Here is a 72089-nt window from a genome sequence, read left to right on the forward strand (position 1 = left end):
AATCAAAATGTTTTGAATATTAAAACAAGCTTTTGTAAATTTCCTTTGTCTCAGATGATGTGCTTACTGAATCTTGACTTCTCCAACTATGTTCACATTAATAATGCTATTACTAGATGACAGTCTTTCCTCATACATGGAGTCCAGCTGAATAAAGAGGAATTAAGAGAAAATTTCTGCCAACTTCAACAATGATAAACAGTACATCAAAGTAAGACATTTACTTCACAGAAATAAAGGCAAGAAAGTGATAGCGAAAGTAAGTATGGGCAAACTGAAGCCCAAATTTCTAAATTTCTAAATGTATAAGGAACATTCTATAAATTACTATCAGGTGTTTTATACCCTTCTGTACCTAGTTTTTAGGATTTTCTTGGTGCAGGAAAAATAGTCAACCAGAATGTCTTCATGTTGATATTGCCATTTTCCCAAATAAACACAGAATTTTATTACCATAACTGAAATAAGGACAACAAATCCAAAAGATAAAATTTCACACTTGAGCAGTCTGAGATTTTCACATGCTAACCTCAAGCAATATATCCAATGTATTTTTTTTTTAACAAGTAACAGTCAGTTTTTAGTATGTGAAGATTTTAGAATTGTTAGAGGCAGATCTCATGAGCAGAAGATTCAAAACTTGAGTCACAAAAGTAGCAAATTTCTGGGAAAGATAAAAACTTGGTATTTAGATCTGCCTCTATAATCTAACAAAGCAGCTTCTTAAGAAAAAGCTCTATCAATCAATATTTACTCTGAAATATGTTATTTCTGTTAAACAGCCATGACACTACTTGTCCTCTATATTGAAGCCAAGAATTCAGTCTCAATAGCTGTAACAGCTATTAAGCAGGTATTCTTTATTTGATGCATTGGACACATAGGGATCATTCCTCCTAATATGCGTACCACTGTAGTGGGTTTTATGATATTTATACATGATTCACTTACATATGCATGTAATTTCCAAGAACTAATTACAATATTCATTACTTTTCCAATAAATTATTATAATATGTTGTCGCCTACTTCCGCATGCGCACTACAGTCTCTAGGTGGTCTTCTAGGGCCTCCGGTGGTCGTTTACTTCATGATTCTCATCTTCATCACAGTGCCCTTTCTGAGAACTTGGTTCTGTCTTCCCCTTTCCCTTACAGCTGAGAACACAAAACCAGTTGCATCTGGTAGTTCTTCAGGCTTCAGCATCCTTCTTCCATTATCTTGTTTTTTCTAGATAGGAGTGTACCTAAATCATATAAGCAGACAGGCTCAAGGCTCAAGCCTGTTAGTCATAGATAAGGGGTACCTTACTGCTTTGTTAGGCAGATTCCTAAGTGGAACTACGAAAAAAATATTATTACATTAAGCAGTCCTGTAAACAGAGCTTGCTCCTACTGACAATTTGTAATTTTTCACATCTTCCTTCTTCAATATGTTGCATACATCAGTTTCTCAGTTTTCAAGAAAAACTTAAATCATACCTTAAAAACCAAAAAACAAATATCAGACCTACAAATAACATTTAAGAGGTTTGCCCCTGACTTTTAAGTGACAGAAGTTTACCTTTCTGTCAAGTTCATGAATATTGCGGTTTGGTATAATTCAAGTTCTAATTCCTGATGATATCAACGTAAACTATAATTTGATTCCACTAGTTTAATTTCTTTAGACACACATGTAAATTAAATATTATGCATATTATCATGCCGCCTTTCAGTTTTGTTTTCTAAACTTAATGTAATATAAAGTATTCTTAATTAGTAGCAGCCATGGAGAAACATAACAAAAAGAAAAAACAAACTCAGAATTGGGTAAGATACAGAGATCTATTACCACACAGCTTAGGTTTTTTCCTTTTTCCAAAGGGTGTCTAATATAACTCTACGTAACACCAACTTATAAGGTTGTATCTTGAACAAAGACCAGAAAAAGCGGTTCAGATGCATACCTCAAAATTTCCAAAAATTGAGAGGTAAACCTAAGTGAGGTGAAGATCTATTGAGATACCATCTATAGGCTCAGACAATTCATTACAATTTGGCCAGCTTTAAATCTATGCTTTTACAAGGTGGCTTAATAAAAGCCAACAGTAAATGACAGACTCACCTTGAGTGTCATTCAGTTCTGTGGTCACCTGGCATTCATGCCAGATGCACCTGTACATGGAAGGAAGGTGCAATGTTTAAGCTCTGACAGTGTTGTATGGTGTTCCCTCCCTCTCTCACAATACTCTGCAATGACTGACGGATGTGTTTCTACAGACAGCTGCTCAGACAGGTCTGCACTTACAAGGGATGATGCCAAGCACTTTTCTTTTGTATTTCTGAGGGTCTTTATGCTGAGAGGTGACTCTTGACATTTTGGCATATTGATGTGAAAAGCATGGATGTATTTTCCTGCAGTTCTGCATAAGACATATGGGAACCGGAACACACCTGTCACAAGTTGCCAACCGTAATATGCACCTTGTAAGAAAACATAACCTCTGGGAATATCCAAATGATATTAATATAGTATGGCTAAACAGACAGAGGCCATAGTCAGTCCTGGCATATAAGGGCACAACTACCATCGACTCTGGATGGTGTAACATTTCCTTATAGCATCGCTGTACATGGTCCCAAATGACTATCAGTTTAAAAAAACTTCATGTTTGAGTTAATCACAGGCATAACAGTAAAGACATATAGATATATATAACCTTCATTTCTTTCGGGGTTATTATGAATGCACTTGAAGTAGAGTGAAGCAGAAATCACCTTTAAGCCATTGAATGGCTTTTTCCTGAATATCTTCACTCATATCATATACGCTATTTCAGTGCCTGAATGATGGGTTCAATCACCCACAACAGTTCTTACCACACTGTAATTTCATAAAAGTAAATAAAAATAAAAATGTCATATATAGACAAACATCTGAAAATAGTAAATTTTCTGCAAAAATAGTTGGTTACAAAATTATTCTTCAGCCACAAGTTGAATAATGGATACCAACCGCTGAAAATACTAGAAAATATACAAATTTCTGAAGTTTTAATGGATATTATTTTTAATATGAGTAGGGATGACAATGAAAAAAACTCCACATAAAACTAGAGAAATATTTCCAGAAATACAACCATCTGTGAAATTTAAATAATTGGTCTTCCAGAAATCATCATGAAACAGTAGTGTATCAATCAGTACTTCCTCGTGTTTTCCCACAGGTATGCTGTTACACTTGCACTTAGTCAACTTACAAGCATCTGCAAGACACAGAGAGCTCAACTAAATGACTTTTCTAACATACCTGATAAAAGACACTTAAGTTTCATTCAGACCATCATTATGATCATAGTAAAGGCTTGCCTTCAATGTCCTAACAATGTTGAAAAAACTTACTTTTTAGTCATTCTAATAGCTATGATTCTGACCTAACAGCAAATCAAACACAAAGAAAGGCTAGAAACATAAGTAATCCCTCATCTACACTAACAGCCTCAAAATCACCAAATCTAAAACCTGTATAAATTCTTTGACAATCTAAATTATCAATATGCTAATGGAAGATAATCTGCAGCTGCATGACTCTCACACCTACCCCTGCAGCCCTCCTCTGTTCTCACTCCTCCAGTCAAATCCTAACACATTCCTAACAGCCAACTCACATAACTTCTTGCACAGGAAATAATTTGCTATAGTTTCTTTCCATTCATTTTGTTTATCACTCACCCTGAAACAGCAGTCAGGCAGTGTGTTTCATTTAATTCCTGTACCAACTTGCAGTAAAAAACAAGTTCATACCCTCCTTGCAAACCCCAGTCTCACTATATTTAACATAATTACAAATATGTGATATCAGACCTGATCTTGCATTCCAAAAAGTGCTTCAATGAACCAAAATTCCCACTATACTGAGCAGAAGCAGCAACATGTCTCATAACACCCAAAGTCTATCATATCCAATCAGTACAGTCAAGTGATATACAACTTAATTTGTGACTGAAGAAGCACAGTTACTGAGTGGTGTGCATCTTGCAACGCTGCATGCTGCAATCATTTTTATATCAAACCTGTGTAATCACTAGACAGCCCTGGGGAATGCTATTGACTAAAGAAACAACTGATAACTTAATATTCAGAGAGGTCACACTGGATACCCTAGGACCAAGCTGGCATTTCTGTTATCACTAGAATCTCTGTCACTGAAGTTCCTGTTCCTGAGAATGGAGATCAAATAATTTTTAAAAAAATCATTGTATATTTATAACATTATACAGTTGTGGGTTAACAGCCAGATCATGCTGCAAAGCAAGTTAATTCTGTGATCTTCCCATGATAGTTGACTTGAGATCACTTAAAGCAACATGGTATAAAAGAAATCATATTAAGTAGCTTATATTTTAAACTCCTGTGTTTGATCTTAAGATACTTAACACTACAAATTATAGAACAGAATATGCACTCCTGAAAATTTATATCAAATTCACAATAGGTGAAATTTCATTACAGAAAAAAAAAGAGCAACCAACAGGTTTAGACTTCCTTGGGATATTTTGATACAGACATAAATATAGAAAAGAATGGCACTGGTTTTGTTTAGTTTTAAAAGGTTGGCTTTCTGTAGGTTTCAAGTCATATTCAATTTTTTTTACAAAGAAAACTAACAGATAATTCATCATCCTCCTCTGTTTTTGTCTTTTTGTTGTTGGTGGTGGTGTCATGATCTATGGTACTGCCTAGCTGATTATACTTCACCATCTGGTTAACCTTATCAGCAAGACACTAGAAAACAAATCCTGTGCAGTACAATTTTATCTATACTTCAGTTATTCTGATCACAAGCAGTTACACAAAACTAAGAAAAATTGTTATGGAGACTTGAAATGTGCTGCATAAACCACTTGTGACTGAATTCAACTAAGGGCTCCTGCACTTTCCACAGGAAAAAATTATCCCCTAAAACTCCTCGTGATCATGATTTTTGTGAGTGAGGATATGCTACGTTAGATACTTGACAAATAGATAATACTGGTTGGTATCAAGGTATTGGGAGAGCAGAAATCAGAGCACCCAGAAGCAGGTTAAGGTTTTTCATAAGCAAAAAAACCCCAAATATTCCAATCTTAGTAACTTCTTTGGGATCCAGGAAAAACAAGCAGCAATGAAATTTTGCATTTGAATCATAAGGCCAAAATAGATATGATTATCCTATACAACAAGCTACATTGAAAATCTCACACAGTGGTTACCCATATACATATGAGAGAGAAAAACTCTCTGTCAAGAGTGATCCAAAAAACTTGCTCAGCTCTTCTCTTGCAACTTTCTCTGGCAGAAATACCGCTATCTTACTGTCTATTGTAAAGCTGCTTCTAGCTCTTGTAATCAGAAAGAATTGAAGAAAATAAGAAGAGAAAGCATAAAGAGGTAAGTTGTGAATACCTCACAAGAGTCATTCAATATTCATTAGGTAATATTTCAAGTAGATTGTCCATACTTTTTGATGCAGTGGTTTTTAAAAACAGAATTAAAACCAATCACAGTTTTAGTCCTATTTAGTCCCATTTACCATACAAGATCATAAACAACAAAGACATTTGCTCTGTAGGTGAATGCAAACTGTTCTACATGTCATTTCAATGGTTATGCAGAGCTGCTCTGGGTTTCTGCCATGGCAAATAAAGGTGGATAAACACCGTTAAAGTGATAGACAAGACAAATGAGTAAACCATAAGGAGGTAGGGAGAAATTACCACAGGAAGGCGGTATAGAGTCAACAAAAACTGCCTTATACTCCATGCCAGGCCCTAGTACAGAGCATGCTTATGTGTGTGGAAACCTTGGATCTCCGTGCTGCAGAAAATACATGGCATACCGCATCCCACTGGGTAAAGAAAGGCTGCTATGAATTACAGCAGTCCCCAGAAATTCTCTAATTTATGCCAGAAGCTGTCATAATTCCTCTCTTGACAGAGCCTTACATATTTCACCTCTTAGGAGAGTTGCATCAAATAATCTGCCCTGCTGGATCATGTACATTATAGGAATACACATCTTTTACAGCAGGACTTCAATATAGTGGGCAGCCCACACTGCTATTTTTGGAAGGAACAAAGCCAGTATCTTCTGATAAACACCTCATTTGAAAAGAAGTGAAACATTTTTGTTTACAAAGCAAAACAGTCAAATGCCTCTGTATTTATTATTACCCAGGTGAAAGGCCAGCAACACAACACAGGCTTACCCTTAACATACAGATTTCAGAGAACAGCTATAACCCTGTTACAGTTTAAACTTCACCAATCTCAAAAATTACCTCAGAGGACCACCACATCCTGCTAACACTGAACTTGGTGTTCTGCATTCCAAAGAAACTCCATCACTCTTAACCACCCTTACAATATCTCTCTTCCTCATACCTACAGAGTGCCAAGAGCTTTGAAATGCATTACTATGCAAATATCTTGGGTGCCTTTACTACACATTTATATTGCAGAGTAATCAATAAATTATTATTTCAATATTTATTGGAATCTCAGAATAAGAAAGAAGACAGATTACACAAATCCATCTTAGTTGATTAATGGGTACTCCAGCAAAAGGCATACGCTGATGGAGTGGGTCAGTATGCAGACTATATTACTGAATATTTCAGCTCGGTTGTAAATATAGTATCTGTTTCTCTTAGGGACTGTCACACTGAGTGCAGTATAAAAGGCAATAAATTTCAACAGATTAATTAACTCTTTGGTTACTGGGGCTGTGTGTCACCTATCCTGGCACCTAATAAAAAATCCTTTAATGCCAAGACATAAAGAAGGGCCTCTTTGGAAATGAGTTATTAACAGCATTTCGTGAATAGATGGAGAAATTGTAGCCCAGCCATTTAAGTGTCATAAAGTGCAGCAAAGGCTGCTGGAGGCCTCTGAGGGACGCCAGGCAATACCATAACAATCAAATCTGAGATGGAAGAGGGATTGAGCTGTCCACTCAGAATTTTTATATTGTCAAAGAGCAGCGAGGAAATAATGTGATCAAGAAGTGAATTAACCTTGTGTGTGAAAGAAAGGGGATGATCTGATGGAAAAGGCAGTAAAGTAAAAATCACTCCATAATGCCTACATTGCAGGCTGGTCATGAGGGGCCCCTAATGTCTGCAGGCTGTCAGGGAACAGATCCAGCCCTCTAAGTACCATAAACCCATTACCTGCATTAGTCTGTAATTGGAATACATTTATTCATACTTTTAAAGTTCTTACGGTTTTGGTGCTGGCTAAACACACAGCATTAATTTCTATAAATGTTCTGTTTTCATCTTTGTGATAGAACATGGAGAGTCTTCTGGGACAATTAATACTCAAAAAGGGATGGAAGACTTATATACCATGTTACATTTATACATATCTCTATATCACACCACACAGTGCAATCTGGTTTCCTTGGTGTCAATTCCCTATGAAGCTATGATGGCATTTCTAATAAATAACAAGCTGCAGAAATTTGCACTGTTGGAATTGACACAACCATATGGGAAGACTATACCAAGGAGGAAATAATCCATACCAAGTCTAACAAGGTTGCTTTGACCTGCGTGTTTTTAGTAACATGCTAGTCAAGCTAGAGGCAGTGAAAGGCATACAGCATACTTCTGTCACATAGGAGTATTTTTTTTTTTTCCTCTTTACACAAGACAAAAATTTCCCTTGGATCACTCTTTATGGCAGTGATGGGCACAGTCTGGGAGTAGATGATGTCTGCCAGGCAGAAGCCTCTTACATATACATCACTCACAGTCAGACGTGACATCAGTGAGGCCTAATATAAAAAAAAAAAAATAAAATCATGCATGAACACAGTCCTGGTTTCACCTGGAATAAAGTTAATTTTCTTCCTCATAGCTAGTCCAGTGCTGTGTTTTGGATTTGGGATTAGAATAATGTTGATAACACACTGATCTTTTAGTTGTTGTTAAGCAGTGTTTATACTAAGTGTTTATACTTTTGAGCGTCTGACAGTGCCCTGCCAGCAGAGGCTGGGATTGCAGAAGAAGCAGGGAGGAGACACCACAAAGACAGCTGACCCAAATGAGCCAAAGGGGTATTCCATACCATACGACATCATGCCCAGTATATAAACTGTAGGCAGTTGGCCAGGGAGTGCCACAGCTTGAGGATTAACTGGGCATCAGTCTGTGGGTGACAAGCAACTGTATTGTGCATCACTGTTTTGTAGACTCTATTATTATTATCCCTTCCTTTTCTGTTTTGTTAAACTATTTTAATCTCAACCCACAAGTTCTACTTTTTTCTTTTTACTCTCTTTCCCCATCCCACTGAGGGAGGGGAGTAAGCAAGCAGATGTGTGGTGCTTAATTTCCATCTGGGGTTAAACCATGACAGACACACACACTATTGGGCTTGCATGGCCAGGTTTTGGTAGCGGGGCTCCTACAGTGGTGGCTTCTGTGAGAAGTTGCTAGAAGCTTCCCCCATGTCCCACAGAACCAACACCAGCCGGCTCCAACACGGACCCACCGCTGGCCAAGGCCGAGCCCATCAGCGACGGTGGGAGCACCTCTGGGGTAACATATTCAAGAAGGGGAAAAAGTTGCTGTGCAACAGCAACTGCAGTTGGAGAGAAGAGTGAGAATATGTGAGAGCAACAACTCTGCAGTCCCCAAGGTCAATGAAGAAGGAGGGGGAGGAGGCAGAGACTCCCCTGCAGCCCCTGGTGAAGACCATGGAGAGGCAGGCTGTGCCCCTGAAGCCCGGGGAGGTCCATGGTGGAGCAGATCCCTACCTGCAGCCCGGGGAGGACCCCACGCCAGAGCAGGTAGATGTGCCCAAAGGAGCTGTGACCCCGTGGGAAGCCCAGGCTGGAGCGGGCTCCTGGCAGGACCTGCAGCCCCATGGAGAGGAGCCCATTCTGGAGCAAGTTTGCTGTCAGGACTTGTGACCCCATGGGGGAACCACACTGGAACAGTTCATGAAGAACTGCAGCCCGTGGGAAGGACTCGTGTTGGAGAAGTTTGTGGAGGACTGTCTCCCATGGGAGGGACCTCATGCTGGAGCAGGGGAAGAGCGTGAGGAGTCCTCCTCTGAGGAGGAAGGAACATCAGAAACGTTTAATGAACTGGATGCAACCCCCATGCTCCATCCCCCTGTGCCACTATGGGGAAAGAGTAGAGAAAATCAGGAGTAAAGTTAAGCCTAGGAAGAAGGGAGTGGTGGGGAAAAGGTATTTCAAAATTTGGTTTTGTTTCTCATTATCCTACTCTGAATTGATTCCTAATAAATTAATTTCCCCCAGTTGAGTCTGGTTTGTCCATGACAGTAACTGGTGAGTGATCTCTCCCTGTCTTTATCTTGACCCACAAGCCTATCATTATATTTTCTCTCCCATGTCCACCAGCTGAGGAAGGGGAGTGATTGAGCAGCTTTGGTGCATACCTAGTGTCCAGCCAGGGCCAACCCACCACATACAGATAAATTACAGGCAGAATAAGCTCATACTTGATGTTTTGTATGTTTAAAAGTATTTTCTATTATTAAGACTGCCTTCCTCATTAAAAATCTGTTCACTATTACCTTAAAGCAGAACATCCAGAGAATTCCTTATTCATGGAGTGGTCCATTCATCAAATCCATGTCTCTCCAATTTAGAGACAATGATGTCACATAGGACAGTGTAAAATCCTTATCCTAACTATTAGAAATAACTAAAATTATAAAACCAATTTGCAAGTTTAACAAAGATTTTAAAATGTACTATGGCTGTCCAAGAATTCTTACTTTAGTGAGGAAAATTTAGTTATCATCTGTTCCATCATACTTCAGTCCATCTGACAATCAAAATCAGGTTGAGAAATGCAAGCATGTAATGTCTCCTTGTTACTGCCAACAGCATTTGCCAAATAGAGTATATTTCCTAGCCAGCCACTACCCTGGGAGGAAGGGCACAGGACTTCTGGTTTAAGTCATCCCTCTCAATAGTCGTGCTCAGTTACCATCCTGGGGATACTACTTGCTCTTGGCTTACAAATTTCACCCCCAGTCCAGCCTCTAGCACTTCTGACTCTCAGAATCTGAACACAGTTTTAGTTTAACCAAGAAGGTTTATTAAGAACTGCTGTTGTATCTTATTTACAGAGGGACTAGAGTAAGTAATATTGCAGCTCTTGCAGTCCACCCTTTCCTCTAACAAACTGACACTAAGGAAAAAAAAAAAAAGCAACTGACACTTCTGTAAATACCACTTCTTAGACAAGCTTTTCTGAAACTGTGTTTATATTTATAGAGGAGATTTACTAACAGTAGAAAGGGATATAAAATTAAACAATTTCATAAACAGAAAGTATTTACTACTCATGGTGAATGTATTCTCTTCCTCAAATTCTATTCAGAAGTTCAAAAATAGCAGGAATTGAATGAGTTTGGAAAGCTTCAGACATGCTTATATAACAAAGAGATTACATTATGAATATAACTGTTGTGTTACCCTTCTCTGCTCCTTCAAAATTGTCCACACTCTCTTATACGTTCATGACAAGCACACAGCAAAATACCTTGTGTCTGTCTGTATTATATTAACTTTTAGTGACCACCAGAAAATATATAAAAGCTGCCTCTAGGAGCATCTCTCCAGGGCATGGAAAAATGCATCTCTAATCTTTCTGTCCCTTTTGTTCAACCTGTAAAATATCCAAAGCATCTAAGTGAACAAACAATACTGAAGAATACATTCAAAGCTGAAATTAGATTAACCAATTCCTGACTCCGAAGAACAACAAATATTGTATCCAAATCTATTACCCAAGAAAACATGGAATCAAACAGTACAGCACTGAGCAAATTTAAGAAGCACTTTCACCTAACAAAAAAAAAAAAAGTATTCGAAACAAAACAGCTGAATGAAAAAGTCCTTCTCCAGATCAGCAGAGCAGCAGTGAGTGCCAAGCAGGACTCAAGTACAGCAAAATTAAATCTAGTAGAAGTCTGGGCACAGACTGCCAAGCACTGTGTGCAGCAGGGATACAGAAACCATTTGTCCTCCTCCCAGACTTCCAGTTCAGTATCAGGTGAAAACACCTCATCATTTTTAGTAACCTCACACTGATAATTCAATTGCTTGAAATGAAAAATAGTTTTGCCAAAGAATATTAAATTCAGGCAATATTTGCTGAGCCTAATGGCATTTGAGCACATGGCCACAAAAACAGCAAGACCAAAGATCAATTTTTCAGACTCTATTTCAGTTTGGTGGGAAACAGACACTTTGCTCCTCAAAAAACATTACAAAAATTGACACCTATATGAAAAGCTTGTTTAGTAGTTCAGTTGCATTTTTGTTCCTTAAAACTTATAACCCAATCTGCAAGCTTCATTTTCCATTTATGTAACAGGCACTTCAATCCACAAACTACTAGGAAGAAAATTTACTTAACTGTTCACATTCGTGATCAGAGAAACCTTCCTAATCCTGATTAACTCTTCATTTTCATCCAACTAAATCAGGTTGCATTAAACTTTTTCTGTAAGTATCCTACATGCCTAAAGATTTCTAAAAAAATTTTCATAGAACAGAAACGTACATATGAGTAAATAAAAAAAAAAAAGTGACAAATGCACGGAGCTATCAAAATTTTGAGAACAAAGACAAATCTGCCTGTCTTAGGAAAAAAAAAAAAAAATGAATCAGAATCAACCTACATTTTAGATTGCAAAATGAAGTCAAACTCTTCTCAAAGCTGAAGCATTCTGGGACAATGATCACTGGGCTGTGAAAGGAATTAATGAGCTTTAACAGTACAAGTACTACTGCCCACTGTGTTACAAATGCTTCACTGACTTCAGCTTTCTCACCTATGAACAGGAGCTAGAATAAAAACAGCAAGGTGTTGAAATGCTACTTGTGAGAGCTTACATCATCTTCAGAAATTATGAAACACTGTACTAGTTCAAAGTATTACAGATAAATGGCTGGACTAAAAGGCCACATTTCTATGCAGATGACTTTTTACTTCAGGAGACAATCAAACAGAACAGTTTTCATTCTTTTGTAATGGAAAATGTTATAAATGGACAATGTAAGTTATGAAACATCACTGTTCCTTGCTTAAGGTCACATCTACCACCACACTCAATCACTTTAAACAGAACTCCGACTTACTTCAGTTTTGTAGTCACGAAATTTAAACATCTACATGGACACTCCAGAATGTAAAACACTGAACATCAAGAGACTGAAGAACCCCAGGGAAAATTACACAAAGGAACTCTGTTTCTATCTTAAAAAAAAAAAAAAAAATCTGTTGTTTTTGGAAGAGTCATTGAAAATATGTCCAGATACCTCAGCCAAAAGCAATGACTCTGGTTAGTGAGCCCTGGAACAATTGTGTTGGTCAGTGAACTATCAAAGAGTTCCTAATAGGAAGGTTCAAAAGTAGCGGAGTTCTAGCTACATCCCTGTCCTGGGTTTGAGTGAGTGGTGGGGTTTTTTGGTGGCAGGGGAGGGGGCTATAGAGATGGCCCCCTGTGAGAAGCTTCTTGAAGCTCCCCCAGCTCCAAGTCAGCTCCACCTCTGCACCAAACTGAGCCAACCAGCTGCGCCTCTGCGATAACGTATTTAAGAAGGGACGTGGTGACGGACAGTGGGACTTGTGAGGAGGAGTTGCTGCAGCTGCGTGAACACCAAGGTCAGTGGAGGAACGGAGGAAGAAAGGAGGGGGGAGGTGTGCCGGAGCAGAGACCCCCCTGTATCCTGTGGTGAGACGGCAGGGCGGCCCCCCCCTGCCACCCATGGAGATCTACGGTGGAGCAGACATTGATTTATGGCCTGTGTTTCATTTCATATGGCTGATCAAGGTTCTGTGCCTGAAGAAGTCCAGGGTCTTGTGGGAAAAGGTAGCCCCCACTGTTGTAGTTCAGTGCTGGGAGGATTGCAGCATGGGGGGGTGTCCCACGCTGGGGCAGCTCGGGAAGGGCTGCAGCTGTGGGAGGGAATCCAGTTGGAGAAAGTTAGTGACCCATGATGGAGCAGTGTGGGGAACGCTGCGGCCTGTGGGAGGGACTCATGTTGGAGAAAGTTTGTGGAGGACTGTCTGCTGTGAGAGGGGGACCACGATGGAGCAGGAGGAACAAGTTCCGGACACTCCCCTCACCGAAGATGGCAGAAGCGGCAGCACTGACTGCACCCCCCACTCCCTGCCCCTGCACCACTGGGGGAGGAGGTAGAGATATCGGGAGCAGAGCTGAGCCCGGGAAGAAGGGAGGGGTGGGGGGAAGGCGTTCTCAAGATGTGGCAACGCTTCTCACTGTCCTACTCTGTTAAGTGTTGTTAGTGTCTGTAATAAATATATGTTCTTTTTTTCTTCCCCTAACAAGTCTGCCTTTTGCTCATGACCATAATGGGTGATTTTCCCCTCCCGGTCCTATCTCAAACCCCAAGACTGGCTCATCTGTCCCTTCTGACTGGTGGAAGAGAAGGGGGAGAGAGTGGCTGCATGGTGTTTGGCTGCCAACAAGGCTCAAACCATGACATTCCCATAAGGAATGGCCTTTAAGATAGCTGAAGTATCTTACAAGCAAAGGATCGTAAAATTAGTATTTTCATACAGCCAGGTGCTTTTCTACTACAACAGTAGGATAGCATGTTTTCAGAATGGCGAATTGAGATTAATGCTCACACAAACATATAGAATACTACTAACCATGCTTACCAGTCAAGGCATTGGCCACAGCCAATGCCTTAAGTTACTCATTTTAGTAAATCTACAAATTTTTTTTTCCCTTTAGTTTATCACTCCTGCAGTAAATATGAAAAAAAACCCCAAACCAAACCAAAACAATTTATTAATCTTCAAAATCAAATGCATTGTGTATGTGGGAACTAAAGGTCACTAGTTTCTATCTAAACAAAAATTGTTCAACATTACCTTTAAACTTTTACAGTGAACCCTGCTGGTTCTTCCTCATGGAAGGATTTTCTGCCACCAGCTTTAGTGCCCCAAGTAATTTTCATCTTTCTAACACACCATTAATAATCCTACTGCTCCAGGTATCACTAAACAATATAATTAATGGAGCCCAACTACACTGCAACCTAGCCATGTTGCAATGTGATTTGGGTCTATAAAGAACACGCTGAAGGCCTTTGCTGAATTGACCAGATTACCCCAAATAATAATGCTGTGTAGGTTCAGAAAAAAAAAAAAAAAAAAAAACAACACAAAACACCCCACAAAAATACACCACCTTTAACATAACCAAGCAACTGGAATACAATTGTAATAAACTGAGAATAATGAGCATGTTATAATGCTACTTAACTTATTTGTAAATATCAGTTTAAACTGCTTAGCAAAGGAAAAAAGCTTGTAAGATGGACCATGGGGAAAAAAAAAGACTTTAGATTATTGGCCTAAGTTCAGCAGCAGAGTTAGCAATTTATGGACTTGATTATACCTTCAAAATGAACAATAACCCAGTAACTACTGCAGTAGAAAGGTACTAAATTTTTATGATATGGGGTAATCAGGTTGGCTACCAAAGACATAGTAGACATTCTGCAAAGAAGAAACAATTCACATTAAAATAGCCAAGTAAAAAAATCCCTTCTTGAAAAGGCTATTTGTCTTTGCATGATGTCTTTAGCAGACTGTAGGCTGTTTCTTTAAATGAATGCATATGACACTTAAATTTCAGGCACACTTGGTTACAGAAACAGGCACTGCACTGTACATCATGTTTAGAAATAAATAGAGCTGTCATACCTGGATTCATATTGACATTTACATCAGACTCTTAATCTGTATAGATTTGACATATAAGAAAAAGTCAGTCACCCCACATATAAATGATGCTTACATATTCATAATCAAAATGTTCCTGGTTGTTTACTCAGTAAAGGAAAACTAGTTTCTTTACGTATCTCTACTATGGCAGTAAATAGTCTGACATTTCAGCATATTTGGAGACACTATGCTATTTTATTGCAATTACTACTTCCAGCAAAAAATTAAGAGGCAAAAATTGTGGTGATTTTTCAAAAAAAATAATGTATTCATCTTTTTAGAAGGTTGAAAAGAATTGTATTCTTTGCTTCATGGTGTAATGGGTACTCACAGACTGTGGAATTAGCAATTTCATGCAAAATCAGTAAACTTTTCCCTTCTATTTAGTGCATGAGTTGTTAATAAAAATGAAATAAAAAAATGAAGTACCTATGATGACTCAATAAGCACTCAAAAGAATGTAATGCTTTTTTTAATTACTTAATGCCTACAGGAGTAACTCAGTTGCTATAAAAATGATGCAAATGAAATTATAAAATAGAACATTCAGAATTTAATATAAATAATATCAAAAAGTTTTTATGACTCTACTGTTTTTTCCCATTTCTTGCTATCTTTGAGAACTTAAAACAGTTTTTCTACTGTCCTATCCTGAATGTATATGTAATGAGTTGAGCCCAAAGTCAGGCACCTTCCCTGTGTATTTAGATGTTAGATGCATAGGGATTTCCAATGACGGCAATGAAGTCACGTATGACATGAGAAAAAATTTAGGACACTGAAGGCAACTTTCTAGGTATCACTTTATCTTTCTCAGCAGCATTAATTATGCCATTTTTCTGTTCAAGCATTTTAGGTAGACTCTGAACACGTAGTTTCTTACCCTATTTCAAAAATCCAATACACAATGCTTTAGGAGAAAAGAAAGCTTACCAATATACTTAATCCTAATAAAAATAAATCAACATAACACCAGTAATGCTGGTAAAGCTCAACCTTCAAAGAGGCAACTGTGCTTTTTGCCTCAAGGTATACATACAAATTTTATCCTTCCAGTTATTTACCAAAATACATGGAAAGGCTGATTTCTGTTTGGATAATTTTTAAAACCTCATGTTCACAAGCCAAGATCTATAATGTTTGTCAGGACATTGAAGGATCTAACCATGCTTAACTGGGTATCTCTTGAAGCAATAAAATTCCCACTGCAATCCACAGGCCATGGTCTCATATATTGGTGAGACAAGGCTAGGTTTTAAGCAGCACACTGTGTAATGTTTCTTCAGGTTTACTAAGTTGTGAAAGACTATGTAAGCTACAACCATGCAAGAAAGGAAAAGGGAAGACACCAACTAAAGTAAAACTGCTGAAATAGTAATAATAAACTCAAGAGCTCAAGTGAAAAATACCAACACGACATGGTACAAAAGCCTAACAAAAAACCTGAAGAGTCAGAAGAGACACTTGGCAGACTAAGGATCATCCTGTCCCAAGGAACAGTGGAGATCAAAGCTTCCATATGTCCTGGAAACCTCATCAGGTGTCTGCATTGGAAGTGGCAAGATCCAAATGCTTCACCTTGTGACATGTTAGCCCTTCTTATCCATCATGCGTGTTAGCAGTTGATAATTGCTGTATACTGGAAAGTTATGTAGGATATCCTTGTACTCTCTCCATGCATAGCAGAAGATGCTCAAATAAAAAGTGACCCCACAGAAGATGTATTACACCAAATGGAATGTACATCATATGAATTAGTGTTTACTTCTATTTTTCCCTAAATTATTCCATGTTATATACTCCTCTGATCAGAGAGGTTTATTTACTGTAAGTTTATACAAACTTGAGAACAACTCAAGCCCTGTCTTTCTTGAAGAATCTAAATACTATAGCAGTAATAATAAAGAAAATTCAAGCATAATTAGGAGACTTACTAACAGGAAAAAGAAGGTACTTATGATGCAAATGTGCACAATTTGAAAAAAAAATGCTATAAAAGGACATTACTATGGAAAGAAAATGTTTAGAGATATTTTCTGGCATACATTCTTCATACACTGAAATATCTACATAATAAACATTTTACACTTAGTGCTACAATTAAGTTTGCAAAATGAGAGAGGTATCCTGGGTTTGGGGAAGGAGTGTTTGTTTTTTTTTTTTTAAATTAAAACGTGACTCTCCACTCAAAACTTTAAGCTAACAATCTCCAATAGTGTTGCTGATTATTTATTCCAATGCATAGGGTTTCACCTAGTCAGAAAACACTGGCAGCTTTTTGCTATTAGACAGGAAAGGGATGGTTCTTCAGGAGTCAACAGCAGTCAGCAGCTGCACAATGATCACGTGCATGTCTGAAAGCATGCAGCACCCTGCTGCCCTACAAGAGTTCTGCCACCTTGTTTGACCAGACCATTAGCACAAGAAACCAGAGGTCCTGCTCACCGTTGTGGAAAGTAGGCCAGGCCAATAAATGTGCACTGACAATATAACACTGATAAGCATCAACTACCTCTGCTTGCTGTCTCTGTATATCATAGCAACATTGAAATAACATAGACAAAACCAAAAGCCAATACAGCATTTGGGAGATTAAGTACAATTTTCCTGATGGAAATAACGATACTTTTCTCGAGGCAGGAGGGGGAGGACAAATGTCAGCTCTGCAGTTGCCCCTACTCTTCTGTGCAGCTCTGAAATTTGAACAATTCACATTTCTAAAGGTGTTTTAGTCATTTTTATTGTCTTCGTGCCATTTTAATATAAAAGAGCAGGTAAGATCTTGAATACTAGTCTCAGAGTAAGACAAATACTCAGAAGCAAAGCAGTGCTCTTGCAGGCCCAGCACCACTGGTCCAGACATCCGGGCATTACACAGTAACCATCAGCCTACGTGAATTCTTCCTGTGGCCTGTTAACATATGGCAAATGATGGTGAGATTGTATAGAAGGAACGATATGTTCAATATAGTGCTCTTATCTCATCAGTTCCAAACTGGGAAACCAGAGGTGAGACATCTTCTATAAAAGAAGACAGAACTGATGAAACCAAATGCTACAAACCAAACCAGAAGGCAACTTTGTAGCAAAGAAGATGCCAGGGGGTGATCAACAGCTTTGATCACCTGCCTATTGCAGAAATTGAACTACATTTCTCACCAACAGGACCAGAGGAAGCCAAACCTGGCAGGTGTCAGTTCAAAACAGACTCCACCCAATGACAAATAGAGAATATCTTTGGCAATGACTCTCTGGCTACTCCAGTAAATCCTCTGTAGTCTCCAAAATATACTTCATGCCTGGAAGATACAACTTTATGTTGATTTGGGGCGGGGAGAAATAGGCTCAATCATAAACATTTTCCAGGGATGCTCTTTGCCATATCCTCAGATAACTGCAGGGTACAGAACAGGATAGCTTAATAGAGCTTTCTTAACAGAGCTTTTCATAAAAATGGTTTGGCATACAGACAAGTTCTTAACCCACTTAAAACAGGAGGAAGAGTTAAGACAAGAGGGAGATCTGCATTCCCTTCTTACCTCAGCCACTGAAGTCCATATAAACCTGGACATATCATTGTATCTTGTAGCATACCAGTTCTGATGCCCATAAAGCAGTGACAAAACTACTTCACAAGAGTGCTGTTTTATCAATTCATGTTTGAAAGATACTCATAAGACACTATAAAATATCATAAAAACACCCATGAGTACAAACTAAGTGAGGTAAGAATTCATTTCAAAACCTTCCCATGCATACATGTTGTTTTTTTTTCAGATTACGTTATGGAGTTTTTCACAATCTTTCTTGCCTTCAGAAAATTTGAGAATACATATAAAATCCATCATTTACTGTACCAAGTCTTTAGTAATAAATACAGTATATTGCTTTTAACTGCAATTGTGGCTAGTTCCCAGCTGACTTTATTTTACTAGCACATCAGCAAAGTATACAGAGTTCTCTGACTCAAGTTCTTAACAAATATTATTAACTAATCCAGCAGAAGAAACCATTTAAGTGTAAAAGTTACTTCAATCCTCTTCTAAGAGAAATTAAGATGTAATGATGAATGAACTTCAGAAACTTGGGATTTTTTTATACAAATTTATTTCAACACAATATAAAGTACTTTGATGTTTATCTAAAAGTATCATTCTCTAGCCAAGCCTCCATCAGAAAGTGACTGAACAGACCTGTGATCTGATCCAGTATTTGTTCTTAGGTTAGCTCTCAATCCCAGATATTCCTCAACATTTCATCAAAGCACATATCACATATCTCCAGGACTTATAAAAAGCCACATCCTTACACAGCAAATCTCCCAAACCTTACACATCAAGAAAGAACATCCATCACATCTTCACTTCTCAGCAGCAGGGCCTGAATTCAAACTTTGCACAGACATGACACACCCTATCGTTTATGGTCTAGAAGGCCCTAAACTATTACAAAAATCATGCAATAGGACAATGAGAAATTTTTTATATAGAAAACATTCTATCAATCAACCTGCCTGACTACTACTTACTCTGCCACTGTCTCCAGTGTAACAAAAGACCTTCAGGCACAAGTGAGACAGCTTTTACTCGCATGCTCTGGAACATCATCAGTGTCATGCTGTCAATTTTGGGTCATACACCTGTTCAGAACTGCTTATGAATAAAAAGAAGTTATTCTAAAGAAGGCTGCTTGTGACCTAAACTGACTGGTAAAGTTACTTCAACTCCATCAGATCACAAAGTACAAAATAATTTGAATATGTCCTGGCTTAAGCACAATTTTTCCAATATCAACCAGTTATAACTGCAAAATTCCCTATGATGTTATTCCAAACAAGTGGTAGAATATATACTCATACACCCACTCTCTCTGAAAAGAATTACTGTTTGCATTTCCAGCTACTACCATGTATATGCACCAGTGACAAGACAGAAATAATGAAGTTGTATCTAGACAGCTACCAACACTTGATGGATTATCTGTCTGGTCATATGTTCCATGTTTTAAGTGCAATTTAAAAATTTAAAAATCAGTATTACAGTACTTTGTAATGTCAGAGGCACAACCTTAATTTAACTTTATAATTCTAGATACAATAGCTTTCCCTTGAATATGAAGTGATGTATCACACATTTCAAACTGGGTATTCCATAATCATAGACCTTTTTGTTACTGTTAAAACTGCAATTTAGTTTCTGAGGCAGTAAAATGCAGTAATACAAGGAATACATTAGAAAAGGTTTTAAAAATTAGGCTAAGAAAAATCATTGCAGCTGGGATTAAAGTACGGAAAATAATAGAAAAGGATTCAGAAAACATTTATTAGAGAAGCTTAAATAACATACACATTTTAAGGCAAAATACATGCTTTTTAAATTGCATTGATATTGTGATACTTAACTAGCCATCCCCAGTTTGGATGGGCTAATTTTAAAAATACTCCTAGAAAAATCCAGTCAAGTCTTTCTTCAACATGTGCCTTGTTTTGTTCTCATTTCACGGCATCTCAGAGTAACAGCAATAAAAATCTGTACAAAGCTGGCAGGAAAATCTTACTGTGAAACATCTGGTATTAAATTATCAATAACACCATTATATTTGTCAACAGGAGGAGAGAACTATTGTTCTTCCCTCCTCTTCCCCACACTACAGGGGTAAACAGACTCTCCTTTTCGTCAATCAAGTTTCTGTGTTCACCTAACTCCCAGAAACTCAGCGGATGACAAGTTATGGCAGCCAAAATGCAATCTCATCTAACCAAAATATTTACTTTTTCATCATGCTTAGTTGTCTTGGATGCAAACCCTAAAGCACAGTTCACAGAAAAATAGGATGCTTTGCTTGTAATTCCCCACCATTTTTGGTAAAGACAATAAAAAAGTAAATTACATTTGTTTCAGCCATATCAAGACTCACAAACTGCATCCTCATTTGCACATATCATATTTTAGTCAACATAACAGATTCTAAAATTATTTATACTAAACTAAAAAAAACACAAAGCTCCGAGAGGTGAGGTCAAGCTTTTAAAAGTGGTATTACTTTGCTCTTCATTTTGAAATGTAACAAAAACCCCTCATTGTTTTGCTTAACTTTTTAATTTATTTATATTTAACAGCCAGGTGAAATTGTTTGTGTATACTTGTGTCACTAATGGTATACCTATGTACATGTTTCATGCGGAAACATACCTGCGTTGGGTATTTTTTACATACATAGTAAGCATTTTACTCCTGTAAATTCTTCGTAGGAACACATGCTATGCCACAAAGATATTACTGTCCATAATCCACTAGCAAAAAGCAAGATGTGCACCCATTAAAAATAGTCCATATTTGTGTACCCTTCCACAAACAAGAAATGTGTAATACCTTGGTTCTGGTTAATTCCCAACCTACTATACAGGGCATGGGTACAGGCATACCATTTTACAATTCAAAACTTCAAAATGCTCATATACAAAGAGCTGGTAAACAATCTAGGCTAGACAACAGAACCTAATATGAAGCTGGCATTTCTAAGCTTGATTGTAGCAAACAAAAGTTTTTGTCAGTAAAACTACAGCCAACAGCATTATTGTGTATCTTCACTTATGTATTCCAGAAGACAGACATAGGATTAAGTTTGTGCACAGTTTGTTTTCCCTGTTGGTACCCTGAGTTGGTCAAGAAGGAGAAGTAGAGACAGGCAGCATGAGAACTTTTAGATCTTTAATACTTCCTCTGCCTCTGCTTGTGATGTACAATATCTATTTCCTGGATAAACAGAGAAGTTAAATCCCCAGAGTCTGAATCCAGTACCTTTCATAAGCCCTAACTTCATTTTTAAAAACGATAAAAGAAAATGTAATTTGCTTTCCAGCTTTACCAGTAATCCATACGTGTTCATATTGCAGACTGCAAAAACATCTGTGAGATCAATAATAAACATCCTACTCGTCGTTCATTCTTCTGCTTTATTTAAAGAGAACATTCCCCAGCATACACCCTGCCCTATACTTTCTCCAGTGTGAATGATGGAATACAAATAATAGAGATGGAAAAACGCATTGCAAATGGCAAAATGCATGTTCTTTACCAATAGACAGGAGACCTTCTGAGACAAAACCAAGCAGTCTAATTTCTACATTTCTGAATTAAAAAAAAAAAAAAAAAAAAAAAAAAGTTACATTAAGACAGCAACAAGACTGCAATGTCTCAGATTTCAGGGAATATCAGAATCACATCTGACTGTAGCTCTCCTCAACGTTCTTTCTAGTCAAGAGCCCCACACTCCCAGGTTCCTCATTGTAGTTACAGGTTACTTAGTCAATCCCATTCAGAGCTACAATTTGATTTTTTAATCCTTTCTGCCTGCTCTCACTGAGTCATTCAGGCACAGTCTTCTCCAACTCTTTCTTCCTATATATTTTAACTTACCTTCAAAATTCACAAAGTTGGGAGCTTTGCACTCCCTCTTGATGCCTATCTCCCACTTAGTCATAGCTGGAAAAAAATAACATTGTGGACAAGTAATCACCCCACCTATATCTGTAATAGCAAAGTTCATTACAGACAACATATTTAGAGAAGTTACTCACAGGAAACTATAAAATCCCAGCTGACCATGTGAGCTTGGATTTATTTACTTATTAGTTATTTCTATCATGGAGACAGCAAAAAGTAACATCCCTAATGTTGCAAAAAGCACAATTGTTTGCTAAATATGAAATCCCTCAACCCAGAAAGAGGAAATCCAAACCAAGAATCACGGGAACCTCTCAAGAAGACGGGTTCAACATTACGTTTTTAAAGTCAAGCTCAAGCACACACTTTCTTCTTGGTGTTTGTCACTTAATAAGTTTCCTTAAAAACATGATTTTAAGTGCTGGTGCATTTGTTGCTACTATCCAGAATACATACTGATGTACCACAATAGCATAGGAAAAGGTAAAAGCAAACTTTTGAAACACTGTGAGCATAAAAGCTCAAGTTTCCCAACCACCGCAGCTCAGTAGATATATGTATTTGTGTATAATGTGATACAGGTCTCCACATTGTTACCAGAAACGCAGCATTTCCATTTTATAGCCTGATATGATTAATAACTAGACATACTTTATGTGTTTTCCAGTTACACCTAATTCACATATTTTCCCCAAAAAAATGCCTTTAGCTATTTTTCTTGCGGAGCTTCTTACCCAATTCTTTTGGCTGTTACGTTCAGCACTTTGCTGTTATGGCTCTCATTTACCTTTTCGCTTGTCATTATTAAATATTTTTATTACTTCCCTCCCGCAGTCTCGCACGGGAAGATGACCGAGGCGACCTCCCTGCAGATTACAACGCAGCACTGGGATTTTTACGAGGGCGGCGGCAAACTTCGCGTGGGCGACTCGCTCCTCGCACGGGAAGAGCGAAGCATCACCCAAGCCTCGGAACAAAACTGGCCGAGGGACTCCCAACATTATCGCCGATTACCGGCGGTGGGGTGCCCCCGGAGGCTGCCTCGGGGGCGCTGAAGCGGCCCCACAGCCGCCATTTGCCGGCGCCCGGGCGGGGCGGGCGCACCTGCCCGCGCGGCGCGAGGGCGGCTGTTGGCCCCGCCCCCCGCCCGCCCTCACCAAGGCGGCGGAGCGAGGAGGAGCCCCCTCAGTGGGGAAGCTTCCGCCGCCCGGGACAGCTTCCCCCGCCACCGGGAGACTGCCGCCCCGGTTAGTTTCGCGGCGGACCAGAGCGCGTAGCGCAGCCATCTTCCCCCCTCGCCGCCCCGCTCGCCGGGAGGGACCGCCTAGGAAACACACACGCCCCCCCCCCCCCCCACCTCCTCGAATGAGGTGGCCCCGCCCCCAGCGGAGGGTATAGCATCGCTCGCCCTCAGGCCGAGTAGCGGAACGCCGAGCGAGCGGAGCTATCTCGATGCGCTCGGTGCTCGCGCCGACCCCGGGCACCCCTCAGGGCCGCTTCCGGAGGCAGCGGGACGGGCGCGGCGGCGGCGGCGGGCGGAGGACGGTTGGCCGCGGCCGCCGTGTCCCCTCCCTGTTCCCCACCCTTCTTCCCCCACCGCTTCGGCAAACAGGTACGGAGGCGGGGCCGCTCCTCCCCTTTGCGCACCGGGGGCGAGTGGGGAGGAGGTGGGAATCGCTTCCTGGGCAGCGTCGACCCGCTACCTGGGGGGGGGCCATGAGCGCGACGGTGAGGAGTGAGGGGGCTGGGGCTGGGCAGGACGGGGCTGGGGCTGAGCGGCAAGAGGGTCCTGGCTGGCCCGAGGGTGGTTGGCCCGCGGCGCTGGGCCCTCAGGGCCCGTTAAGTCAGCGGAGACGTTCCTTACCCCGGGGAAGGGGTGAGGAATGGCGGGGCCGGGAACCGCGGGCCCAGCCCTGCCCGGGGCGGCTGGCGGGTGCTCGGGCAGGGCCGCGGCTGTCCCGTCTTCGCGGCGTGGCGTGGGCCAGCCCCCGGCAGCCCGGCTGGCAGCTGGGCGCAGGCCAGTGGGCGGGAAGAAAGCTTCAAGGATCGGGCCGGTCCCTGGCCCCCTTTTTTGCCTCCAGGGCAGAAGCCAGGTACCACCAAGCAAAGAATCTGCTCGGGTTTTCGACAGAAGCGCGTTCACGGTCCTGTAACTGGGAGCCGTCCGCGTTACGGTACCAGCAGCAGTCCTGCCACCAAGCGTTTGTGGAACGGGCTCCAGAGGAAATGGATCTCGGCCACAGCCAGCGTAGAACTTGCCTTGAGTGGCTCATACGAGCGATTTTTCCGAGTGCGCTGAGGTGCTCGTCTCTGCTATGCTGATGTTTTTAAAGGGTGTTCTTCAGCGTTAAACAAAAAAAGCCCTAGCTCCGCCATAACATTTCTTCTATGCTTGGTACAAGTCATTAACTATTTGGAGACCAGAGAAATGTTGCTCTTTTAGTAACTTGTTCATTTGTTTCTTTTTCGTGTAATAATCACTCTATTTTACTTGTGTGTTAGCTTAAAATCTTGCTCTGCGTGGGACTTTTTCTCAAAGGGGAAGGAGCAGAAAGGCTTTGATCTAAAGAATGTGTTTACATTTTTACACACGGGAGGAAAAAATAGGAAGGGAAAATGCTATTTCACATACATCAGGACAGCTCTTAAGCACCTGACTCTTCATAAAACAGATTTTTGCTGCATGTTTGTTTAGAAGGTAAATCAGTTGCTTGAGGGATTTTGGTGAGAGGAAGATGAATAGCATTTTTGATACTTAGAAAAATAACAGTTGGAGAAGTCACAGTGGAGTTCAGAAGAGTTCTGTCACTGTTGGTAATGAAATTACGTGGTGGAGAGTGTTTCAAATGGATATATACATTTACAGTTTCTTCAGTTGTTAAATAATGTTCATTGAAATGTTTATTGAACATGGTAAATTTTTTGTTTCCTTTAGAACATAATAGAGGAAGAACAATTATTATGCATTGCCTTCTTATGGATGGCCTTGGATGTGACTAGAGCCGTTGTGTTGTTTGTTTCTTACTACTTTAGTGGCAGGCTCAATAATCTGCAAGAAATTAAATGGACAGATTGTAAATGCTGCTGGTGTTCCTGCGGAAATATTTTGAATATAAATAGTTGAAAACTTTAAAAACTGTGCTAATTGTGGTGTGGGTTAATGCCAGTAGGCAGCTAAGCGCTACACACCTGGTTGCTCACTTTCTCCCCACCCCTAGAGGGATGGAGAAGAGAAAAGGAAGAGTAAAAGCAAGAAAACTTACAGGTTGAGGTAAAACTAGTTTAAGTGGAGGAAACGTGGAAAAAGAGAGAAAACCAAACAGGTGTTGCAAAGGCAGTCAATCACACCTCCCACAGGTAGATGGATGCCCAGACAGTTCCTCAGCAAAGTAAGGCTAACCTCCCTAAACCCCCTCCTCTTGCTTATTATTGCTGAGAATGACACTTCATAGTGTGGAATATCTCTAGTTAGTTTGGGTCCTCTATCTGGTTGCGCCCCCTCCACAACCTCTTGCACACACCCCAGTCTCTTTACTGGGGCAGGGTGAGGAGGCAGAGGGAGAAACAAAAAAGGCCTTGATGATGTGCAAGCTCTGCTCAGCAATAGCTAAAACATCTGTGTGTTACCAGCATTGTTTTGGTCATAAATCTAAAACACAGCACCATACAAGATGCTGTGAAGAAAATTAACTCTGTCTCAGCCAGGCCCAATACATAAATACACTTCTTGCTGTTTCTTCTTCCCTCTACTTCTGCTTCTTCTGATCCTAACACAGGTATTAACATAAATAATATATAGATTAGTGGCCAAAGTGGAAAATACAGGTGAAAAAATATGCATTATACAATTGACTCCATTTTTAGACTGTTGAAGCACACATGACAGTACATGGCTGTGTCTTCTGCTGGGCATGTCATTCTCTGTGTTTCAGTTCAGGTGAAAAATGAGGCTCAGATTATTTCTCAAACTCCTGTTCCTGCTGAGGAGGTGTAACGTTAACAAATGCTGAGTGCCTATCAAGAGGAAGTGTACACTGGACAGGAAAGACATGAACAGGCACCAGTGAAAATACAAGTTCAGCCAAGATGTCAGCAATGGATAGATTTCTAAATACATTGTCTTTCTTTCATGGTGATTTGCTCACTGGGCTTCAACTTGGGAGTCCTAACTTCGCATGCAGTTCTTCTGGGGACAGTAGTAATTCATATCCTGGTTTAGTGACCAAGTAAGGATCACCGAGTATCTTCTACAGGCACCCTTACTCTTCTTTCTACAGTGGTGGAATGCTATAAACAGAGGACTAAAGGGGACTGCTCATCCATTACACACAATCTTAACAGCTCTGCATAATTGCTTTCTTAAACTTCACCTTAAAAACAGTTCAGTTGTTCCTTCCTTCATTTCTAGGCTGTTCTAGAATACCGATAGCCTACAGATGAAAAGGTAGTTTCTAGTAAAGTTTATTCATGATCACTTCATGCCCATTTGGTCTCATTCTACTGTCCTTAAAATTAGCTTTGTTTTTGCTCCTTAGTGGTAATCCCTGTGATGCTTTTATTGAAAGCAAGTCTGTTTTCTATTCATCAGGGTTTTGCTAGGCTGGACAAGTTATGCTGTCATTGTATTTCAGTTCATAAGATGGGCAATCCATTACTCCATCCTGATAACCTTTTTTGCAATTGTTCTTTGAATCTGTCTTTGAGGGAACTCCAGCAGGCTCGCTAGCACCTCACTGCATGACATTAGTACTTTTCTGTTTTTACAGAAAAAAAGTCTACTTAAACTTTTTCCATTTTTTTATGGCTACCTCATTTTGGGATTAACTAACAATCCACAAGGGTAAACTTTCTACCACTCATTTTTGGTTTTCAACTGAAGAGCTCTGAATTTAAACACAAATAATTACTATAGTCCCTAAACTCCTTTTATAGTCCCCAAGATATTCCTTCAGATCTTTAATAGGAATCTTGTTCCAACCTGATAGGTGGTTGTATCAAAAAAGGAAACATAACCACATTGCAAGTTTTATACCAAGGTTTAATAATAAAAACTATATGCAAGTTTTAAACTAAAACATTGCAAGTTTTAGTTAGTATAAGGATATACTAATCCTTATTTTTCAGCTAAACTTGTCATTTCTTATATTGTAGATTAAATTACCAGTGTCCATGCAGATTACAGTTACTACACTTATGACATGATATAGCTTTTATATTCTAGCGCATTTTCCATTTAAAAATGGTGGGAAAAGCATTTTTTTTTTTATACATGTGTGATGAGCAGATGTACTTTTGAGCTAGGGAAAACAAACAACTAAATAGTTGAGACATTTTAATTACTGACTGCTCTCTGAACTAGATGCTGACCTACACTTAAAAATCATGGGACAACTGGCTGACCAGTGTGTTTATCTTGAGGCTGAAAAGAAAAAAGAAGAAAAAAAACAAAACAAAACAACCCCTCAAACATACTCTCTGCTGAGCTGGAGAAAATAATTATTTGCCTTTCAACCTATTAAACTGCTAAATTCCTTCTCCAGGCTTCAGTTACCCAATTTTGTTTTTTATTACATGTGGAAGTGGCTGCATGTGGTTAATATTAAAGGGATTGCCGTACGGTAGACCTCATCAGATAACCAGTCTAATTTCTGAGACCGGCTTCTTAATCTTGTTTCTATCTTCATATTCTTTTCCTCAGAAGCGCTTGAGAAATGTGAATAAATGTGAGAATGAGGGGATAACTTCTTCCAGTTCAATGCTTATAACCAATCATAGGTTCAAATCTGTAGTTTTTAACAGGGCTTCCCATGTAGTAGTCTGGTATATTTTGATGTGAAAAATTAAGTGAAGTTGACAGAACCACAGTGCTTCAAGACCAGTTCTTTCATTGTGATTTGATCACGGCGATCACTTCTCTCCCGAGCAGTCACTTCTGTGAGCACTGGCATAAAAGGGCTAGTTTAAGCTATAGTGAAACTGAAGCTGGTTTTCTATTGCTGGTGTTTTAGGGGGTGTGTGTGTGTATTTGTTTTGTAGAGTGTAGGAATACTACCTGCTATGTGAAGCAAAAGTGCTTTCATTAACTGTTGTTGGCCTCTGATATTAACTGATGTTAATGGTGGACATCAGAAAAGGTAAATAAAATGTGTAAATAAAACAATCCAACAAAGCTCTTAAACCTTTATATTTTCCATATAAATGGCACATTTTTTTAATGTTGTTGTTAGAATACTTTATGTTATGCCTTATCTGACTTTAGCGTTTCTTTCAGCTTTCAGACAGAGGACACACAGAAAGAGAAGAGCAGGAAGAAGATAACAATAACACCGAATGCAGCGAACTCGGAATCATGGATCTGAAATTCAATTCATCAAGAAAATACATTTCCATCAGTGTACCTTCCAAATCTCAAACTATGTCTCCTCATATCAAATCAGTAGATGATGTTGTAGTTCTTGGCATTAATCTCAGCAAATTTAACAAACCTACTCAGTTTTTCATCTGTGTTTCTGGAGTTTTTATGTTTTATCTTATCTATGGATACTTACAGGTAAATGCAGTGAACTTTTGTCTTAGGCCAAAACCTTCTACCCCTTTGCTTTTTCAATAGCACAATAATATATTATGTATTTTAATATGCATATATGTTTAAAATAGATACTGGTTGCAAAGTCAAGCTTTCTGAATTCAAGAGCAATAAGTAATTGTGTAATGTAAGATTCCATTATAGTTCATGTGCCTACAAGGTTTGCTTCAGTTGGATTTTCATAACTTGATCTTTGACTTCTGTGTGCAAGATACACCTTTTAATATTGTTTTGAATGTGTATTTTTTAAATGTGATTTCATAGTCTTTTGAAAACAAATGAATTGTAGAACCATACAGACTGATATCTAAGTCTTCACTGGTGTTGAAACCTTTAGATCTCCTTCAGTTCTGTGAGTGCCGAACAGTAATAGTGGTCTGTTGTTCTCTCTGCTCTCCCTTCAGGATGGAGTTGAAACATGTATTATGGTTGGTTGTTAAGCAGAAGCATAGTGATTACACATTTCAGTTAAACATTTATCTTCCTGCTAACCTTTTCTCTTTTATACTAAGCAGCTACATTTCTGTTCCTTTTTATTTTTTTTTTAAGTTCAGCGAGTCTTCTCAATAAAGCAGTGATTTAAGAAATTGATAATCAAAAATCACCATATTTCCAATGCATTTTCAAAAAAGCTAAGAAGTCTGTTACTTTTAAAGAGTTAGACAAAGTTATAGGTAATTGAAGGCAGAATCTCAAAAAGCAAAATATTAGGTAGCCTTTTGTTTCTGTAACTGACACATCTGCATAATTCTTTATGCAGTGCATGTGGATTTACACCAGCAGTAAATTTTTTCATTGCTTTTTGGAGAACCTAAGTTGTCTTTTTCAAGTTATATATGGCAGGTAAATTCTAGTTAATAACCAGCATCTGCAAAGGCTAGATTTGCATGTACACAAAAAAAACCCAAACCAAAACCACAACAACCAAACAATAAAAACCTGTTGATTTTGCTTTGATTTAACATTTTGGTGTATGTATGTGACCTTAGTGGGTTTTTGTTTTTATAGGAATTGATATTTTCAGTGGAAGGTTTTAAACCGTTTGGTTGGTACCTCACTTTAGTGCAATTTGGATTTTATTCAATTTTTGGACTAATAGAATTGCAGTTGATTCAGGACAAAAGGAGAAGGTATGTGTTTTTCCAAGCATTTTACCCACTGTCCATCAAATTAGAAGCATTTGATATTTATGGTAAATTTAACTTCTGTTGCTTGAATGTGAATACTGTAAGGCATTGGTAGCAGTTCTGTAGTTAAAGTAATGTGGATTTACTGGACGACGTTAGAAAATATTTTATAAGGACCTGCTTAGATTTCAGACCCAGAAGTAGTCTTGTTGACTCTACTGTCACTTTGTCCCACTTACAGAGCACATTCGGTCCTTATGGTAGGTGGTACAGACTGACTCATGTACGTGTTGCTTGGGATTATCACATCTAGAATAAGGCCAGCTGCACTTCACAGCACTTGAAGCCATCTGTCACTGAAAGCCTTTTCCTCAAACCTTGGCACATCCTCACCAAGGGTTTCCTCTAACATGCTGTGCATCTTGGTGTCAGAGGTCTGCTCTCTGCCATGTGATTGTGTAGTTTTACTTCAAAGGATGTGCTTAGGGTTTGCATTTTTCGTTTAAGATAGCACCCTGCCACAAAATTCTGCGTTTTCACTGAAGTTGACCAAGGAGATTCTTGCTGTCTTGAATCCTATGGATATGGGATAGTTTGATCTGACTCAGTGTGGCCATTCTATGGCTTCCTGCCCAAGTACAGCCTCTGCAAACTGTGTATTGAGGCACTCTGGAAACTTGGATAGAGGCTGTCACGGTGTACAAGAATTTTAGTATTGCTTTAAAACATAATATCCTAGATGAGCTTAATTAGTTTTCCTTGCCTGTAGTCAACCTTGGCTGATTTTGCCTATACTGATTTTAGGTAATAGAATTCTTTTGTAGCCAAACAGCGTAACTTGGATAAATTATTCTTTTTAATTTAAACACTGGCAACTTACATTTCAAGTTACCTGACTTTTCGAGATGCATCAGATAATACTGCATAGTTATCTTTTTGGCGTTCTGTAATTAGTATTTAGGTTTTGATTACCAAATAGCTGATAATGTTTATAGAGCATGACCCTGTAAATTATGTTGGAAAGGTAGATCTTAAATATTGTACATTTTATTTTCTATAACCTAGACATCAACTTGTTGACATTAAAAAATCTGTTTCCTAATTTTTATGCAGAATTCTCTATTTCTTAAATTTAAAATTTTTCCTGCATGCCTCAGAGTATGCCTACATCACATAATGCGTTATGGATAAGACAGGGTTACAGCAAGGCATCTCCTTACGTTTCTTAATGTGTCTCTGAGTGTGCATAAAAAATAGCTGAACATATGCACAACAATAACTGTAAAAAACATCACTTCACAAAGTGAGCACAGTGATTGCTAAAAATTACTGTTGGATCATCTGTTGTCAGATGATTAATTTCATCAAATTGCAAACAATACATCTGAAAATGTTCAATGAGCCCCTCCGTTTGTGATATCTGAATCACTTCTCTCTTAGTTCTGTTGAGTTTTATAAACAACGGTACTTTTAAAAACTTTCTTCATTCTAAAAATGTCAACGTTCGTGTGAAAACTTGACACGGTGACTATGACAGGACTAAGATTCAGGATATCTTGGTATACCAACCTTCTGTGTTTCCTTTGACAGATAACCTGAAGCCTTGGTCTTTATTGTTCTGTAAATAATATACCTTCTCAGAAGGAGGCTAAAGAATTACTGCTTGAATACTTTATGAGCCATGAAGTTTTTATTGTCTTGTATTTGAATGCTCTTTATTACCAGTAATTGAAAGGAATGAAATTGGAAATCATTTATGTGCATTTTTACATTTCTATTACAGAATGAAATTCAGTGAGAAAGATGGTCAAGTTGTATTGCAAACATATTCCTTTATTTGAATTTCCCAAGTTAAATCTCTAGAAGAGTCTGTAATGTCAAGATTCATATGTTTATATTTTGTAGAATTCCTGGCAAAACCTACATGATAATAGCCTTTTTAACAGTGGGAACTATGGGTTTGTCAAATACCTCTTTAGGGTATCTGAATTACCCGACTCAAGTCATCTTCAAGTGCTGTAAGCTGATTCCAGTTATGATAGGCGGGGTTTTGATACAAGGTAAGTGTTAGTCTTGCTATTAGATGATTTCTTTATTGTTTCTGTATGGAATCCTGTACTTTGTAAATTCCACTGAGGCTCTGAGATAGAGAGGGGCAGGTAGCATCTTTCCTATAGGAGGGAAAACATGAAATTCTGAAGCATCTTCTCATAAACTGTACAAATACAGTTGTAGGGAAAAAACAGTGGCACAGGTCACTTGCAAAACTTCTTTTTTTATGCAGGCTTTCTCAATTTTTAAGCAATGTAACTTTGTTTTCTAAACCAACTCACTTCTTAAATGAAACGGACAGAATTTCGAATTATGTGTTTCTGTAGTTAATTGTGGCCTAGTTGCAATTGAAAGCTGAACTGTCAGAGGAGGTTGCAAGTATACATACACACATGCATGCACAGTATTTGCCTTTTATTAGGAATCATTTTATATCATTTTAATGCAGAGAGCCAGGTATTTGCTTCAAGCTTTGTGAAACTACATATTGTGTTGTAGTATTGTATTCAGAAGCGGTGATTTTTGTTGTTGTTGTACTTTTTTAAAATTTTAAATTTTTAAACTTCAGATTTTCAGTTCAGAAAAGTTCCCTTGGAAGCTTATATTGAAACTACAGCTTCTGGGAAAGTATATCTTGTTTGAAGTAACTTATTCCTAACTCCTGCCTCTTCATTTCCCTACTCTCTTTCCTCTCACCTCCACATCCTGTCTCTCTCAAACTAAAAGACGATGTAGGATTCTAAAACTACCCAAATAATCTCTTAGTGTTTGGGAATGACTTCTGTCTAATCAATAAAGGCAGCCAAAATGTCTTGCACGCGGGAAAAATCTTCAGAACACATCTAAGCTGACCTGAAGTTGCCGAGATGGTGCTTTGTCAGGCAGGATGTGCTTTATGTCATTAAGAGTAAAACTAAAACTGACCACAAGAATCAGGTATTATCTGTTAAGATCCCCTTCCATGTTAGGAACTGCTGTTGTAGAAGAAACTAATTCCAGTCATGAAAGGCCAGAGCATTAAGTCTTCTGCTTAAGTGAATGACATTGGCAACAGATTTTCCTTTGCCTTCTAGTCTGCTAAACAGGATAAACACGAAATTCTGGGAGTGATAACATTCTGTTCATGTTGTTTGTATTGCTTTTGTAGGAAAACGTTATAATATTGCAGATGTGTCTGCTGCCCTGTGTATGAGTCTTGGATTAATATGGTTTACTTTAGCTGACAGCACAGTTGCACCAAACTTCAACTTGACAGGTAAAGATATAATATATTTTAGAGTTTAACGAAATGCTTGTTTTTTCCTACAATAAATGTTTCATAGGAGTTCTGAGGGTTCTTGGTGGAGTGCCTTCAGGTATCATATGGAAAATGCTGGTTTCATTGTAGCTTTGCACTAGCAGAACTATATCTGTGGCAGAAGAGGCCACACTTATTCTGTTAGTTTTCAGGTTCTTAAATTTCTGGAAATTCTACCCTTTATGTCTCATGCTTGTTCTCAAGAAATACTTTTCAGTAGATATGTTAAAATAAATATGATAAAATTCAGTTTGACCATTTTAAACATCAAAAGATGAGTTGCCTTTTCTAGTTAAACCTTTAAGTCTTTCCTTTTCAAAACCATTTACTTTATATTAACTGATGGTCTCACTCAGATTTTCTGTAGTTCTTAGTTGGAGTGCTCACATTCTAACTTTTCTATATTGTGTAAAATCAGAAGCAAAGAAAAGATTTTTAACCTGCTTGAGTCTAAAAATTTACTTGAATTTCTTTCTCAACAGACAAGGGAGAATTGGTCATTCATAAAATCCATTTTATTTATTTGGCCGGTGCTTAGATTAATACTGAACCTGAAAAAATTTTGGATATTCAACTTTTAGTGTATTCTTTTGAAATTCTGAGATGAGTTACAACTGTTACAACAGACATTCAGTGTGAAACATCTTTTTCTTAATAGGGGAGGCACTGATTTAAAAATTTTGTTCCTAAAAATAGTAAATCCTTGGCTTTAAGGAAGAGACTTTTTGTCCTCACAAAATATTATTTCATCTAGTAATGATCAATTTGTGGTGTTGTCTAAACTGTATATAACTTGCCTTGCTCATAAATTAATTTTTATGCCTTTTAATGTAATATTAAGGATAGTGGAAGAAATGACAAATATCTGTGAATGATATAACCTGCTGTGCATTTGATGTGTTTAGGTGTGGTGTAACTGGGTGGCTGCTTGAAAAAAAAAAAATATATTTGAGTACAGTATGATGTTGGTAAGCATGTAATTATATTCTAATGTTTCTGATGTATAGATATATGTTACCATTACAACTATTTTCGACTATAGTCTCTAAGTCCATTCGCATGTTATATATTCCTTTTGTAAAGTTTCAATTGTTTTAAATATGTGCTATGACTTAATTCTGAAAAGATTTGGAAAGTTGATTCTTCAACTGAGTGGGACAAGGTAAAGTGCAACAAGCATACCAAAGTCCTGACACCCTCAAAGATCTGCAAAACACAAGATAAAAAACTTTAAATGTTTTCAAAGAATCAACAGGGTTGTCGTTCATTATTACTTTACTTTGAACACTTTAAACAAGTCTGTATATATTGAAGCTTAGAGCACTACCATTTGGAGTAAGTTAGTTCTGTGAAAATAGAATATAGAACTAGAATTCAGAAGTCTGGATTTCCCCTTAGCAAGGGGATTTGAAATTCTCCCGCTCACTTTGAGAGGGTTCTTTCTTTATTCCTCTGTTGCCTCTTGCCTGTTTTGTTTTATTCTCATGTCACTTAATTTAACCAGAAGAAACTTTTCATAATGGGAAAGGTGGAGTTTTTCCGTTTCTTGGACTAATTACAGAGATAGATGGTCCCTTCCTTCAAAAAATGTACTGATTTTGCTATTGTAGAAATACATAGCTGCTGAAATGTAAAACCACTGATGAGAATTATTAAAAACTTTGATCACTCTGCAAAATGGCATATTCTTTTGAATAATTACACTTTTCTTGATGTAAATCACAGAATAAGAACTGAAAGCAGCGATAGAATTTAAATTTGTATCTTCATAGAAATAACAAAGTATTTAAGGATGTTAAAACTTTCAAAAACATAAATAACAAATGAAATGTGAAATTTCAAAATTACTATTTTCTAAAGTTGCAGTTTTATGTTACCGCCTACTTAGTGCCCTGCAAAATTCCTGAGTACCTTCCGGTGATTTATACACATTTATGTAGAACTGTTTCCATGCAAGCTAGTATGATTCTAGTGTGATTTCACAGAACCTCTACTAACTTAAGAACAAAGCTGTTTACATTTCACAGCTCTAAGAGACCAAAACTCTGCTGTGAAGGTAAATGAAATACATAATCTTTGCTTGATGCAAATACATCTGCTCATGCTCCATTTTTAGTAAAATACTGTTTGGATGAACAATTTTACAGGTTGGTTGTTTTGGTTTGTTCTTTTCCTTTTCCCCTGCTACTGAAATCTAATTTCAGTATTGCTGGGCCAAAAAAGGAATCTACACGGATTTTTTTTTTTTTTTTTTTACACACAGAGGAAGTCAGCCAAGAAAACACACTCTTCTGCCAGAACAGGTACATATTTATAACTAAGGAAGAGGTATACTTTTCAAGATGGAGTTGGTGCTAAGAGGATCAAAGCATCTGCTAGCATTATCCAATCAGAGAGGTAGTGGTAGCTATCCTAAATAGCTGTGAAGAATAGATACAGGACTTTTCAGAAGAGAAGTCTGTGCAGAAGAAGGTAGTCTTCAAACACTGGTGCTATGGGAACTTCTGTTGTTCTGGCATTACAGGTGTAAATGGAAATTAACTGTTTTCACTGAAGACACAGTAAAAATATCAGTTGCACACAAATTCTTCCACCCTTGATTGTTTGTATAGATGCAGTTTAGTCTTTTGCAGACTGAAGAATTTTGTCCTTAGCTTCACTGTTGTTAATACAATATTACTTGGTTAGCTACCTCTACTGTGTTTTCTAATCTTACGTATGGCAGGCATCTAAAACATGGAATGCTAAAGAGGTCTTAATGGTCAGGTAAATTCCAAACAACTCACTAGTCTAACACTTAGGCATGGTGGGGATTACAAGTGTGAAAATATAGTGGTGAGGAACTTGTAAATATCCAGTAGCTCATAAAAGTATAAGCAGTGTTAATATTTTAATGATTTCAAGCATCACATTAATAGTGTAAAATACAATGTCATGTAGTGTTTCAATCAAGTCTGTTGGCGCAAGAGCTTCAGGTTTAATTTCGTTGAGAACTAATTTAGGACCAGTTCTTCCAATTGTTTTTACTCATGCTTTCCATACTATATAACATTACCAGTCTCGGTCATGGTTTTGCTGCTCGGCAGGTGCAGCACTATCACAATGAGTAGAACAGTTCTTCTCTTCGTACTCCAAACTGTGTATGTACGTAATACTAAAATTTGTCTTGTCCCTACGTTTCTCCTTTCCATGTGCACTTGCACTTCAGATTCCAGGTGACTTTTTCATCTCAATCCAATACTAAAGCCATGCATTTGTCCAGTGATGTGCCTGGGCCATTGAGCGCTGCTGGAGCAAGCATGATAGAGAACATGGATGGAGACATAGTCAGTCACTTAACAGAAGTGATCTGTGGCAAGACTATTGCTGAGCTGGAGGTCTTATACCTTTGGACCAGAGCTGAATCCATTTAGTTAATATAGCTATACTGTGATCTTTAGCATAACCAGTATTATTCAGGTTATCATGTAATTTCCCTTGAGTCATACCTTTTCCGGTGCTTGATAACTTTGAATAATGAAGAGTCTTTTTCTGTTGTTTCAGTTGCATAAGTCTAGACTGGGAAAGGAGATGGTTCCCAAACTAAAAATGCTGGTTTGGAAGTTCTCATATATCCAGAAGTTTGCCAAGGAGTTGCCATCTTAAACTTCATTGGTCTTAAAAATGTTAAATCTTTCAATTCTGAAAATCCTAGGGCTGGGAGGTTTTGTTTGTTTGTTTGTTTTCCGCTGTCAGGAGCTTATGCTTCATATGGTTCATGAGAATACCTAATTTGAGAATTCTGATAGTAACAACATAATATTAAGAAAATATAACACTGCTTGTTTCTATTCCTCCACTCCTCATTCTTCCTTGGTACTTGCAGTGTTTTAATGAACCAGGGCTAGAGCAGACAGTAAACATGATTTTGATGACTGTTATCTGTAATGTTGCATACGTAGGAGAAGTGGTATTTCAACCTGTGTGCGTCATTAAATACAACAGTTACTACAGTCATGAAAGAATCAAAGTTTGGAGGTTGGAAAATGAATTGTGACTGGCATGGATAAAGAATTATCAATTTCTGGTATTGGAAGGCTGATTACGTTATTGACTGTATAGTGACTTTGTTGTGAACAAATATGGTAATGTAAAACAGTGGAGTTTGTACCTGAACAGTATTTTTTAAAAACTAGTATTTCAGTAATGAATGATTTCCACTGTGAATCCTCTTGCATTTGTTTTACCGTTACATCTAACATATCTATTTGCCTTTGTCAGGAAAAAGCAATCTAGGTTTAACTACTCAGAAGAGTATGTTCTCTGATTATTTATCTTCATTAAAAATACCTAAATAAATGCAATTGACATTCTTTCACTCTTGTTACTACAAAAACTGCAGCTGGCTTCTTCATAGCAATGTGCAGATGTTCCTATCAAGCTTAGAGACACACAGTGCTCAGGGGTTAACTGGTGGAGGGAGTCAGGGTGGATGCTGCTTTATGATGATCTAATGAAATAGTTTTGCTGACATTTTGAATATGATACAGACAGGGTTTTATTACTATCTTTCTATTCCTGAGATTTATTTATTTTTTTTTCAGGATAAGTACAGAGTGGTTTTTGTCACTACTCTGCTGATAAATATTCTGAACAGGTTTTTTGTTTGTTTGTTTTCTTATATTAGGTGTGGTCCTAATATCCCTTGCCCTCTGCGCAGATGCAGTTATAGGAAATGTACAGGAAAAAGCTATGAAGTTGCACAATGGTTCTAATTCAGAAATGGTAAATACCAAATTTGCAATTTTGAAAGAACACGTTCTATCATAGACAAGGCATACAATGACAAAACATAAAACTTAATCTGATTTTGTCTTGCATATGTAAAGAAGAGCTCTTGGTGTGCTATTCTTGTGGTTTTCTGTTTGCTTGTTTGGGGGCTTTTGCTGTTTTTTTTTTTTATTATTTCTTTTGGTTTTAACCTTTCAAGGGTGCTGCTTTCTGTGTGCAACTTCAAATGTGTATTGTAGTTGCAGAAACACTCATTTCTAACAACATTTTTTTTGTCTACCCTGCAGGCCTGAAATCAGTGGTGTGTTTTCTATATGATCATGCACTTAATCTCTGAAAAATATACACTGTTCTTCTGGTGTAGATGAGCATGTATTACATGGAAGACATTGCTTTTCCTACTTGCTAGGCTTCTGATGCTAGAATGTGCTAACATTTGAGAGTCAGCCTTTTTTTGGAGCTTTTGAAATCCATAAAACTCTTGACTTTTAGAGTGGATGAATATGTGTTCCTGGTTCAGTGCAATGCGTAATTTTGAAAGAGTCTTGCTCAGTGTTTTTTATATACTTATTTGTAATGCGGAATAACCATTCATGTGTTCTGACTTTTTAGACAAAATTTATGTTTGAATTTGGCATCTTTTTCTCTAAAGTCAAGTAAATACAAGAAAATCTTTTATTATAGTAGACATTATTTGAATATGCCATAAGTAAAAAATTGTTGAAACTTAATTTGAATATTTGGCATCTATTTGACATTCAACTAGAAAATCTAGTTTCTCATTCATGAGAATAGCTTCACAAATGGAGAAGAAATTAGTTAGAAGGAAGCTTCAATTAAGGCTGAAAGGGATTAAGGTGGGCTCAAGAAGTTTGAGCTGCAAGTTTCTAGAAAGTGGAAGAGTATACCTGAAAAATGTCACCGTATTCTTGTTTTTATTTTTGTACTTTGTCTTAGTATTCACTGTTGACTGCTGCTGGAGACAGAGATTTTAGCTACACAGACCTCACCTGACCCAGTGCAGCATTCTACAGCTGTAATCTCTGAAATCTAAAACAAAGTACAATCTGTAACTATTTTCTTGCCCACTTCGCATCTTTCCAGCAGTCATCTGGCAGTTGTTAACTGCCTCACCTATGAACCTCCTGTTATCTCCAGAACTTTGCTTTTTATTCTGCATTAGTCTGACAAATGGTTTTCATACTGTATACTCATACTGCTTGAAGAGAATCAGTATAGTGATTAAGGAAATAAAGATTTTGTTTGGTTGAGGACTAGAGATTACACTTCAGGATTTTGTTTGGAGAATTCAATGCAGAAGCACAATAAAAATTTCAGAAATCATTTTTGTAGATTTGAGACTGTGGGTAAAAAAATCTAAGAAGTCATCGAATCAGAGATCATGATTAATGGACAGTGATCTGGAAAAAAAATTGAATAGTAAAAGAACTTGTCATCTGCAGGATCTCTGGTTTGTTGCTGAATTTGGAACTTGCCCTGGATTGAGCAATTATGAAGAGAGAAAAGATGTGGCTGAAATAGTAACCACTGCTCTGGAAGGTTATACTTGATTTTGCCCTCTGTGTGATTCTAAGCAGGTGGCTTGTTTCACGCTGCATAACGAGGAACTGGCAATGTGCTCATTCCTGGTTGTGAAAAGTGAGGTCATTGGGAGAAAAGCTGGATGCAGAGGCAAATGAAGAACTAGAGACTAACTTTTGTGTGTATAAACACTGTAAAATAAGAGCTCTGAAGATCAGGTCATTGTTTTTAAGAGTTTGAAAGCAGTTCTGCTCTTGAAATATATATTCATCCTCCTTTATTGTAGAGCAGTGATAAGTGTTCTCTTGTCTCATGGCATTGTTATTAATTGTTAATAGATTTATTTTTGCAAATAGAGATAGTATAACAAGAAAACAATTGATGAAACCTGTGTCAAAAGAAGTAGGCCTGTAATTGACACTGAGTTTTGAAAGTGTAGTAGATCAATGTGTTCTAGCTAGTAATGTGTAGAATAGTTCTGTTCACTGTCTCCCTTTTTCAGAAGAAAAGGCCACTAAATGTTGTCCAAACAAGCTGAATGCCTCCCACTGCATGGGAGGATGTATGGTTGGGCAGTTCCAGCCTCTATTCTTGCCCCTACATGGGAAAGGATAGGATGAAGGTTCTTTTGTTGATGTATGAAGCTATGAATTAAATAATGGTACAGATGAAATGAAGAGCTTACCTGTTTGCTGAGCATAGTCTGTTCTGAACACTCAACTGGCCAGAACTGATTATACTTGGAAATCTTATACCCTATAACCATAATGCAGGTGCGCCGTCTACATGAGCTGAAGTGACACAGATGAAACTTCTTTTCACTGTATATCAGCTATTATAGAAATCCTTGTAAAAATATCTGCAAACACTGCAAATTCAACTCTGAGAAGTTGAATATGTTAATGGGGACAAGCATTTGAAAGCATTTAATTTTGTCCTTTTTGTATAGTATCACCTGGTAATTGTTTTCTCTTAAACTATTCTAGGTTTTATATTCCTATTCAATAGGTTTTGTGTATATTTTATTTGGATTAACATGCACTGGTGGATTAAGCCCTGCAGTAACATTTTGTTCAAAGGTAAGTGTAAAGACTTTTTTTTTTTCTATGAAGAACCTCATTGGAAGACATTGCTCTGTATGATTTAGAAAATCTCACCACTTCTCTAAAGTTGTATTTTCATCATGTAAACTGGTTAACTTGTATAATTTGTACATTAAGTTGTTGCAGTCTTGGATGTATAAGATAGGGTGATGTTTTAAAAAACAAAATCACAGGACCAGACTTATGAGCTTATAATTTCATTATTAGTTTTCCATTATTTAACTAAAATTAAATAAGGATCTTTGCATGAATGCGTTGTTGAACAGCTTATTATTGCTCAAGCAGTTGATTAAAGTCTAGTTTTATGTCATTTTGCAACACCTCAGGGTTTGTTTTACATTTTCCTAACAGGTTTTTGTTGTTGTTGCAGCATCCAGTGCAGACTTACGGTTATGCATTCCTTTTCTCCCTGACTGGGTATTTTGGCATATCCTTTGTTCTAGCTTTGATTAAAATCTTTGGTGCCCTTCTGGCTGTAACAGGTATGAGCAAATGGTATCTTTACTGCTTTTGGTATAAAAACATAAAGTAATCCTATTCTGTTATTTAGGACAGAGCTTTTGAGAATTATTCTTACTCTGGCTTTTTTTCTATTATTTGTGCTGACTGATCATGGTTTGTGTAGCATGGAACTTTGCAAGAAGTATGTGTTTGAGAGCTTCCTGGTTCTTTCTGTGCCACAATTTCAACCTTGAAGAGCCTCTTAAGTAATCTTGTGCATAGAGACTGTGCTATGTTTTAATGCAGTAACAACACTGTTCTAAACAGAGGAATTGCAATGGAAATGTATAGCAAGGTGTAAGGAAAAGACAGGTATTATTTGAAACATGGAAGGAAATGCAAGGATGTTCCAGTAAGGCATAGTAGACAATGTCATAGTCTCTAAGCACAGAATTTCTGGAGATTTCCAACAAATGGTATTACTAGAAAAACAATGAAGAACTTTCCCAAAGCTTCTGAATGTCAGTTGGATGCCGCTGTAGCAGTGTTAAATGTACACTCCGGGCACAGCTCAGAAGGAACTCAAGTGGAACAAATTCTGACTTTTGTGATGTTCCCAGTTCTTTTTATTAAACTGAAGGTAATAAAGGGTGTGTATTAGTTTTGGAAGTCAGAACTTGAACTAAACAAAGTTCTGGTGGGCTATGTAACAGCTTCTGTATTACATCTAAATTGCAACTTGTGTATTCACAGAACATGTACAAGCTTGTTGTCAATGGCAGAAGCAGACTCTGTCTAGTCCTTCAGGTCTTATTCCAGACTTCCAGTGTAATTGACCCACAAAAAATGGAAGCAGTCATGTTTTCTGTTAAACGCATAGTACAGAGTATGACCGTATGAAGAAAAACATGTCAGAAGAAAAAATGTAAAGAACTCTGATCAGTATTATTTTGAAAAGATTTGGGCTACTTTCTGGTGTGTCTGTTAGCTGCATGTGCAAGTGGAACAATAAAAGTCCCTAAAGTATGTAAAAAGTTACTGGAATCTTCTCCAGGCTAAAAAAGGCACCAAATGCCATCTTGTCTGCTCCTGTGATTGTTCATGCCTTAAAAAAAGTTTCTATGATGTGGTGTTCTCACCTAGTAATATTATAAGTTCCTAGCAGTAAATGCAAGTCAGACCTATCTGTGCTGACGTGCTCCAGGTATGTGTCCAAATGGTTGAAAAAAGGAGGACATGAAGCAAGAGGCAGTCACAATCGTTTACAGATTTTTCAACCTGTATAGATATTCAGCCTTGGACTCTTGTCCCATATGCAGCTGGACATACTCCTCGCATTGAGTAGTCAGTCATGTGGAAAAATCATGTGGAGAGGTTGAAATCCTACTAGCTGAGATTGGATCTCTGTGAATGAGGAAGGAAGGCACTGAGCACGATGGGTCACAGCACTGCGCTGGGGAGTAATGTCATCTGAGTATGCTTGGGCTTTAGTAATGCATTGGCTGATGTGTGCATTAGAAACAATGAAAATTATTAAAACTAAACATACTCTGGGTAGAAGGACAACTGTAAGTCTTCAGAGACGGAAGTGTGTTCAGAGCCCAGGGATACTTTGTCTGCCTGAGGTCCGTGATGGCAGAAGCAGTATAGAATATGACTAAATCAAAGGAATCACTAGTAAGACATATGCAACAAATTGTGGCTCAGAATTTTTTTATACTAGTTTATTGAGGCCATGGCCTATTTTAGCGTGTGGCAAAGCTAGCTACAGCCAAATGTTTTTAACCTTTACTATTGTGAGTTTGTAAAACAGCCAAGTGACTGAAGCATTTACATATCCGAATATCCTCAACCGTTAGAATAAGGGGAAATGACACTGCCGTTCATTTTAATAGCAATTAATTGTAATGTTAATGTTTTTTATGTATCTAACAACACTAAATGAAAAGTTTGACACCTGATCATTTTTCATCATCTTCCTGTGCACCAGTTTTCAGGCTAAAATTATTATTCTTCCCTATATGCAACTACTATAGAACGTAAAATTGTTTGTAGAAAATTGTTGCTTCCAAACTTAAAATGTAACTTGAGTGTATTTTTCAAAAATCAGTCATTGCCTATTTAGCTGCTTCTGTCATTTCTGTAGTTGTTACAAGTCTATCAGAATAGTTATACCAGGCTTGTGCTTTCCTCAGGTTACCTTTTATTAAAACTACAAACATTAGTCATGATGGCTTGAGGGGGAAAGGTGTAGCAAGATGCCATGGAGCTACTTTCCTGTCATCCCTCTACCCCTAAAAGCTGGTTTCTGTCAGGTGATGCTCTGTTTTGTTCCCAGGAGTGGAGAGGAAAATATAAACAGTTGTTTTCTGACCTGACGATTGCATGTTCTACATTCCTGTTAATTATTTTCTCTGCAGCACTTCTGTTTCGTGTTTGTTTTTAACAATGTTTGGTTATGTCTCCTGACTGGAAATTGGCCCAAATGAAAGGGTTGGTTCATGTATTAAAATAGCTCTTTAAAAAAACTGACATCTTACTGAGCTAAAAATGTTTTAAAATGCTGTGGCATAGCAAACCCTTCCCAGGTTTTCTTATGCCTGACCTTGACAATCCTAACACTTGAGCCCTTTCTGTCTTGCCTGTAGCAATGTGAAAATGTTTATTGTGCCTTGGAAGAACACCACATTCATTACTGCCCCTCCCACCCCCTGTCCACCCTCCCCCTTCTTGGGGTGAAAGAGTTTAATGAAAATTGTATTTCTATTAGCAGAATGAGAAATTATCAGACTTAATTGGGAAAAAGAAGAAAAGGCACTTAATTTAGAGGGAAATGGTTACATAAATATTTTAATTAATAACTGATTTGAAAGAACAGAAATAATCGTAATTAGAAAAACTGAAGTAATTTAACCATTTTTTAAATTATTCATCTGTAAACTGTTTTCTAATTAAAACTCAATTTTCTTTTTCATTCTCCTTTAATTTTTCATGTGATAGAAAATCATTTTATTTGATGTGCATACATTTCTTAAAACGTAGAGAAAATTGTTACTAAAAAGTTGAGATTGGGGCAGATAAAGCAATGATGAAGGCTGTTTCTTCCACTACGAAATATGCTTTTAAGTAAATATTTGTTTGTGGGGAAAGGTTAGGGAGAATGAAACTTGTTTTTCCGGCCATAACAGCATGAAAATGTCAGTAGTTTTTGGTTCCTTTTGTCAGTATGTTACAGTAAGACTACTGTGGATGTAGTTATAACAGTAAGGCTTTCCAGTATGCTATAGTAAAAAGTACCTCCTGGTAAGTAAAATATTTTCTGTTAATAAAAACCATAGTTTTCTTTAGGTGCAAAGAATTGTACTGGGGTCTTTCTTAAGTGAGAAGCCTGCACTATCGTATAGAATAGCACCTTCTCAGGGCCTTAACAAGTAGCTAAACTTGTATGCCTGGCTGTGTTGTTACGTCGTTTTAAAACATTTTCTGTAACTTTTACTCATTTATCGATTTTATTTCAGTGGTAAATTATATAGGTTTCCCAGTATGCACTTTGCTAACAACACTGCACTCTTGTTCATAGCAGATAGCATTGACATTGTTCAAATAATTGTTGGAGCTATAGTTAATTTGAGAGTAATGCAAACAGCTAGTTTACTTCCATTTTGGTAACAGGATTGTGTTCCGAGCTCTTCTTACTACCTCGATTCTTTCTTCTGATAAGTTCACATGTAGAAGAAGGTCTCTGAACGGTTTTGATGTAAACTTCCTAATGAAGTCATTGAAGTCAGACATCCTTGGTCTCTTAAGTTTCTAACCAAAATTGTATATCTCTGCACTGTCAGGTCAATTTTCAGTAACTTCAAAAGAATGACAAGATGATGATCCCATTGCACTTAAAAATAAAGTCCAAAACACCACTGAACTGTAATAACATGAGGTGAAAATGGCAAGAGATTTGGTGTATCCAAATAGTGGTACCACTTTTTTCTACTTCAACAGATTAGTTTATAGGTCAGTTACTTGCAAGGATTGTTTGTTGCTTTCAGATACTGTGAATTGATTAGTGTGAAGTTATTAAATAGCAAGTCTTGTTCTGGAAGTTTCTCTGCTGCACATATTGTGGCTGGAGCTGATGGACAGACTCTGTACTTGGTTCAAACAGGGTATGGTTCTAGCACTGTTCTACACTGGACTGGTGCATGTGCAGTCTGTGTTTGCACCAATGATGATCATCATTTTAGCCAGACACTTAATTATGTAATGAAGTTATCTACTAATATTGAAGCCTATATTATGTTCAGCTGTAACTGAATTCTTAAGTAAATATTTGTTTCCCTCTGCAGTAACAACAGGAAGAAAAGCAATGACCATTGTGCTTTCTTTTTTGTTCTTTTCAAAGCCATTCACATTACAGTAAGTATTTATAGTTTTAAATGGGGGTTTTATATATTTTATAAAAAATTATGTTCTTGATCATGGAAATATAACAACAGTAATGAATCATATTCAGGTTTTAATGCTTTTCATTTCCTATCTTCTACAAATGTTGGCAATCTGCTGTAAGTATTGACTGGCTTGTTGATGCTAATCATGCTAGAGAAAATAGCTTCCATTTTTTAAAGGTCTGAAAGACAAGCTATTTTATGTGTTGGCATTTTGTTTTGTTTTTTTTTTTTTTTTAAGGAAAATCTTCCATAATATCTAGTACTTATGATAGTTAATAAATTGTTTGTGTACTTTCTCTCTGGAGGAAGATTTGGCTAAAGGAAGGTATTTACTCCATTACAGTATTTCCACTTTCATGAGCTCAGGTTTGAGTTCTTAGCTAGCCCTTTTAAATAACTGCAAGCTTCTATCATATATATATTCTTGAAATATCAAATTGTAAGATTTTTGAGCTTGGGTTTCTTCCTTTTTTTTAATTTCAAGGAAGAGCTTTCATTGAGAAATGCAGCTAAGTTGCTACATTGATTCTAACTGCTTCTGGTTTGAAACAAAGTACTGTTTTATTTTTATTACTATGTATAAATTCATTTGAGATTTAAGAACAAAGCTGATTGCCAAATGCTCAAATGGAATTTACTCCTGATATCTTGAGGCTTAAAATAATGGAGAGCTGAAAGAAAAACGTGTTTGCGTTGGGAAGTATGGATATAAGGCACTGAGTGAGAACACATTTTGGAACAGTAATAGGGAGTATAGCTCTCATAACGGTAGGAAGAAAAAACGTGCTTGGGATTACTTTATTCATGTGAGAAAGAACAGCTACTGTTTAGTTATTATTAACTATGAATGCACCTTACTTACGCTCTCCAGCCAGGATGGGAAAAGGAAGGGTGGAAGGATAGCAATACTAAAGATTCAAGCAAGTTCTTTCTCCAAGTCCAGTAATTTGTGGGGGTTTTTTTGTGCTTAAACTCTTCTCGCCTTAGTGTAGGGGCTTTATTTTTATGTAATCCACACATATTGGTATGCAATTGCTACAGATAAAGTGCTAATGGTAACTTTTTTCCCCCTCCTCTCCCTCCCTTTTAGGTACGTGTGGTCAGGCTTACTGGTTGTCCTTGGTATATTTCTTAATGTTTACAGTAAGAATATGGATAAAATCAAACTACCTTCACTGCATGGTCTTTGGAAAAAAAGTGTGGAAGAAAGAAAAACAAGGACGTTGTCACAAACTGTATAGACAGTGGTTTATGCCTTGTCTAAACTATGACTTATTATTTTATTGGAACAGTCTTCAACTGATTCACTTTCCAAAGGGAACATTATTAAAACCAAAGGAGCTGAAGGCATATTGTCTGCTTGCAGATTGCTATAAATGCACATTTTTCTGAGCCCTTTCTTCAGAGCACTTGAATTCATTGTAAAAGGTGTTGTAGGCCATTGTCAGACGGCGTTATCAGGCAATGAAGGACAGCAGCTCCTGGCAAACTGCTGCGAAGCTGCATTCCAGGTGGGACACAGTAGAAGACTAATGTGGGCATTTTAATAATATTGGCCATGTGGCTGATCTGACATTAGTGGTTCTTTGTTAATTGTCTAGATGAGGTAATTTAAATGTAATACAATATTAACATTTAATGGCACCTAATCAGCAACTGGTTGACCAAATTGCAATTTTAAAGGTAGAAGGTTTAAAATACTGAATGTTGTCACTCTCTTTCAGTTTAAATAAAAATGTTGGGGTTTTTTTAAGTTATTGATTAGATCATCCAAGAACTTGGTAATTATTGTAATAATTGAAATTTTTATGGAAATCTTATGGTGTTAGTCTTTTTGATTATTGCTAGCAAGTAACAAAAATGAGATTGAGTTTGTGCCATCAACACCCATGTTTTTACAAGGGGGAAATGGGCTTTTAGGGCTGAGCAGGGTGAGAACACAGAATGAAGAAGTTGTGATTGAAACAGTGGTGTAAAAAGCTGTTACTTATTTATTCTGTGGTGAAATACAAAACTTCTAGTGGCCTGTGTCCCTCCATATCATAGTGGTTTAGAGAGACATGGAAGTCCTCTAAATTAGTATCATCAAATCAAAGCTCTTACTTTTCAATATTGGAGTAAAAAATAACAGCATCTGCTAATGTATTTGGAATATGTATTGTGTCAGTCTTTGTGTGGTCCTGTGATGAATTTAAGAGGACTAGGGTACAGATTACACTTTATTTAATGACAAGAGGAGACAATATACTACCAGTCTGTCTTTCAATATGAATTTAGGAAGACTAAGTCCATTTCTCTCTCTTACTTTCATATTCAACTCTCTTTTAAATCACTTGCCATCTCCTTCATTTTATATATTTAACAGTAGCACTTTACAAATACTAATCATCTTACAACTCATTGTTCTTGTGTGGTCATGGTTTTTTTGTTGTTGTTGTGTCCCTTAGTTGCATGTTGGTGTGTGTTATTTCAACTTAGACAAAAATAAATTGAATAATAGAATTATATAGTCAGGAAGAATGTACAAAGAATTGAAATCTCTCACAGGATTACCTTCTGCCAAAATACTTGTTTATGAAAGTATTCAAAATGTCTGAAAAACATTTCATATATTTAGAAAGAATTGCCATGCCAAGGAGCTTGTAATCAAAGCACAGACACAAAATGTGCCTTAAGTTTTGCTTATTGAGTCGGTAGCTAGCATATGTCATATTGAGTATGTTCTAAAATAGGCCATGGAATAACATAGCCATCTTAACATGGTGGGACAAATGTGTGGAGTGGTGAGCTGCGCTGATGTAACTGCGCTGTTGCCAGCACTAGAGCTGCTCTGGTGTGTCAGCAAAGCCTTTCAGCTGGTATACAGCCAGTGTTGCCAACTTCAGAGAGTTTATTTTGTGTAACAATTTCAGCTTTTAAATGTCCAGCTGCTGCATGATTGATTGTGTCCTGGATAAGGTAGAGAGGTTTTAATTTAATGAACAGAAACAGCTTGAAAGAGAAGGATGGCCTGCCGTGGCTATCCATTTTCATGTTGCAGCCAAAGTTTTATGATAAGATATGAAAAAGAGTTACAATTTCAGATTTGATGCAAGAATGCATTTGACCACATGAAGGGGATTGATACAGATTTCTTTCCTCATAATATTTATCGTTCTTGTATTCCCTTGCATTCTTTTCAGTAAATTAAGTTGCTCTTCCCAGTGAGGTTAAGTTACCCATCAAGCTTAAAAGAGGAACAGTTTTTGAACCACTGAAAAGCACATAGTTACGGAACATATAATGCTCTGTTCACTAGCTTGGTGGAACTTGGTAATTAGCATTTGAGCATCATTTTGGTAATTTTTCAGTCTCAGTTTTGCCATCTGTAAACTGTCGCTAAACTTTACTGAACTTCAGGAAACCAAATTACGTGAAAGCTACCATACATGCAGAAAGTCATAGTAAATATAACTCCTTCGGCGTCTGTTTTATATAAATAGATGAGAAATCACTCCCAGATTTTTCTGACTAGAGTTCAAATGTAATATGTAGATTGCCAAACTGTTTATATAATCCAGTTTTGTCTTTGTTTTTTTCCCTCTGGAGAGTGTAGTGTTCACAGTAATTTGCCTTTTAATTTATTGTATACAAGACTGAATTAATGGAGTACACATTAGGGGAAGTTGTGATTTATTTTTTTATTAATTTTCATTTTCTTAACTATTGAAATATATTTTGCTTGACAGGTATTCTTTAAAATATTATTTTTATATATGAATAGTGTAGGTTTAGTGTTAGTAGCATAAATTTAAGAGTCAAATTTTTATTTTCGTAGGTGTGAGGCTAATCAACAATATGTAAGTGTGTTAAAGAAAATGCACACACAAATGAGAGTAGTTCATAATTTGCCACCTGTCATGGTCTGCACAGCTTCATGCTATCATTGAGATGTTAAAGAAAACCTTCATTTCAGTGAATTGCTGTTTGTGGGGGTTTTTTTGTTTGTTTGTTTGTGGGGTTTTTTTATAATAAGCTTTATAATGCATGCAAGTAAGAGAACCTTACGAACCTCCAAGTGTTCTTATTACAAAACTTTGGTTTAGGATCTCCTGTACTGTATATGTATGTTGGGTTTGTGTTGTCTATGAAATATTAATAAGGGCTTGTCCATAAAGTAACTGTAAATTCTTTATTTTTTGTGTAAGAGCACTTACATTGGGCTGTTGGTTAACCCTTCCTAATGTTGCTGTGTAGGCTAATCATAATAACTTTTGCATTTTATACTCCCCTGGACTCTTTACAGTAGGCATTATGAAACTACAGAAAGAAAACATTCATTCTGTCACCATAAAATTTATTATCTAAATATAATGTGACTTAGTTGCTTCTTATTCTTATGCTACACGATTTTCTCCTCTTTACAGAAAAACTGTGATAGAAGAACTAGTTATAATGGGATTTGAAGTCCACACTGAAATTTAAGGCTGCCCAAGGTCTCCATTGATGTCAGCAGCCTACCTCTGTGACACCCTCTACTTCTGCCTCCTTTGGAGGACTGAGGGAGTTCTGTTTTCCTGCATTAGTATGTACTTGCAGTTGCTTTCACATTACATGTTTGAATTTACTTGGCACACTTGAATACCGAAGTAATTGACTGTGCAGTGGATTTCTTCCCTATTTCAGTACGTCAGTATCATCAAACTGCTAATTACTCGGATACCTATATGTGAATACAAGTGTGGAAGAACTAATGCTCTGAAACTCTCCCCTAAATCTACAGTGTTTCCTGATACTGCATTAAACTATTTCACTTAGTCTTGTTTTACCACTCATGTGCTTTGAACTTACCAAGCATTTTAAGCTAAAATTTAGGCATACATCATTCCTCCTTGTCTTCCTTACTTGTGTGTCTTACTTTTGGATGCTAACTCCCTCTTTAACATGCTCTGTTGGTGTACTGTGGGTTGCTTCAGGTTTCTACTCCTGCATTTAAAGGCTCACATCATACTATTACAGATTGGTCACATTCCATATTTTCTACTTCATATCAGTTATGACTCTCTGGATAATTGTTTTAAATCCTTTTTTCTCCATGAAAAAATCTTTCCTTCTATACTTCTCGTTATTTTTTGAAAGGTCTTGATGAGTACATGTATGAGTTAACTCCTTGACCTCATTCCATCTTCCAAGAAAATCTCTCTTCTCCCTTGCTTGCCTTTGAGAACTAAAGGAAGAGGAAATAAATTATTGCAAGTGCTCTTTTTTCTTTAATAAGTGCCTTCCTTACTAACCTGGTTTGTCTTAATTGTTTCTTTTCTTTCTGCCTCCCATGCTCCCAGGCACAAACAAGCCCTTCTCTCATGTTTGACCACTGCTTGTTCAGTCATGGAAACTTTTTGAGTTGTTTACTGTTCTGAAAAGAGGTGTAGAATTGCATGTATACTCTGGAGGGCAGGAAATAATAAGTAAACTTCACAAGTTAGGGAAGTAATTAAATGGTTTCATACTTCTTTTTCTGGAGGGATTTTATATATGGTTTAGGTAATAGCTCAGAATTTGTTAGTGGAAGGGGTTTTTCTTCTTTTACATTTTACCTGTTTAAAAGTCTTTATATTAATTTTAATATTTAATATAAAACTCCTGACTATTCAGGCAGTTTATAGAGATTAATTTTAGTCTTGCCTATGAGGCAGAAAATTTATGTTTCACTGATGAAGCAGAGATGGTAACTTGCCCAAAATTGCCTTGGTAGTAAGTCTGTGATGAGCAAGGAATAGATGTTAATACCCTCAGTTATTCTATGCCCCAAGTCCAACAGAACTCTTCTGTACCTGAAATGAAACAGTACCAGTGTAAGCTCACGTTTCTTTTACCCCCCTATCAGAGATTTTAAATTGTTTCTGTTCCATGTTCTATACTAGTATAATTTAAAGTGAAATTCAGACAGCCATAAATAGGCTTCCTGCATGTTGTGTGAAGCTCCTTTGCATTGTGTGTGTTGTTACTGTCTTGTTGAAGTTGTTCTGGTTTCTGTGAACACTGCTATGGAAAGGAGCCAGAGAGAGTAGCAGTTGTAGGAGAAGCATAACATCCTTCACTCTGAGGTGACTGGTCCTAGTTTAGTTCACCTTGCTACTGGTCAAAAGCTGCTGCCAGTGGAAGACTGTGAGAAATTGTCATAATGTGAGGAATTGAGCACAATGTCATGACAGATCTGTTTTTTTGCCATTCACTTGTAGAGAAGCAAAGACAGTAGCACAATAAACATTCATGCAGAAATACTCATCATAGAGTATAATGCTGACTTAACTCTTCTTTTCTATACCTGGATCAGTTTCTGCTGTCTTGCTGGTTTTTTTTTGAGGTGTGATAGTAAAGTATTGCTTCTCTACACTTTGGGGTATTTAAATATTTTTTTCTTTGCTAGATTTCTCAGTTTTATGCTTCCTGTTCTCTTGTTTTTGGTTTTGTTTTGCTTTGTTTTACTTTAAGTGTAAAGTTTTACCTTGTAATTTTCATTGTGCTTGTAGCACTGTGTCCAGTTCTGGGCTCCCCAGCACAAGAGGGATAAGGGGCTCCAGGAGAGAATCCAGCAAAGGGACACAAAGATGGTGAAGGGACAGGAGTATCTCTCCTGTGAAGAAAGGCTGAGAGAGCTGGGACTGTTCAGTCTGGAGAGAGGGCCCAGAGGAGATCTCGTCAATGTATGTAAATAAAGGGAGGGTGTAAGGAAGATGGAGCCAGGCTCTTTCCAGTGGTGCCCAGTGATGGGACCAGAGGCAGTGGGCACAAACTGAAACACGGGAGCTTCCCTCTGAACATCAGGAAACACTTACTGTGAGGGTGACCATGCACTGGCACAGGTTGCCCAGGGAGGTGGCAGAGTCTCCATCCTTGGAAATATTAAAAAGCTGTCCACACACAGTCCTGGGCAACTGGCTGTAGGTGGCCCTGCTTGAGCAGGGGAGGATGGACCATATGACCTACAGACATCAGTCATTCTGTGATCATGAATCTTGGGATCTTTGTCTGTCCAGATTCTAATACTTCTGCTTTTTCTCCTATTTCAGAAGTGTTAATAAACGTACTTAAAGCAGGCGTATCTGTTTGGGTTGGCTACATTAACTCCGCTGAAGCTGAAGAAGCCATGCTGACACACCCAGTAGTGTGATTCCAGCTGAATAGCGAGTAGCTTCAGAGCACAATTCTTTGAGAAGAGACCCGCATTTGGTAACTGCTGCTCGATGCAAAATGGGAGTATGTCAGTCTCTTAGAGCAAATGCAAGAAGCTGGTAGATGAAATTGTTGCTGTTGACTCAGAACTATTTGAATGTATTAATGAAGGAGTTCAGAGTTGCTTTTGGTTTTCTGCCTTTAGCTTTACAATGCTATTGGGTGTTTTAGTACAGCATCTGATCAGCAGGTGTCTGTTAGAAGTGTTGCTGCACTGCTTGCTCCCTGTTAGTTGTCAGCGTTTTGCATGAACATGGTCAGCATGTGGTAGACGCCTTCCTGCTTGTTCAAAACCCAGGTATAAATTCCACTTAAATACAGTTCCGTAGTATCAGGCATTTATGTGAGCTTACCTATGCAAAAATGTCTATCATATAGCAGTCTTAGTTGCATATGAAACTGAAGCAAAATTCCTGTGTCAGGTTGAACACTTGAACCCCAACAGCACTGGAACACACATGCACGCACACACGCGCACGTGTAACAAATGCTGCAGTTAACCACTGCGCAATCTGTCGCATGGTCATCTGCTGTTTAGCTCTAACTGCAGCAGTACAGGGAAGATCGGTCAAATAACTGTCCCCTGGGCTCCTGTTAGTGTGGTACATCTGAATACAGAGTATTTTCTGTTTGGCTTCTGCTGCAGACTGTCTCCTGGGATGGGCTTGGTGACATGTTCGGGGGGAACGTTCAGTCAGACGTGGGAGAGGGCTGCGAGACAGCAGGCTTTGGATGTGCGCAAAGTCTGGTCGGTGCTATGCTGCCAGCACATCTGCCTTGCTCTCTGTTAAGACAGCAAGTCTATCTGCCTCAGTTTACTAAACTTTCTAGGTAGCACTGGCAGTAAAGTGGATTTACCAAGCTAAGTCTTACACATGGTTTAGGAGGAGCATTTGTGTTTACTTCCTCTGAAGTCTATGTCTGGAGGAGATGTAGGCATCCCAGAAGTCTGGCATTCATAAAAAATTCTTTTTTTTTTTTTAGGTTGAGGTAGAATAGGGTATTCTCTGTCCTCCCTAGGAAGGACAAACACAGTGCTATTATATGAGAAAGGTTATAGATTTAGTTATAGCCCATGAAGCAATTGGTGAGTGGTTCTATAGGCCACTAAAATCATCTTTGGGAATTCAGACACATTTACATGATCCATTTACTGGTACCATTTGTAGAAGAATGAATCTTTCCTGAGAGGCTGAAGCTCCTGTTATTTGATTTTTGCCTCATTCTAGGTTCCTAGAACTCCTTTATGTCTCCAGCATTACGGTAACTATTGGCACTCAGTGCTAACATAGATATAATCAAACCTCTGAAGAGTCGAGTCTTTTTCATGCTGTTATCTGCAACTGGGGAACAGGAATGACACCGCAGTGGCATCTTGTTGGTGATGCACTGTAAAAGCTCCACAGCCCAGTCTCAAGTACAACATGATATTATTGGCTGCATACTACAGAAGTGCTTCCTCACTGCATGCTTCTCCATGACTTCAAAAACTGCAAGCCCTCGTAGTAATTCCATTACATGAGAACTATTGTGGTGTTCTGCAGGACTATGCATTATAGATAAAAAGCTCTCGGCACAAAAAATTAAGGGCACTACAGGCTCTGCTTAGGAAGTGGATTATGTTGTAGGCTACCTATAGAAAATAGAAGCACACAAATTTTCAGATAGGGAAGTTATTTGAACCCATCTCAGCCTTAATTTGAGTAACCAGGTCCAGCTACATAGTTGTCCCTCATGAGCAAAACAGTGATAGCAATAGTAATTGGAAATGTCCCATGTCAACTTTCAGAATGACTTACGGTTTAAAAGTACCCCTTCAGAAGAGAGTTGAGGGGGAACTTGAACTTGGTGGGCGTTTCGGTTTGTTATAGAAGTTGTAGCCACAGGATATGAACAATTGTGGACAATGGAGTACTGTGTCCAGCTTTGGAGTGCTCAGCACAGGAAAGACATGGCCCTGTTGGAGCGGGGCCAGAGGAGGCCGTGAAGATGATGAGGGGGCTGGAGCAGCTCCCCTGTGAGTCCAGGCTGAGGGAGTTGGGGGGGTTCAGCCTGGAGAAGAGAAGGCTCTGGGGAGACCTTATAGCAGCCTCCCAGGGCTTAAAGGGGGGGACAGGAAAGGTGGAGGCAAACTTTAGTAGGACCTGTTGCAATAAGGGGAAATGGTTTTAAACTAAAAGAGGGTGAAATTAAACTAGATAGAAGGAAAAAAATTTTTTACAATGAGGGCGGTGAGACACTGGAACAGGGTGCCCAGAGAGGTGGTAGATGCCCCATCCCTGGAAACGTTGAAGGTCAGGCTCGATGGGACTTTGAGCAACCTGATCTAGTGGAAGGTGTCCCTGCCCGTGGCAGGGGGTTGGACTAGATGGCCCTTAAAGGTCCCTTCCAACCCAAACCATTCTATGATTTTAGGTCCACAAGGAGGATTTGAGGCCCCTGAAAAGCTTTAATGCATAAAGCAGAATTCATATAGGCTTCAGGCAGCGACTAAGCAAAATTTAAGCTCTTTAATATGCCTTTAATCTTTTGTTACTCTGGCCTAAAGTTAGGATTATTTATTTTGTGTACTATCCAGATTTTGGTACTAGAAAATAATTTCAGTGAGAATTATGCTAAAAATTGCCCTTAATAAGCAGTTCAAGTTAACAGCTGGTAGTATTCTATCCCTAGTTTACACCATCCTGTGCAGTGCATCTGAATGTGAGTGCTTGGCCTCTTCAAATGAAGACTATTCTTACTGCTAGGCAGTATCACCATCCTTGATTTTAACAAAGGAAAACAAATTCTACATAGGTAAGAACTGATTTAAAAGTAGCTAATCCTTGCTATGAATTATACCTGATTTCCCTGGACTCCTTATCCTTAATAAATGACTCATGCCTGGCTGTAAAAGCTTGGTTTGCAAACTCCCATCTTCCCTGCGATTAAAGTAGCCTGAGATGAAGCAATCGTGCTTGCCAGGGATGAGACCAGTTATTGCCGACAGCTCTTGGATCCCCAGGCACAGAGGTAAAGGCAACTTGAATTGACCATCTTAGTCTTGGTAAATTTTGCATTGCAAGACAGCTGCAATATAATCTATTCTTTCTTAGATAAGAGCTCTTTTTTTTTTTTTTTTTCAAGGAAGGTGAAGCATAGGCTGTGTACAAATGATACATGTTTGGCTTCTAAATAGAAATTCACTAGTTGGGAGAGGTAGCTTTTTTCCTACAGAGAGCTAAATTTACAAGGAGAATGGGTGTTGCTCTGTATCAGAAAGGTGTAACATGTTATTTTTTACTGGATTATTTTTCTGCACTGTGGGAAGATGAGGAAAGAAATTAAAATCAAGATGCATTGGACAGCAATAACATTAATTCTTGGCTATCCTATTTTTCTATTATGTAATGTTGGCTGCAACAGATACAAAGTAGGTTTCAGTAATCAAACTAAGAATCGGGACGGGGATTTTTCAAAGCAATCGAAGACAATTGAAATCCTCTTGACCCTTAACTGCTTTACTGTTCTGAAAATGCCAAATTCAAGCACCACGGAAGAGCACTAGACTGTCCCTCTCTATGCACAGCTTCCCTTGCTGTCTGTGGATATCCACTATGGAGATAGATTCATCTTAAATATATACCCTGATTGATGGGCAAAGACATTCTTTTTAGATATGCTGAGACTTCATGGTCAGAAACAGGATGACTCATCAGTCATCTTCTTTGCAGGTCCTTCAAAGTTGAGGATAGCTGTGCCAAACTGAAAATGAGTGAACCACATTTGGTAGATATGCAGGTGGCTGCAGGGAGCTGTATATGATTTAGCGTGCAAATTCTTCAGTCTGCTAGATTTCTTCTGCCAGAGCTATGACTGTTGGATCAGCTTAACTGCTCTCTTTCTGGTAATGCCTGACAGCGGTAAAATGTGTGGGTTTGAAAGTGTGAACACTTGTGTTTTGCACAGTTTGGGGTGGGGGGGAGGGTGTCAGGTTGATTTTTTTTTTTTTTCTTTGTGTTTTTCCAAAATAATATTTTGTGGCACAGGGGATTCTTTGTAAGTAATTTTTGATATTGACCATTTATCCTCTCTGTTTAGTTTATTTGTTGAGTCTCGCACTAAGAGCTATCTGCATCTTTTTCCCTGTGTTCGTTTCTGTTATTGTAATCTCTTTTCAACAGAATTGGTAACCTGTGTCATTTTCTCAGCCTCATGTAGTAAATAATGGTACATGTCTGAAGCTTATCACAACAGCAAATAAGATGGTGCATAACGCACCATCCACTCCAAATTGCCACAGCAGGGAGGGCTGGCAGTACATCCATTACCTCTGTTATTTCTCGCAGAAAGCTTAGTTTTTCTGCCTGTGGATGTTGTAGAGCAGCAACAGAAAAAGAGCAGAGCTGGCTACATGAGGATGTGGGCCTTTGGGAGAACACTGTTCTTAGTCAGAGGTGGAACCCATACTGGATTGCTTATGGTTTCATCTCCATATTAGCTCCTCTGGCCTTACTCTTTTTCCTTTTTCATTCCTGTAGTCCAACTGGAGAATACCAGTTAAAACCCTGGCATCCTAGTTACTAATTTTATACTATGCAAGTAATTTTTCTATCAGTTTGTCTGCATTCTTTTCACCGTGATAACTGTGACCTTACTGAGTGTTCATAGGCTTATTCAGTTGTTATCCTTTTGAGCCGAGGGCATATATACTATTTCTTTGGGCAAAGAAGGTCTTGAATTATTGAAAAAAAAACAATGACCAGATCCCAAAAAATACGTAAACATTTTGCTCCTTTGTATGCATGATAGGCACCTAAAAGTTTGTGTCCACAAAGTTCTGTGACATGAGGCTCAGAAAGGTGCCATATGGTAAATTCAGTAGAAATTGCCCATGTGCGCACACTTCTCACTGAAAAACCATGAATTATCTTGTATGTATTGAGCACATAGGTTGCAAGTGTGGAATAGCTGACAGTGTAAGATCACATGCTTCCCTATCTTGCAATAACTTTCATGTGTCTGTGATGTGAGTTCTGTTACATTTTGCAAGAAACTAGAATAAATCTGGGACTGAGTAGAGAGATGCAGCCCTATTTCCTTGAATACACGTGTAGCCTCATAACCTCAGAACTCTCTCTATACAAGAAAAGGTGGAGAAAAATCATAGCAAAGTCCCATTACTTGTATAGTCTCTTAATATCCAACTATGAAAATACAAGTACCGGTAGCCTGTGAGTTGTACATTGCTGCAGGAGTGAACATACCCTCCTGCTAAACCAGTTAATATTAAGCATGAATTTATGCTTGTTATATTACCCTACTGATAAATTAAAACAGCACTTTTTTTCTAACAGGTATAATTTCATCCCACTTAATGTGTGAGCTACATCCTGACTCTCAGTGAATGTGTGTAGTCAATTGTTGATTTGTTTTGACTGTGTGGAATAACTGACACGACCCTAACTTAATTTAGTCTCGTTGCCTCTGGAACGCTGGTATACAAAAGCAAACCAAGTGATTTACTTGGATTTGTTACTCAGAAGTCTATGGCTGACACAACTGCAGATTATTTTTTAAACAACGGGTTAATAAAGTTCTGTTCAGTCACAACTCCCTGTTTCTCCACAGTTGTCTATAAAAATCTAGGTTCTTAGTTCACAAGAAGTGCAATAACTGTGAATTCGTACAAATTCTATTGAATGTAGTACACTGTACAATGTACCATAAAGCCTGTTGACACACACGAGCAGCATGGACTGCAGATCTATCGTTATTTCACTGCAGGAAGACTGTAACTGCTACTTATGTTTCAGAGGAGAACAGAAACCTCGGAATAACTGAATCTCATATCTTTGTGATTTCTTGTTGAAATAGAGGAGCTAGTGCCTATGTTCTGCCGAACAGTAACAACATCCCTGAAGAAAAAGAAAGTATTTGAGACCATTTCTTGTAAATGAAAGACAGGGCGCTCCTATGAGCTCATATGTTTAATATTCATGAAATTAGGGTTTTATACAGAATAACAAACAACAATTAATCATTTTTAAAGATACTGAATACAAATAGAGATTTGTAGAAATTCTTGACAAGCAAAGACATACAGATTACTCCAAAAGGAGATCAACCAGCTCCTCCCTGGGGCTGAGTTTCAGCAATTTAAACTCATTCAAACTCAGCAGCCAAACTGAAGCAATTTCGTGTATAATATTTGGCTTGGGCTGAGGGCAGATTTAATCCTTAGGGAAAGTGTTGGGAACATTTTAGTGGTAGGAGAGACTGAGGTTTCTCTAGGAAAACAAACTCAAGGAAGAACTGTTTGCACTTAATGGAAAATACTGTTTGATCCAAGATGAGATGTTACGTTTTTAGTTAATGATGCCATTAAAAAGCCAGAAGAATCAAAGAACTAAATTGTCAGAAGTGCTGGAACAGGAGACTTTTATCCAGTAATCTAGTTACCAGACCAGTCGTTTTGGCTACTGGAGTCTTTTTCAGTCTCTTTTTCTTGAGAAGGCGGTAGTATTGCCAGAGATTATATTAATTTTTAGAGTAAGTTCAACTATCAGGATGAAAAAATGGAGGGACACTGTCTCACCACATTGTACAACGTAATGTACTTGGGCATTTCTGTATCTAGTAGAGAAGTGAAATAATAGAATTAGATCTTCTACATGGGTTTTCTATAAAAGGTGCATTGTATCATACCATCTTTACAGGTTGAAATTGTATCAGTACATTTACAAATTTTGTTCAATTTTATTCTGTATATTTGCCTAGCATTGTAGCTGGAGCATCAATACCTAAGAATCTGGTTTTTAAACTTCTGTTACTCCTCCATGGTAAGGCTGGGTAGGCAATTTAGCAGGAGGTCAAGAGTGCATTCTCGATGTGGAGAAATACTGGGTCCTGTTTAACTCATCCTTTAGTAAAACTAGCCACTCCGAAAGTGCACTAAAACATCAAGTAAAGGGGAGAAAAAAAAAAAAAAAGTCAATGTATTCCCTTGGTTTTCTTTGCTCTTGCTCTGAACTTTTTTGGAGTAGAGGACTGCATGAGTGTGAGGGTTTTTTATTGTTTAATGGTGTCTTAATTAGGAATATTGAGTGCTAGTACTTCATTTGAGTTTCTTAATTGACATTCATGTAACAGATTTTTAATAGTTTATCCTAAGGAAGGTCTTGAACTAAATTAAAATTGTGTTCAGGTTTTGATAATGTAATGCACAGAACATAAATTTTATGGGGAAGTTTATCCCCAGCCAGAACGGTACAGTTTGCCACTTTACCCTCCCCCCACCCCAGATTCCCCACAACTTTTCTCTGCCTTGCATCCAGGCATGCAAAGGACAAAACATTGGAGGAAAATGCATAGCACTGTTATAAAAGTGCTTCATCTGAGGAGCTAAAACACCTCTCTGTCATTGAAGAGTTACAGCTTTGTGTCTCTACAGGGCTGAGGTGAAGCTGAGAGTTTTGGTTATGTTCTCTACTTTGTTCTCTGTTGTCTTGTAAGTGTAACCTTGATTGAATTTCCTGGTTTTAGTCTACTTGGTTTAGAGTATTTGAACCTCCTTGCTGTCACTGTTGGTGTTGGGGTAACGCGTACCTAGCTCTGCCTCACTGGCTCCCCAAAAGCCCTGCAGTACGCAGTCATCCTCATTGTGGAAAGCAAACAGAATCGACAGGCAGTCAGCTGCACTGGAAAAATGGCAAAACGTTTCTCCCCATTTGATAGAAAAAGAAGAGAGGATGGCTGGCACAGGAGTGCCGTGCAGGGTGGTGCTGACATGGGCCTGCTGGATCCCAGCTTGGTGCCTTTGCACCGTAACTGCTGTATTTTTCTTCCTTTGTTTTATAGGTTGCACTTTTGGTCAGGGGCTTTATGCTGCTGTTTTAGGAAACAGTATTGCATGGCTTTATTCCCATCAGCTGACAGATGTAAGAATTTCATTAGCCTGATAACTGCTCTCATTCTGGCCTGATACAGCATGAGAAATGTAGTTTGAAAATACCTTCCAGGGCTGCTGTGGTGGCCCAGATAGGGCTGTGTCAGAGACCCCAATTCATTTCATAGCCTTTCAGTCCTCTGGATGCCACATTTACAAAGTAGACTCCCACAGGTTTCTCCACAGCAGGCAGGAGGTGAGCTAAGCAAAAAGCTTAGTCAGTACTTCAGCAAGTATATGGATACTTGCTGGAGATTCATCAGGAAATGCTTCTGATGCAGTAACTTCCTAAGGCTGCCTTTATTAGCACCCAGGCTTGCAGCCTCCCCTGTGCCAGGATGCTCTTTCACAGCAGCAAGAGAGAAGTAGGTCCCTTTCCCACCCAGCTGCAAAGGGAGCTGTGAGTCTCTTGGGCAACGTGACCCCAAAGCAAAGAACTCCCATCCTCAACAGTGAGTGTTGGATTAAAATGTTCATGTGCTCAACTTTAGGGGAAATAATGCTCAAATCTTGAAAGCCTGGGTATTTCCAAAGTAAAATTAATCCGTACATCCCACTTTCCAGAGAGAGAACGCAGTTATGCCATGTGACTTCTGCATCCACTCAAAATGCCTTGACTAGCTACCATTGAGCACCCAGCTCCTCCTGGATAAACAACAGGCTACAAATTCATCACAAAAATTGGCAAATAATGTTGAATTATAAATATATTTGCAAAAATTGTACTGCGTTGGCTGACAATTCATTAAAAAAGAGGAGTTGAAATTGATCAAATGAATTGTTTGTTACTAATTATTTGCCTAGTGCTAGCTGTGATGTGAGACCTTGAGGGTGGGAATAAATTATCTTAATGAGGGATTAGGTTAAGGCATGTTATAAATTCTCATTTCAAGAGCTAACCCCACCATTAATATATTTGCCTATAACTGTGAATCTTCTTTAATAGCTGCCTGCCTTCTTTGCACTGCATAAAATGTTCCTCCTTTTTAAATCTGTGTTCTGAGAATGAAGTATGTGGCCTCCCAGATTTTATCTTCATTAGAAACACCAAAGAAATACCTACAAGGAAATAACAGTAATGTGGACTGTACGTTATATTTGAGTATGGAGAAAGAAATGTTCACATTGCAATGGGAGATGAAGTACCGGATACCTTTTACTGTGAGCTGAACACATCTTTACTTTTGAAAACCTCATTTGTGTAGTGCATGTAGCCTTAGAGATACAGTATTCCAAGTGGAAGGAGGATGGAGAAATGGGGATAAGCTGCTTATACAACTTGGAAGGGAAAAAATGAGCAGGGATGGATTCCTTTGTTTTGCTTGTAATAGAGTCAAGGGTTGCCTCATATGATCCAAACACTCTACAGGCTCATGATGGTAACGTTTGCCTCAGACAATCCAAGTAGCAAGGGTTTGAAGTCTGATCTTCCTCCATTAAGTTTCTGTAGCCACATTATTTTCATACTTAATTATTATAACAGCTATTAATAATTCATAGCAAAATCTGAGACAGGTAAATCATAGGCTGATTGAGATAGGGACCATTTCTCTTTATGTATTTGTGCAATGTCTCGTTACTCTAGATACTACTGCAATATAACGACCAGGTAATAATAAAACATTATGGTTTTCTCTCCCTGCCTCTTTCCCATTTTCATTAGTTGTCCTCAAAGTGCCTTTAAAAGAAGGGGCATATTATTGTCTTCTATGTATTTCCACGGACAGGTCAGCACCTACAGTCACTCAGCAGGACAAGGTGTTGGTCAGTGTGCAGGTGCAGCTCCCCACGCTGTGCCTTGTGCATCAGTCCTATGCACGCTCTTTCCCTTGGATACTGCTTCCTCAAAAGATCAGCAATGCTGGCTGTTCTGTAAGTTGAGAGTAGAGAGGTAGGAGGATCTATTAGGTGGTCTTGCCTCTCTGCGAACTTGTTTCAAATTTATTTGATTGAATTTCTTCTGTACTTTTAAGGCATGATCTAATGCCTTGGTTTGCAAAGAGCTTTAGAGCATTTCTTTAAATGATACTTTACTTGCCTTCTTTTTGGTTTGTCAAATAATCACTGCTGGTTTTTGCTAGTTACCTGTCTCCTCCTTTCTGCAGCACTTAGTGTACAATCGGTTAAGCTCTGGGAGCACACAGGAGATGGTACGCTATCCATACAAATTGTCAGAGCTCTTTGGAGCTGCTGTTCATCTCACTGGAAACAGAGCTGGGCCCTCTCTGCCTCCAGAGAGACTTGTTTCTGAGCACCGTCAAGCCCCTTGCTATTGAAATTCAGAACAGTAGCAAACTTCCCAGCATTCATTATCCTATTCGGTATCAATTCAGAGGCAGCACTTGTGTGTTTGTGTTTGTGCAGGAAAGATTCATCACATTTTTGGGTCAGCTACCTTGTCAGCTCCACAAACACATACACACACACACACACACACACAGAGGGAAGAAAAAATGAGCTTCATACGCTTCATTCATGTCAGAACTCAACAACTTTAAGAGCGCAAATATTCTGCAGTCACTCATGAAAAGAAATTTTTAATAATAAATATCTAACAATTAATGGGCTGGTAGCTGCAGTTGTCTTCAGGGCATAATATCTAATTTCCTTGCAATGTTTCATATCCTTACTTTTCACGCTGCAACAGTCTATCATTAAAACCGAATGCAGGTTTCTATCACTTTTATTTATTTTTCAAATCAACTTATAAATCAGTGCCAGGCCTTGTTACAGATGAGTTCCAATAAATTATCAGCTGTGGACAAATTCTGAATGTTAAACATTCTCTGGTTCTCCTTTTTTTTTTTTTCCCCCCACTTACTGTGCTCCTGTGTTGCCCTCTGAGCCTGGAGAGCAGACAGGCAGGGGGTTTTGGAGGGCTTTTCCCCCTTTTAAACAAGATGAGAACCTGTCTATTTAATTATGTGCTATTTAAAAAATGTAAAAATGTATTTGTTTTTCAAGAAAAAAAAATACCTAGGGAAACAGTTTCATGAAATTTGCAACAAAATTTACATCTCAGGACTTTAGTAAGATAGACATCATCTCTTTTACTTCTAGCTGACTGGTAATTCCTAGACCAACTTGTAACCCTAATATACCTCATTAGTTCTTTCACCAAAATGCTCTGTTGTTGCCCTTTGGAAGCAGGTCATAAATGCTGTTGTGAGCTAATGCAAACTTTTCCTTACCTGATCTTTCACTTCTAAATTGGGTTCTTGAAATTATCAGTGTATTGCTGATTTTGACATGATTCTATCAGTTACATAAATTTTATTTCTAGCTTTACCAATAGGCTGAGGTATATCAAATGGCCTGAAGTGACATAGGCTTGTGTTGCTGATGGGAAACTCTGACTGTTGTAATCAGTAAAATGAACTTTAAAAATATTCTGGGTTGCAATTGTCTACAGCTGTTGTGCAACAGTGAGTGAATTATCTGTGCTCCTTAGCCTAGATGAACTCTGTATCACATGAACATGTATGGAAGTAAAGATACTCAAAAAACCATTCATTTACATAAGTCCCTCTCCAAAATGTTGTCTCCCAGTTTTCCTTTTTTGGGTCTCCACCATTCTGTCTTTTTTTTTTTTTTTTTAACTTTTACACATCTTTCACATCTCTTGGGCTTTCAGCACTTTCCCCCTATTGCTAGACATCATGATTTCCAATCCACACAGACAGAGCATGATTTGGTTAATTTTATCTCCTTGAATTCAAGTAAAGTCTAACCCTTTCCTTGAACCATAAAGGGAACCAAGTGGAAATTGTCCAGTGTTCCTTCTATTCTTCACCTTTTATATTTTTTATTAGCATAAACCTCCCTGTTATTAGACTCACTGATGATTTATCAAGTGAAATTTCCGGGCATTGTCTGGTATTTACCTTGCTGGATAAATTATATCATTCTATGTATTATTGAGTGGCAGTCAACATTAATCCTTAGCATAAAATAGGAAATCCTTGAAGAAAAACAGGAAGAATTTCTACAGAGCGTGGTTAAACCGTGGCTTGGGTGAGAGCCAGAAGTGTGGAGTATGCAGCAGTTTTAGACACTTCCTTTCCATCTGAATTTTAAAAAAACCTACCTTGTAACTATATAGTGCCAACTTCTAGCTTCATCTGAATGCAGTGAGAAATCCTTGGTGTGTGTTTGAGGTCTCTTCTGATTCCTGCCTAATGAATAATTTTCAGTCTTTTTATGCATCTCTTCCCAGGTAGCTGCCATTATTTCAGGAAAGCAATTACTTTTTTCCCCTAAATTCTTCCTTTAAATATGTGTCCTTGTAATTGGCCAGATGAAACTGTCTTATTCCTATGGCAAAGTAATTATATATACGCTTTGTTGTTTCTTGCCCCTCAGATGAAATACTCTTCAGGGTAAAAGTACTGTTGGTTTCACAGTCTGCTCTACATCCACTGTGAGCATAACAGCAAACGCACAGAAAAACGCAGAGCTGAGCCACGTACTCTCCCTCCAATTACAGATGTAACTGTTTCTACTCTGCACATGCAACTGCTTTGCTCTATTTATCAGTTCACATGAATGACTGGCAAGGGAAATTAAAGACATCTTGATCTGCAAAACCTGCAAATCTGGCAACAGAGCAAAACTGTAAGTTGAACTTTGCTATTCTGCACTGCCCTACTAAGTGTAATCCAGCCCATTTACACTGTCTGTGCCATATGAAAAGCTGCCGAGAACAAGTACTGAGCTGGGAATGTGCAATTCACAGCTTCCCCAGGGAGGTGTGTTTTGAATCTGGACACAGTGAGAAAAAGCATTTTTTTATTTGCTTCCTTCCCTGTAAGTCTACCTAGATGATAAACAAATGAGGGGTAAGGGGCAGACACAACCTTTTCCATTCTCTCCAGTGATCCTTTTTAATTTATTTCAAAAGTATTTAATAGAGCTGATAGGAGTGCACTAATATATCCACTTAAAGCCTGTAGGGGCTTAAGCTGTATGGGAGAGATGTTCCTACCACACAGTGCAGGGTCGAGCCCGTGCTTACAGAAAGATTTGGGTTCCTGGGCCCGCGCAGGGAAAACCCGCGCGCTCCCGCGGCCCTTCCTCACTCCTGCGTGCCGGGGGCACCTCGGCAGCGGCGCGGGACGAGGAGCTCCTCTTGTCTGTCTGCCTCTCCATCAGCAGTGTACCTCTGCAAAGTAACATTTGTCACCTGTGAGGTGATTCTGTGATTCCAACATAAATATGTTACGCCTCAGTCATAAAACGTACATCTCACAAATGGATCAACCGTGTGTAGCAATAGCAGCCAGGTACGCCATTGCCATTACCTGCGGTGCTCAATTGCCTGCAGTTTGAAACCCAGATGCTTTCAGCCAGGTATCTGAATTCATACTGAGATGCCTAGTTTTAAGCAGAGATTTAGCTGTGTATGCTCAGTGTCAGTCAAAAGCAGGGCACTTGTATTTCTGTGTATGTACAGAAGCTGATTTCAGGAACCCAGGCTGAAAAATAACTGATACCGAAACTTTATTATTGAGAAATTATTTTCTTGATCCTCTCAACCCACTGTGCTTCTTTGCACTGTATAGAGCAATGTTGCCTTATAGTCCATCTGCAGGGGAACATGAATCAGGACTCCAGCTTCTATCCACAGCTCTCCCATTGACTTCACATGAAGTCTAGGGCAAATCTCAGTCTTTCACCAGCTACACGCTCTCTGTTCCTACGACACATCGGTAGGTGATACAACTTCCCAGAATTGCTGTGAAGCCTAATTAATTTGTAGGGTGCTTGGAGTTGTTTGAATGAAAGGCACTAAAGAGTTGGAAAATATTATTATTATTATTGTTGTTGTTGTTGTTGTTGTTGTTGTTGTTGTTGTTGTTGTTTCACAGGAGCCCTTTGCATTGTTCTCAGGAGCAGCCCGTGCCTGGTAGAAGACTGCCTTCAAATCTTTCTAGAGCTCTATTAACATACAAACGAACAGGTCACACTATTCTTGGAGCAGAACTCTTTAGCATGTTAATGACAAATTCACACTAGTGGCCCCTGAGTGCTCTGGAGAAATACAGGTTTTGCTTAGCACTTAATAAAAAAAGGCCATCATAAAATATGTCACTTGGGGCCGATTAATACTGTCGCAAGAGATAAAATGGAAGAGGAAAATGACATAAATTTATCTTTCCATGGGTGCCAAGTGTGGCTTCCACATGTACTGCAATCTCACTATTAACGTAGTGTTCATTTGCAGAGGCATCTGTGGGGCTGTCTATTGGCAGAGGCTCACAGAAAGCTCTCAGCTTCTGTTTCTGGGCACCTGAAATGATCGCCTTTTGTTATGATTTAGACGAGAGCCTAAAGTCAATATGGATAAACAGGGTGATGGCCACTAGCAGCCTCAGGACAGATCCACAGCCACCATATCCCGCCCTAACACCAGCAGAGGACTGCTGCGATTGATGTCCTCCGCGGGTGCATTTCATGGCTCTGGCTACTCTGCTTTTGTCCTGCTGTGTAAGGTGAGCATTTCCAAAAATCTGGCCCTGCATATAGACAGATGAGCTCTTTTCACACTTAAGGCCACGGTGTCATGTAGTATTTCACAGATTCAGGTATATTTCAGACATGAAAAGGCATAGGAAAACCTCATGCTCCTTATCTTACAAAGCACAGCTTAGGGAGTAATTTTTTAATCAGGGATTCTACAGGCCACTTGCATGAGTTATGGGATGAGAGAAGAAAAATTTGCTCGAAGGACTTTATCCATAGTCCGAAGAAGTCAGCAGAAACCATTCTCCTTGATTCACTTGGGCCTTGAACCAAGACCTGTTAGGAAGTGACAATTTATTCTTGAAGAACGTTGTTTAGTGGCAAGATCTGCATGCAAGCCTCTAAAAAGTCTTCGTTTATACATACTTTATTAATTTTCCTCTGACATTTTTAGTTTAGAAGCCAACAGCTGCAGCAGGGCACAGGACTATACAGCAGCATTACCTATATTCAGTGCTGGCTGCTTCTTGTGTTGTCCATAATAGCAAAGGTGAGTTGTTCCAGAAGGAGACAACACTTTAGGGCTTATAGCAGCCAAGTGCAGCGATCAAGCAGAGCTGTGCACCAGCCAGAGGCTGTCCACCTGCTGCTCCAGCCAAAAATGCTCTACAGACACTGAAAATCATGGCAGGGATTTGAAGATAGCATGCTGACATTGATGTTGCCATTTTAAGTTCAATCAATTAATCTTATGAAGAGGCAAAACCATAACTATAGTAGATACACTGCTGTTGCCCTCATGGAGCTAAACGTAATACCAAGTACTGGTACTAAGTGGTTTTCGAGTCCTATAAAGGTTAGATTGTATCTTTGAGGATTTCATGCTTTTTTTTTTTTTTTTTTTTTCTTTTCTGATTAGTTCTTTTCTTTCTGATGAGTTCTTTATTAGGTATAGACAGGGAGTTTATAGAGGAGTAAATGATAAAATGAAACTGAAAAGCAACATAATTCGTATTTTAATGGCACAAATACCAGCTTCAAAATCCCAGTAGCAAACTGAAGTTATAATATCTACAAGGAAAAGAGCAACAGAGATATTTCTTCACAGGCTTTTAATTGGAATCCTAATGAAATGACGTAGTGAAGGTGTGGGATGCCCAAAGCATGCACACAATGGCAAAGAAGGTGACTACATTAGCATTCAGAAAGAGTAGAGCTTGTGGCATGGTTTAGGTAGCGTCCACTCAAAACTTCCCATCCATGGGGAAAGTGAATTTTGCCACTCTGAGAGTGGGAAGCTGGGTTTTCCAACATATCTTTCCAGGCTCCTGCTGCAGCTGATGGGGAGACAGGGGTTCCTCCAAGGGACAATGGTAGCAACGTGTAAGGACCTCTGTGAGATGTGGCAGGACTCTTGGGCCTTCATTCACACGTTTCCCTCTTAGGATAACGAGAGCACCAAGTAGATGTGCACAGCTGATTTTTGCCCAGAATGAAGTTACAGGCTGGCATGGAGCGTGGCCTGTACCCAGCTCAGGGTGCAGGGGAGCTCTCCTGGGCTCCACAGCAAAGACCTACACCCAGATCAGGCTTCCCCAAATCACCTTCCTGTTACTCTCCATCAGTCAAAGAGGAAGAAGGGTCTCGATAGATAATAACAGTTAATCAGTGTGGCTTGGGTACTCCTGAAAGCGTAGTAGAAGGATAGTAGGCACCATGTTACATTTCCTAAGGATAGGCAAGTCTAGGATGTGCACATATTTTTAGTCCACTGCAACTTTAGAAATGACAGAAAAAGGATAGTCTTATATTTTCTCTCACTTTCACTGGTTTTATGCAGGAGGAACTATCCTGACTTCTGTGAAATTACTCTTTGTTTCCATAACTGTGAATGTACTAGTAAGAGTACTAGTGTACATACAGTAGTAAAACAGCATCAGCCTAAGATATTAATGTTAGAGAAGCCTGGCTTGGAATAAGGAATATTTGTGAGAGCCTGCCTCTGAGGGAGCAGTGGTATTTTGGTCAGCGTTCTCAGGTTTTTTGCACCTGCAGAAAGGATCTGGTTTTCAAAGGTGCTGCCAGCCTAGGAGGTTTTATAAGATTAAGTGGATCTGCTTTGATGAACATTCTGGAAAACTACAGACCTGTTCAAAAGTGCTAAATAATGCTTCACCTGAAATCTCCCTTTTTATCTGATTTTAGCTATCTTACAGTGCACTGCATCGTCACAGTAATTTTCCATTCCTATTATACAGAGAGCAAAGACGGAGGAAGAAACCAACTTATCAACCAGACTGAAGGTGGACGTGACCTCACTCATTCCTCAAATCGAATCAAAGTCTTTACAACAGTGTCAGTAAATCTCATTTAGTGATGCCTCCCCAAAGAACTTTTACATGTAAAAAGCTCCATTATTAATTTATGTCTTTGAAATATAACTTACTACACACCAAATGCTCAATAAGCCACAGGGGCAGGAATCATTTGTAAGACAACTTTATGTTTTACCAAAACCAGTAAAACAGTCTAGGGCTGCTAAGACCAGTTATAGTAGCTAGCCCAAAGACTGTTTTATCTTGTTGTCTAACGAAAGGCCTCTATTAAGCATTACATTGGCAGGGGAAGCCAAGATGTGGCACTATCCAGACATATCCTACGTTGCTAGACTAGTAAAATGAAGTCCTAAGCAGAGCAAGATTTTTTTCTCATAGGAAGAAGTAAATTCAGTCTTTCAGAAGAAAATGCCAGTTACCACGTGAACATCTTAATTCCTGATTCTCATCCCACATATCGTCCTCTTTCTTTTGCATTATTCTGGTGATTTGAGTTTTTTAAAATGCATGTTTCAACCAAAGATGCAGGTGGGTTTTAGCTTTCATCACAAACAAGGCAGCACACATGGTAGTTGAGTCGATGCCATCAATTCCATTGTGCCCATCCCTACTCTCACTGAACTTGGTAAGAAGCTGAGGAGAGCAGAGTACTGGGGTGGTGGGCATCAGTAAAGATTGCAAAACTTTGAAATTTATGGGACTACAAGATATCATGCCTGTGTAAGATCTTATCCCAGTGTGAGAAGCAGCAGAATGGAAGCAAAGTAAAAATATAGGAATTACTGAGTGACATTTTGTGGCATATTTTACTCAGGAGTTCTTTCATTCTGGTCTTAAAATATATCATAGAATATAAATTAGAATAGAATAGAATAGAATAGAATAGAATAGAATAGAATAGAATAGAATAGAATAGAATAGAATAGAATAGAATAGAATAGAATAGAATAGAATAGAATAGAATAGAATAGAATAGAATAGAATAGAATAGAATGAATAGAATAGCAAATTCATTTGGAATGGATCTACAACAATCATCTAGTCCAACTGCCTGCTATAATATCTAGTCCAACAACAATCTACAACAATCTCCAACTGCCTGCTATAATGCCTTTCTTCTCTCATTTCCTTCACATCTACATATGGGTCACTTCTATAGCGTCTGCGCTCTCCAAATAAGCAAAAAATTGTACAAAATTTGAAACTATATAATTTAATTGTAGATGGAATAATACTAACTTTTAGACAGAGATGGATTTTCATTTAGATCGGTTAAGTTACCTTTTGATGCAGTAATACCTATCTACTCATTGGCAAATATTCTTCTGCATAAAACTTACACACTTCCTTTCATTTGAATAAATCCAGTCGTGCACAACTTCAGGGCATTTATTCTTAAGTATTCTAGGAAACCTGAGTCAGTAAAGAAAACTCAAAACCTTGTCTATGAGAATAAAACAGTATTTGCCTGGCTAGGGTATTTTGAGGGTTCCACAATCAACATGATACTGTATTTAGGGGAAAAAAAAAAAACAACTCCTTTTTGCTTGTTGGAACAGATCCAAAACACACCAAGGTAAGATGTCGCTCAACATCAGTGAGCTCTGGATGAAGCTTCCATGCTAGGAAGGAGGATGCTGCTGTGCACTTCAACAGCAACAGTAACCCCAGCAGTTATCTTCCCCCCTACACATATCCAAAAAGCAATTTAACGCACCAGCAGCAGTTGCCTATTAATTGGGCTAGAAAAAAAGGTAGCCTGGGAGGGTGGGTTTAAAAGAGGAATGTGGCACTATTATGTATTGCTTGCAAAGTAAACAAGCAACATCAGTATAGTCATTTCCTAATTACGAGCTGTTTCATAAACTGTAAATGCTAACATGGGAGAGGTAAATCATAGCAATTTAATTAATAAAACACTTTAGACAATTAAATCCATATGTGCATGTCCCGGGGCACAACATCAATAATAGAAGCTTGCAGGCATATTTTGGAAATTTTATGCAATCATTTGCAGATCTTGTAGTCAATAATTGGTACAAACTGTTTTAACTCCTCCTTGCCTGGTCTGGAAAATGGAAAGGAATTGTTAATTACTATTATTATTATTGATTTCATTACTGCTATTATGTAGCTCATTTTTCCATCCTATGTGTGTATTTTAAAATTATTTCTATGCAGGTGACAAAATTAGTCTGATTTCTTCCTTACATGCATGTGAACTCTGTATGCAGTATAATGAATGGACTTCATCCTAGGAAGGGAATATACTTGTTTTCCTGGTCCACAGAGCTAGACTAAAATTTGCATATACACTACAACTTCGGGCTCTGAAGTGAATACAGTTTCTGAACAATGGGCCTTGAGCTCTGAAGTTGCAAGGATCTGTCCATGACTGAAGATATCTTAAAAGATTTTGGAGACCCTGATCACAGAGCTGAATGGAGACTTTGACAGTTCCAGACAGACAACTGATGGGTGTGCAGAGAAGCCACCTCCTGTGCGCAGTAAGCCAGACTCTTGCACAGGCTGTTATCCTGACACTTTGCAAACCAGGATGACAACA

At 38.4% G+C, this 72089-nt stretch overlaps 1 protein-coding gene across 2 annotated transcripts; it reads left to right on the plus strand.

The window, feature by feature from the left end:
- The first annotated feature begins 23386 nt into the window (after positions 1 to 23386).
- Positions 23387 to 51863, plus strand: SLC35B3 (solute carrier family 35 member B3). 2 transcript variants are annotated; one of them, XM_032991956.2, is made up of 10 exons: positions 23387 to 23832; positions 28492 to 28770; positions 29815 to 29936; positions 31839 to 31993; positions 33133 to 33240; positions 37949 to 38046; positions 40581 to 40673; positions 41068 to 41179; positions 45482 to 45551; positions 46674 to 51863. In XM_032991956.2, the coding sequence occupies exons 2-10, from the start codon at positions 28570 to 28572 to the stop codon at positions 46822 to 46824; spliced, it is 1110 nt and encodes a 369-aa protein (XP_032847847.1). In that variant the 5' UTR covers positions 23387 to 23832; positions 28492 to 28569; the 3' UTR covers positions 46825 to 51863. The 2 variants fall into 2 exon arrangements, with proteins under 2 accessions (XP_032847847.1, XP_032847846.1); XM_032991955.2 differs by lacking the exon at positions 23387 to 23832 and adding an exon at positions 23876 to 23948.
- The last annotated feature ends 20226 nt before the right edge of the window (positions 51864 to 72089 follow it).

This window comes from Tyto alba, unplaced genomic scaffold (assembly GCF_018691265.1).
Source record: "Tyto alba isolate M040663 unplaced genomic scaffold, T.alba_DEE_v4.0 Super-Scaffold_48, whole genome shotgun sequence".
Lineage (NCBI taxonomy): Eukaryota > Metazoa > Chordata > Aves > Strigiformes > Tytonidae > Tyto > Tyto alba.

Excerpts from the sequence above, each read along its gene's own strand:
- SLC35B3 (XM_032991955.2), top strand. Across the intron at positions 29,937-31,838 it reads ATTCAGGACAAAAGGAGAAG|AATTCCTGGCAAAACCTACA; the intron begins GTATGTGTTTTT and ends TATATTTTGTAG. Across the intron at positions 40,674-41,067 it reads CAGTAACATTTTGTTCAAAG|CATCCAGTGCAGACTTACGG; the intron begins GTAAGTGTAAAG and ends TTGTTGTTGCAG.